Source organism: Falco peregrinus, chromosome 9 (assembly GCF_023634155.1).
Source record: "Falco peregrinus isolate bFalPer1 chromosome 9, bFalPer1.pri, whole genome shotgun sequence".
NCBI lineage: Eukaryota > Metazoa > Chordata > Aves > Falconiformes > Falconidae > Falco > Falco peregrinus.
Window position 1 is genome coordinate 975,947 of NC_073729.1, and position 56,608 is coordinate 1,032,554.

At 43.0% G+C, this 56,608-nt stretch overlaps 2 protein-coding genes and 2 pseudogenes across 4 annotated transcripts; 2 read left to right on the top strand and 2 right to left on the bottom strand.

The window, feature by feature from the left end:
* Positions 1 to 2,358: 2,358 nt before the first annotated feature.
* Positions 2,359 to 5,800, bottom strand: LOC114011172 (vigilin-like). Its single transcript, XM_055814161.1, has 6 exons — positions 5,789 to 5,800; positions 3,959 to 4,087; positions 3,584 to 3,697; positions 3,170 to 3,256; positions 2,871 to 3,002; positions 2,359 to 2,568 (listed from the first exon to the last, which is right to left on the bottom strand). The coding sequence occupies exons 1-6, from the start codon at positions 5,798 to 5,800 to the stop codon at positions 2,359 to 2,361; spliced, it is 684 nt and encodes a 227-aa protein (XP_055670136.1).
* A 510-nt stretch (positions 5,801 to 6,310) lies between these two features.
* LOC129785207 (NADH-ubiquinone oxidoreductase chain 1-like) lies at positions 6,311 to 11,525 on the top strand (annotated as a pseudogene). Its single transcript, XR_008748884.1, has one exon. The product of XR_008748884.1 is annotated as an NADH-ubiquinone oxidoreductase chain 1-like (transcript).
* LOC129785206 (NADH-ubiquinone oxidoreductase chain 2-like) lies at positions 8,477 to 11,525 on the top strand (annotated as a pseudogene). Its single transcript, XR_008748883.1, has one exon. The product of XR_008748883.1 is annotated as an NADH-ubiquinone oxidoreductase chain 2-like (transcript).
* A 23,465-nt stretch (positions 11,526 to 34,990) lies between these two features.
* On the bottom strand, positions 34,991 to 55,814 carry LOC129785205 (endogenous retrovirus group 3 member 1 Env polyprotein-like). Its single transcript, XM_055814767.1, has 2 exons — positions 55,041 to 55,814; positions 34,991 to 38,386 (listed from the first exon to the last, which is right to left on the bottom strand). Exon 2 carries the CDS (start codon positions 37,677 to 37,679, stop codon positions 36,567 to 36,569), a length of 1,113 nt encoding a protein of 370 aa, XP_055670742.1. The 5' UTR covers positions 37,680 to 38,386; positions 55,041 to 55,814; the 3' UTR covers positions 34,991 to 36,566.
* Positions 55,815 to 56,608: the final 794 nt, after the last annotated feature.

The window sequence follows — 56,608 nt, forward strand, 5'->3', positions numbered from 1 at the left end:
CACACCCCATGCACTTACTCCACCCGGGAAGGTGCCAGGAAAGAATTCTATCGATAGTTTTCCAATTGCCTTGATAGCCAGATGAAAGGCAGCACAAAAGTTGTGCTACCTGCTTTCTGGACTGAGATGGGGAACCGCTGACTTTTGGACTCGGCTGGAGACAAACTGTTCCAAGGCACTACCCATGCACAACTCCACCGGTGAAGGTGCCAGAGAAAGGTTTTGTGTTGGTAGTTCTTACACTGCCCTGGAAGCCAGATGAAAGGAACCACAGAAGTTGTTCTACCTGCTTTCTGGGCTTAAATGGGGAACAGCTGTATTTTGGACTTGGCTGGAGACAAACTGTTCCAAGGCACACCCCATGCACAACTCCACCGGAGAAGGTGCCAGAAAGGAGTTCTGTTGGTTGTTCTCACACTGCCCCAACAGCCAGATGAAAGGCAGCACAAAAATTGTGCTACATGATTTCTGGGCTGAGATGGGACCAGCTGACTTTTGGACTCGGACGGAGACAAACTGTTCCAAGGCACTACCTATGCACGACTCCACCGGGGAAGGTGCCAGAAAGGAGTTCTGTTAGTTGTTCTCATACTGCCCTGGTAGCCAGATGAAAGACACCACAAAAGTTGTGCTACCTGCTTTCTGGGCTGAGATGGGGAACCGCTGACTTTTGGACTCAGCTGGTGACAAAATGTTCCAAACACACCCCATGCACAACTCCACCGGCGAAGGTGCCAGGAAGGAGTTCTGATGGTAGTTCTCTAAGTACCCCCGGTAGCCAAATGAAAGACACCACAAAAGTAGTGTTATGAAGTAAGAAATTTATGTAGTAAGAAAGTTAACCAAAAAAAGGTTAGTTTTATGTTAGGATTAGTGTACGGTTTTGGGTTAGGTTTAAGGTGAGGGTTAGGGTTAGGTTTAGGGTTGCGTACATGCCATGCACAGCTGAGGTTTAGAGTTCTGGTTAGGATTAGGCCACTTAGGGTTAGGCTTAGGGTTATGGTTAAAGATAGGGTTAGGTGTTAGTTTTGGGGTTGGGTTACTGTTATGATTAGGGTTAGGGATAGGGTTATGGTTAAGGTTAGGCCTCTTCGGGTGAAGGCCTTTAGGCTTAGGCCTCTTAGGGTTAGTTCTCTTAGGATTAGGGTGAGGGTTTTGTTAAAGTTAGACCTTTAGCGTTAGGTCTCTTAGGGTTAGGGTTAGGATTAGGGTTAGGGTTAAGGTTATGGTTAGGTTTAGGGTTAGAGTTAGGGTTAATGTAAGGCCTCTTAGGGTTAGGCCTCTTAGAGTAAGGGTTAGGATTAGGTTTAGAGTTAGGGGTTAGGTTTACGGTTAGGGTTAGGGTCTCTTAGGGTTAGTGTTCCCGAATAACTAATCCACTACTATAACCAAAGATGAGGTAAGTCGTAACAAGGTAAGTGTACCGGAAGGTGTACTTAGTATACCAGGGCGTAGCTATAAGACTAAAGCACTCAGCTTACACCTGAAAGATTTCCGTCACCAACCAGATCGCCCTGAGCCTCCTCTAGCCCAACCACAACACCCAAAAAATTAATTAAAAATTCACCCCTCCATCACTAAACTAAAACATTTTTTACCTTAGTATAGGTGATAGAAAAGGCCCACTGGGGCAATAGAGCTTTGTATCGCAAGGGATAGGTGAAATAAAAGTGAAACCTCAAGCAATAAACAGCAAAGATACGCCCTATGAGGCACAGAAGAAGAGTTCTGCTCCCTGCCTTCTGTAGTGAGCAAAATTAACCTTTCAGAGTTGCAGTTGTTATGAACCCAAAAAAGTCACTTTGGGAAAGTACAGCACTCCTCCCATACAGAAGGTACCAGGAAAAAATTCTCTTGCTGTTGTCCACCCTGCCCTGGCAGCCATGTGAGGAACAGCACGAAAGTTCTTCTCCCTGCTTTCTGTGGTGAGAACATTGACCCAAACCTTTTGCACTCATGCAGAACTAAAAGAAAAAATAAGTCTTGGGAAAGTGCAGCACAGCTCCCCTAGAGAAGGTGCCAGAAAGGAATTCTCTTGCTGCTTCTCACCCTGCCCTGGCAGCCATGTGAGGCACAGCACAAAAGTTCTGCTCCCTGCTCTTTGGGGTGAGAAAATTGACACAGCACATTTGCAATAATACATAGATTTGGACACCCAGTCATTTCATTCATAATAGGGGGACTCTAGATGGAATAGACCTTCCCATTCTCTTTCTTCAACGATTTCCTGACTTGCTGGTCTCCTTCCCTCCTTCAGGTGCCCACCTTTTCTTTTCTAGTTAGTCAGACTAGATGCCTTTCTCAACACAAACAGAGTATTGCCATTTATTTATTTATTTATTAAGACCTTGAGCTGTTTCACAGGTGCAGCAGCTGTTTCTTGGCTTTCTCCCCACCCTGGGCTGGGCCCCTGATGGTCACGGTGTCACTGCCAGAGCCCTTGGTGGGGAAGTGGATGTGGACTCCACCACAGTCCTCCAGGATGGAGCGGACAAAGTGGTCTTTGGCACCAATGAGGGAACTGTGCAGTTTGGAAGGAATAGAGACCTCCACCTCTGTGCTGTTGGCCTAAGGGAGGACAGTACCAGCCTCTTGAGTCAGGATGCAGAAACGTGTTTGCACCCACTCTGCTTACCCTCTAACTCCCACCTTGCTAGGAGCTTTATAGATCTGGAAGAAATGCCTGAGCAGAGGGCTTGGAGACTGGCTACTCCTGACAGGAGCAGTCACAAACTTTGGTTTACGAGTCAAGAACAGACCGAAACGTTTGTCTCCACCCTCCCCTCACCCATTACAACCACGTCTGTATCTGTGTCTTCTAGCAACATAGTCAAGTCCCTGAGCTACAAAAGGCCAGTTGCTTCACTAACCAGCTCCTTCTGGATGGCAAGAATCCTGTGGCGAGCAGCCTCACAGTTTGCCCTCTTGCCTGTGATAACAATCGTCTCCGAGTTGCTGTTCTTTGCTGGGAGATCAATTTTGGTGTTGCTTTCTTTACGGATCTGCCACAAAGGAAAAAAAAAAAAATCATCTCAGAAGTGCCCCATGTCAGAAGAAAAGCCCTTGCCAGCTATATTGGACATCACCAATGAGCAGGAGAGAGCATCCAGTGGGATTTTGCTGCAGGCAGTGATCATCACAAGCACTTGAGTTAGGAACAATATCTCACCTTCTTGATGTTGGCACCTCCTTTCCCTATGATGTTCTTGTGGAACTGTTTGCAGATGGGGACAGAAATAGAAAAGCTGTTTTCAACCTAAGGGAGAAAGGAAGGGAGAACTGAAGATGACACTGTCGTGGCAAGTGAGGCCCGACTTCAGGAACTCTGATAAACGAGCTTTTGAAAATAGGCTTAGACCCAAGGAAGTTGTCTATACGAGGGACTTGTAAGAATAAATAAAGGCAAGTACGTTCCCCTATAGCCTTCACATAACAGGTACTACCCCCTGCCTCCATTCAGCCAAAACAGCGTCGACAGCTCCCTCCTCTTGAGGTGTTTTCGCTCTACCCAAGCCAGTAGAGCTCTGCTTTGCCCCAGGGTTATCCAGGCACGTAGGAGGGAAGTGCAGGCAGACCTCCTTACCAGGTCTGCCACCATCTTTTGCATGTACTCGGTGCACTTCTCCACCTCATTTTTGGGACCTCGGAGTTGGACGATGTCACTCTTGTGTGCAGGGTCTGGGAAGTTGATGATAACCTGCAGGAGTGGTCATTTATAGTTAGCTCAAGCAAAAGCAAGAACCCTTGTGTCAGACACATGCAAAGGTTGGGGGGACCCTACACATGCCCTTTTCCCATTCAGAAAAGGGTAACCGTGTTAGCGGCCTCTGGCTAAAAGAACTATCTTCTCAGACACTTGCGCTACAGAGCCACTAAAGTTACGACTTCTGTGACGACAGGCCTACTACCCATGTAGGAAATAACCCCTCTGGATTCCTCATCTCCTAAAAAGCCTTACCTCTGGGAATTTCTCCCGGATTTCCCAGATCGGCTCACCCTTCTGCCCAATGATGGTCCGGTGGAATTTCTGCTCAACGATTAGGTCCGCAGTGTGTTCATTTTCCTGATGGGAACAGAGGGCACACCCCTAGTACGGAGATGGATTAGATGCAACTGCTAACGCCCCAAAAACAAAACTCACCCCTAAAAAAAACCACAAAATAAGTCATGACTATTCTCGCCCCGCACCTCCCTGGGACCTACAGCTTGAAAAATTATTGTTGTACAATTCAACCACGAGAACCTCTAACACCTTTACCACTCAAACCTAGCCTTCTCCTTAACATCTTATATATCCCATAAACACCACCTACCCAACACCTCAACACTAAAATCATTTTAACCCAAACCCCCCAGACACACACGCCCCTAAGACTTTAGGCGCCCAAACAGCCAACGAAACAAACGAAACAAATGAAACAAACGAAACAAACAAAACAAATGAAACAAACGAAACAAACGAAACAACAAACGAAACAACGTCCCCGTAGCTTACAATCCAAAGCGTGGCACTGAAGATGCCAAGATGGCGTACAATATGAAAGCTGAGGACAAAAGACTTAGTCCTAACCTTACAGTTGGCTCCTGCTAGACATATACATGCAAGTATCTGCGGCCCAGTGTAAATGCCCTAGGCCTCCTGCTAAGACCGAAGGAGCAGGCATCAGGCACACACTACCAACTGTAGCCCAAGACGCCTTGCTCAGCCACACCCCCACGGGCACTCAGCAGTAATTAACATTAAGCAATAAGCGCAAGCTTGACTTAGCCACGGCAACCTTCAGGGTTGGTAAATCTTGTGCCAGCCACCGCGGTCACACAAGAAACCCAAGCCAACAGTCACACGGCGTAAAGAGTGGACTAGAGCCTGTCATAATAACTAGGAAACCGAAACACAACTAAGCTGTCATAAGCCCAAGATACCCCTAAGGCCAACCTAAAGATGATCCTAGTAAACCTGACGGACCAGGCCCCACAAAAGCTAGGGCTCAAACTGGGATTAGATACCCCACTATGCCTAGCCCTAAATCCTGATGTACACCATACCAAAATACATCCACCCGAGAATTACGAGCACAAATGCTTGAAACTCTAAGGACAGGACCCACCTAGAGGAGCCTGTTCTGTAAACGACACCCCACGCTACACCCTACCACTCCTTGCCAGAAAGAGCCTACATACCGCCGTCGCCAGCTCACCCTAATTGAGGGACGCACAGTGAGCACAATAACCACCCCGTTAACATGACAGGTCAAGGTATAGCACACGGAGTGGAAGTAATGGGCTACATTTTCTAAGACAGAACACTTCAACGGAAGGAAGCATGAAATTCTTTCCGGAAGGCGGATTTAGCAGTAAAGCAGGATAACATAAGCCTACTTTAAGTCAGCCCTGAGGCACGTACATACCGCCCATCACCCTCCTCACAAGCTACCAACCCCAAATAACTAATCCACCACTATAGCCAAAGATGAGGTAAGTCATAACAAGGTAAGTGTACCGGAAGGTGTACTTAGTATACCGGGGCGTAGCTATAAGACTAAAGCACTCAGCTTACACCTGAAAGATTTCCGTCACCAACCAGATCGCCCTGAGCCTCCTCTAGCCCAACCACAACACCCAGAAAATTAATTAGAAATTCACCCCTCCATCACTAAACTAAAACATTTTCTTACCTTAGTATAGGCGATAGAAAAGGCCACTGGCGCAATAGAGCTCTGTACCGCAAGGGATAGGTGAAATAAAAGTGAAACCTCAAGCAATAAACAGCAAAGATACGCCCTTTTACCTTCTGCATCATGGTTTAGCAAGAACAACCAAGCAAAGCAAACTTAAGCTTGCCCCCCCGAAACCCATGAGAGCTACTTACAAGCAGCTGCCCCCAAGCGAACCCGTCTCTGTTGCAAAAGAGTGGGATGACTTGCCAGTAGAGGTGAAAAGCCAACCGAGCTGGGTGATAGCTGGTTACCTGTGAAGCGAATCTAAGTTCACCCTTAGCCTCTCCCCTAGGGACTCCCAACAGCCCAAACTGAAGTGAGCTAAGAGCCATTTAAAGGGGGTACAGCTCCTTTAAGAAAGAATACAGCCTTCACTAGTGGGTAACTCAAAAACTTTTTCAAAATTGTAGGCCTTCAAGCAGCCACCAACAAAGAATGCGTCAAAGCTCCATGTAAAAAAATCCAAAAACACAACTCCCTTCAAAACTAGCAGGTCAATCTATCAACAATAGAAGAGCTAATGCTAAAATAAGTAACTAGGTAATCTACTACCTCTCAAGCGCAAACTTAATACCAAATACCATTAACAGAAAAATTAATGTCCCAACTACAACAAGATCAAGCATTCTAGCATGCTGTTAACCCAACCCAGGTGCGCCCACTAGAAAGATTAAAATCTGTAAAAGGAACTCAGCAAACACAAGGCCCGACTGTTTACCAAAAACATAGCCTCCAGCCTGACAAGTATTGGAGGTGATGCCTGCCCAGCGACACTACATTCAACGGCCGCGGTATCCTAACCGTGCAAAGGTAGCGCAATCAATTGTCCCATAAATCGAGACCTGTATGAATGGCTAAACGAGGTCTTAACTGTCTCTTACAGATAATGAGCGAAATTGATCTTCCTGTGCAAAAGCAGGAATAAAACCATAAGATGAGAAGACCCCGTGGAACTTAAAAATCAATGGCCACCACGCACCAAACCTAAACCTATCAGGCACACTACGCCCACAACACTGGCCTATAATTTTTCGGTTGGGGCAACCTTGGAGTAAAACACACCCTCCAAAAATAAGACCACCTATCTTAACCAAGAACCACCCATCAACGTGCAAACAGCAACCAGACCCAATACAGTTGAACAATGGACCAAGCTACCCCAGGGATAACAGCACAATCTCTCCCAAGAGCCCCCATTGACGGAGAGGTTTACGACCTCGATGTTGGATCAGGACATCCCAATGGTGCAGCCGCTATTAAGGGTTCATTTGTTCAACGATTAACAGTCCTACGTGATCTGAGTTCAGACCGGAGTAATCCAGGTTGGTTTCTGTCTATCACAAACCCTTCCCAGTACGAAAGGACCGGAAAGGTGGGGCCAATACTTCCAGGCATGCCCCCTCTCCCCAAGCAATGACCTCAACTAAATTGCTCAAGGGACTACCTACCTCAAACCCCTAAAAAAGGGCCGCTAGTGTAGCAAAGCCTGGCAAATGCAAAAGGCTTAAGCCCTTTAACTAGAGGTTCAAATCCTCTCCCTAGCTCCCCACAACTCAACCATGACCCAACCAACACCTCTAATACACCTTATCATGTTTTCAGCCTATGCTCTTCCAGTCCTAATCACCGTAGCCTTCCTAACATTAGTAGAACGAAAAATCCTAAGCTATATACAAGCCCGAAAGGGCCAAAACATTGTCGGCCCCTTTGGACTTCTACAGCCCGTAGCAGACGGCGTAAAACTATTTACCAAAGAACCCATCCAACCATCAACCTCCTCCCCCCTGCTCTTCACCCTGACCCCAGTACTAGCCATCCTTCTTGCAATCTCCATCTGAACTCCCCTCCCCCTGCCCTTCTCCCTCGCAGACTTGAATTTAGGCCTACTATTCCTTTTAGCCATATTAAGCTTAGCAGTATATTCAATCTTGTGATCAGGCTGAGCTTCAAACTCGAAATATGCCCTGATTGGCGTCCTCCAAGCAGTCGCACAGACCATCTCATATGAAGTGACACTGGCCATCATCCTCCTCTCCGTAATCATACTAAGCGGAAACTACACCCTAAACACCCTTGCTACCACCCAAGAGCCCTTATACCTAATCTTCTCCACCTGACCTCTCACGATAACATGATACATTTCTACCCTTGCCGAAACCAACCGCGCCCCATTCGATCTGACAGAGGGAGAATCCGAACTGGTTTCGGGCTTCAATGTAGAATACGCCGCAGGTCCATTCGCCTTATTCTTCCTAGCTGAGTAAGCAAACATTATACTAATAAACGCACTCACCACCATCCTATTCATCAACCCCAGCTCCTTAGGCCTCCCCTTAGAACTATTCCCAATAATCCTCACCACAGAAACCCTCCTCCTCTCCTCTGGCTTCCTCTGAGTCCGCGCCTCGTACCCACGATTTCGTTATGACCAACTCATACACCTTCTCTGAAAAAACTTCCTACCACTAGCATTAGCCCTATGTCTCTGACACACTAGCATACCAATCTGCTACGCAGGTCTCCCCCCCGCTTAAAAACACACCCACATAAGGAAATGTGCCTGAATGTCTAAGGGTCACTATGATAAAGTGAACACAGAGGTCTACCAACCCTCTCATTTCCTTGCAAAACCTTAGGAAGACAGCAATTGAACCTGCACAGAAGAGATCAAAGCCCTCCATACTCCCCTTATATTACTTCCTAGTAGGGTCAGCTAAACAAAAGCTATCGGGCCCATACCCCGAAAATGATGGTTTAACCCCTTCCTCTACTAAATGAGCCCCGTCACAAAACTAACGTTCTCCTTAAGCCTTCTACTAGGAACAACCATCACAATTTCAAGCAATCACTGAATACTAGCCTGGACTGGACTAGAAATCAGCACCCTTGCCATTATCCCCTTCATTTCAAAATCACACCACCCTCGAGCTATCGAAGCTGCAATCAAATACTTTCTCGTCCAAGCAACCGCCTCCGCATTAATCCTCTTCTCAAGCACAATCAATGCACAATTCACCGGACAATGAGACATTCTGCGACTAAGCCACCCAACAGCCTCCCTACTACTAACTACAGCAATCGCAATAAAACTAGGCCTAGTACCCTTTCACTTCTGATGTCCAGAGGTCATACAAGGCTCACCTATAACCACTGCCCTACTCCTCTCTACATTAATAAAACTCCCCCCCATCACTATTCTTTTCTTAACTGCCCCCTCACTGAACCCACTCCTACTGACAACCGTGGCCATTGCATCCGCAGCCATCGGAGGGTGAATAGGACTTAACCAAACACAAATCCGAAAAGTCCTAGCTTTCTCATCAATCGCCCACCTAGGCTGAATAACCATCATCCTCATATACAACCCCAAGCTAACAATAATAACCTTCTACCTATACTCCATAATAACCGCCTCCATTTTCTTAGCCCTCAGCACAACCAACTCCTCAAAACTATCCACAATAATAACCTCCTGAACAAAAATACCATCACTAAACGCATCCTTGATGCTAGCACTACTATCCCTAGCCAGCCTACCCCCACTCACTGGCTTTTTACCAAAATGACTCATTATCCAGGAACTAACTAAGCAAGAGATATCAACCGCAGCCATAATTATTTCAATACTCTCCCTACTAGGTTTATTTTTCTACCTACGCCTTGCATATTGCTCCACAATCACACTCCCACCAAACACTACAAACTTCGTAAAACAATGATACAATAACAAATCCACAGGCACACCAATTGCTACCTTAATTTCCCTGTTAGTCCTCCTTCTCCCCCTTTCTCCCGCGATCTTGACCATTACCTAAGAAACTTAGGTTACCCTGCCTACCAAACCGAAGGCCTTCAAAGCCTTAAATAAGAGTTAAATCCTCTTAGTTTCTGCCCACACCACTAAGGCCCGCAGGACACTAAACCTGCACCATCTAAATGCAACTCAGATACTCTAATTCAGCTAGGGCCTCCACGATAAGCCTAGACAGATGGGCCTCGATCCCATAAACTTCTAATTAACAGCTAGACGCTCAAACCAACAAGCTTCTGTCTACCGGACTCCGGCACACTCTCAGTGTACATCAATGAGTTTGCAACTCAACATGAACTTCACCACAGAGTCGATAAGAAGAGGAATTAAACCTCTGTAAAAAGGACTACAGCCTAACACCTAAACACTCAGCCATCTTACCCATGACCTTCATCAACCGATTACTATTTTCAACAAACCACAAAGACATTGGTACCCTATACCTACTCTTCAGAGCATGGGCAGGCATAGCCGGTACGGTACCGCCCTCAGCCTCCTTATTCGAGCAGAACTCGGCCAACCAGGAACTCTCCTAGGAGACGAACAAATCATCGTCACCACCCATGCCTTCGTAATAATCTTCTTCATAGTTATACCCATTATAATCGGAGGGTTTGGAAACTGACTAGTGCCCCTTATGATTGGAGCCCCAGACGTAGCATTCCCCCGCATAAACAACATAAGTTTCTGACTACTTCCTCCATCCTTCCTACTGCTCCTAGCGTCCTCCACAGTAGAAGCTGGAGTCGGAACAGGATGAACCGTATACCCGCCCCTAGCAGGCAACCTAGCCCATGCTGGTGCCTCAGTAGACCTAGCCATCTTCTCCCTACACCTCGCAGGTGTGTCTTCCATCTTAGGGGCCATCAACTTTATCACAACAGCCATTAACATAAACTCCCCTGCCTTATCGCAATATCAAACTCCCCTATTCGTATGATCCGTACTCATCACCGCCGTACTCCTATTGCTCTCACTTCCAGTCCTGGCCGCCGGCATCACCATACCACTGACCGACCGAAACCTAAACACTACATTCTTTGACCCCGATGGAGAAGGAGACCCCATTCTCTACCAGCACCTGTTCTGATTCTTTGGCCACCCAGAAGTTTACGTCTTAATCCTTCCCGGCTTTGGAATCATCTCACACGTTGTAACATATTACGCAGGCAAAAAAGAACCATTCGGCTACATAGGAATAGTCTGAGCTATACTATCGATTGGATTCCTCGGCTTTATCGTATGAGCCCACCACATATTCACTGTCGGAATAGACGTAGACACCCGAGCATACTTCACCTCTGCCACTATAATCATCGCCATCCCAACTGGCATTCAGGTATTCAGCTGACTGGCCACACTACACGGAGGCACCATCAAATGAGATCCACCGATACTGTGAGCCTTGAGCTTCATCTTCCTCTTCACAATTGGAGGACTAACAGGTATTATACTAGCAAACTCCTCATTAGACATTGCCTTACACGACACATACTATGTAGTCTCCCACTTTCATTACGTCCTCTCAACAGGAGCTGTATTTGCCATCCTAGCCGGATTTACCCACTGATTCCCACTATTTACCGGATACACCCTCCACCCCACATGATCTAAAACCCACTTCAGAATTATATTCATCGGCATAAACCTAACATTCTTCCCCCAACATTTCCTAGGTCTAGCCGGCATACCACGACGTTACTCAGACTACCCTGACGCCTACACCCTATGAAACACCCTATCCTCTATTGGCTCCCTAATTTCAATAACAGCCGCAATCTTACTAATATTCATCATCTGAGAGGCATTTGCAGCAAAACGAAAAGTCCTCCAAACAGAATTAACCGCTACCAACATCGAGTGAATCTACGGCTGCCCACCCCCCTATCACACCTTTGAAGAACCAACCTTCGTCCAAACCCAAGAAAGGAAGGAATCGAACCCTCACACGCTGGTTTCAAGCCAACTGCATCAAACCGCTTATGCTTCTTTCTTATGGAGTGTTAGTAAACCCATTACACAGCTTTGTCAAAGCTAAATCACAGGTGAAACCCCTGAACACCCCTACCATGGCCAACCAATCCCAACTCGGATTCCAAGATGCCTCCTCACCGATCATAGAAGAACTCATAGAATTCCACGCCCACGCCCTAATAGTTGCACTCGCAATCTGCAGCCTAGTTCTCTGTTTGCTGACAATTACACTAGCAGAAAAACTATCCTCCAACACCGTAGATGCACAAGAAGTAGAACTCATCTGAACAATCCTACCCGCCATCGTCCTCATCCTACTCGCCCTACCATCTCTACAAATTCTATACATAATAGACGAAATTGACGAGCCCGATTTAACTCTGAAAGCCATCGGACACCAATGTTATTGAGCCTACGAATACACAGACTTCAAAGACCTAATATTCGACTCCTACATAATCCCAACCACAGAACTCCCTCCAGGGCACTTCTGGCTCCTAGAAGTAGACCATCGCATTGTAATCCCAATGGAATCCCCCATCCGTATCATCATCACCGCCAACGACGCACTCCACTCATGGGCTGTCCCATCCCTGGGGGTAAAGACTGACACAATCCCAGGACGACTTAACCAAACATCCTTCATCACAACCCGACCGGGCATCTTCTACGGCCAATGCTCAGAGATCTGTGGAGCCAACCATAGCTACATACCAATCGTGGTAAAATCAACCCCCTAGCCCATTTCGAACGCTGATCCACACTCCTATCATCCTAATCATTGAGAAGCTATGTACCAGCACTAGCCTTTTAAGCTAGAGAAAGAGGACAACCCACCCCTCCTTAATGACATGCCCCAACTAAACCCAAATCCATGATTCCTAACCATGCTTGCCACCTGAACGATCTTCTCGCTAATCATCCAACCTAAACTCCTACCATTCACCCCCACCAACCACCCCCCAAACAAAACCAACGTCCCTGACAAATCCACCCCCTGAACCTGACCATGAACCTAAGCTTCTTTGACCAATTCTCAAATCCCTGTTTAATAGGCATACCCTTAGCCCTCCTCTCTATTCTCTTTCCCACCCTATTATTCCCCTCCCCCAACACCTGATGAATCAACAACCGCCTCACCACCCTTCAATCATGACTAATTCACCTAATCACAAAACAACTAATAATACCCCTAGACAAAAAGGGCCACAAATGAGCGCTAATCCTCACATCCCTAATAATACTACTCCTTACAATCAACCTCCTAGGCCTACTACCATACACATTCACCCCCACTACCCAACATAAACATAGCACTAGCCTCCCCACTCTGACTCGCCACCTTCCTCACAGGATTACAAAACCAACCCACAGTCTCCCTAGGACACCTACTGCCCGAAGGCACCCCCACCCCGCTTATTCCCGCCTTAATTATAATTGAAACTACAAGCCTACTTACCCGCCCACTAGCACTTGGAGTCCGACTTACAGCAAAGCTAACAGCAGGACACCTGCTTATCCAACTCATTTCCACAGCCACCGCCACCCTTCTTCCCATCATACCTGCACTCTCCGCTCTAACCATACTAGTCCTTCTACTACTCACCATTCTAGAAGCAGCAGTAGCTCAACACAATTCCTTCCTGGCACCTTCCCCAGTGGAGTTGTGCATGGGTTATGAATTGGAACATTTTGTCTCCGGATGAGTTCAAAAATCAGCGGTTCCCCATCTCAGCCCAGAAAACAGGTAGAACAACTTTTGTTGTGCCTTTCATCTGGCTGTTGGGGCAGTGTGAGAACTACCAACAGAACTCCTTTCTGGCACCTTCCCCGGTGGAGTTGTGCATGGGGTGTGCCTTAAAATAGTTTGTCTATAGCCGAGTACAAATGTTTAGCTGTTCCCAACCTCAGCCCAAAAAGCAGGTAGAACAACTTTTGTGGTGCCTTCCATCTGGCTGTTGGGGCAGTGTGAGAACTAACAACAGAACTCCTTCCTGGCACCTGCCCCGGTGGAGTTGTCCGTTGGGTGTGCCTTGGAACAGTTGGTTGCCCGTGCAGTACGAAAGTCAGCGGTTCCCCATATCAGCCCAGAAAGCAGGTAGCCCAACCTTTGTGGTGCCTTTCATCTGGTAACCGGGGCAGTGTGAGAACTACCAACAGAATTCCATCCTGTCACCTTCCCCAGTGGAGTTGTGCACGGGGTGTGCCTTGGAACAGTTTGTCTCCGGCCGCGTACAAAAGTCAGCGGTTCACCTTCTCAGCCCAGAAAGCAGGTAGCCCAGCTTTTGGAACTGCTGACTTTTGGACTCGGCTGGAGACAAACTGTTCCAAGGCACACCCCATGCACAAATCCACCAGCGAAGGTGCCAGAAAGGAGTTCTGTTGGTAGTTCTCACACTGCCCCGGTGGGCATCTGAAAGGCACCACAAAAGTTTTTCTACCTGCTTTCTGGACTGAGATGGGCAACCGCTGACTTTTGGACTCGGCTACAGACAAAATGTTCCAAGGCACACCCCATGCACAACTCCACCGGGGAAGGTGCCAGAAAGGAGTTCTGTTGGAAGTTCTCACACTGCCCCAACAGCCAGCTGAAAGACACCACAAAAGTAGGGCTACCTGCTTTCTGGGCTGAGATGGGGAACCGCTGACTTTTGTACTCGGCTACAGACAAAATGTTCCAAACACACCCAATGCACAACTCCACTGGGGAAGGTGCCAGACAGGAGTTCTGTTGGTATTTCTCACACTGCCTCGGTAGCCAGCTGAAAGACACCACAAAAGTTGTTCTACCTGATTTCTGCGTTGAGAATGGGAACCGCTGAGTTTTGGACTTGGCTGGAGACAAACTGTTCCAAGGCACACCCCATGCACAACTTTGTATAATTATATATATAAGCACATCATTTTCTAAAAAAGTAGTATACCATTCATCACTCATTTTACGTAGCTCATTATTCAATCCCCCCTGTTCTAAAAACTATCATTATGCTCTCTGATCATTCTTCGACAGCACCAAACAGAACATTGAAGTAATAAGGAGTATGTAATTGCCAATCTATTCCCAATACTGTACTCACTTGTTGTACTATTTTGGCACAACAGTGTGAGTCTCTATTGGAAGAGATTGTTGCCGGAACACCAAAGCGGGGGATAATTTCATTTAACAATCCCTTCGTTACCTCTCTTGCCTCTTTTGTTCAACAAGGAAAGGTTTTTGGCCAATCTGAAAACATATCAGACATAACTAATAAATATTGGTACCCCCCTTTTCTTGGGAGTTCGGAAAATCAGCTTGCCACTGTTGCCCTGGATAATTCCCTCTACTAATGTTCCCTAGTTTTATTTTATTTGCTGTATTGGGATTATTGCGTAAACACATTTCACATTGCTGAGTCACCTGTTTTATTACAGTATACAAGTTTTGCCCTATCAATTTCTGATTTAGACTTTCATATAAAGTATCAGCTCCCCAATGCGTCTTATTATGTTCTGTTAGGGCTGTGGTCCATATTAAATTGGATGGTACCACTATACAACCATCCCTTAAATAAGTCCACTTATTTATTTTTATTTTATCATTCATGTCCTGAATTACCTTTAAGTTTTCTTTGGAATAGTTTGGCTCCTGTTCTGTACTTACAGTTTGGATTTTACCGTCTGGTATTAAGGATAATTCCTCCTTTCCTACCTCCTCTGTTACTTGTCTGGCTTCATGGTCAGCCAGGCAGTTTCCAGTTTCCAAATCAGTGCCTCAATGGGTCATCTTATGTTCTTCCTTCCTGGATGACCCTCTTATAACAGCGGGGGCCATTCCTCACATCAAGGTCTGGCATGGCACATGTTCCCACCGCTCAACGCCTACTGGGTTGCAGCCAGCAGCAGAGCTCAAGATTCTTCTTGGTGGCAAACACAGAGGCCAACCCAGTCTTGCCCTTGATTGTGGTAGGAGGCACTTGACCAACCTTATTCCTTGTACTTCGTTGTCAATGCAGAGTTTCATCTGCGCATCCCATAACAAGTCACTGTCATGGTAAAACACACAGATTTCCTTTAGTAGAACTACTACAGAGTGTATTTTATTTCACTTTTTCTGCCAGTATCCCCCACAGCCTTGCTGACCAAGGGATATTGTTATATCTGAACTAGACAGGCCTCCTGCTTATCATTTTACTGTAACAGGTAAAGCATTTTTCACCTTTCCTGGAATTTATTTTCAGATACACCTGGTTAAAGATTTCTTTTACTTCAGGGAGGTCCTCTTTTCCTCTTTTCTGTTCAATTAAAGATAAGCTCAATATTTCAATTACTTGATAACTTTTAGTTTCATTTCTCCTTCTTTAAACGTCTAGATGTTCTAATAAATCTCATCCCAACAAAGATTTTGGTGAATTTGGCATTATTTGTTTTCTTAGTTTGTACTTTAAAGGTTTCAGGATGTTTTCCTGGTGGCCAGCAGCTCCCACAACTGTAACAAATTCTGTTCACTGAAGTTCAACACCAAGTAAGTTGGTTTTGTATTCACTAAAATTCCACCTCATTTTTCCTAGTCCCTAGTTCACCAGAACCCCTTGATAGTTCTTTAGCTTAGGGCAATCTCGCTTCCAGTGTCCACTTTCCCTACAATATGCACAGTGATCCGATCCCATAGGAGAGGGATTCACTTTTCACTTCAGCCTGACATTCCTCCTGTCTCTGCCTCGTCTCCTCTACCAGTTCAGCACGACCCAGCTCTTCTTCTCTTACCTTCTGTACACGTTCCCTGTTCCTTCTATCAACTTTTTTATATCACACTTACCTAGTAACTCGAACCTTTACCTAGTCCTATTAGATCATCCTGACAAATCTTTCATAACCAACTTTCAAACATCTAAATTTCCCATCAAAGATTCACCTTTATTCTCCTCAGACCCACTGTCTGCCCTAAAGGGGCCGTTACGGGTCCTGTTGTGCTGCAAATGCTGCAGCAATTGGGGTGACATTGTCAGGTCCTTCTGCTCAATCCTCAGCAACAGCAACCCCCTCCTCCTCACCAGCAGAAGGGTTCGGGGCAGGAGATGCTCTTCCTGCTCTGCAGGTTACACAGGCCTGCCTCTGCAACAGCACTTCTGTTTCAACTCTTTCTTACCCTGAATGCAAATCTGCTACTTGTTGCTCTGTGTTCTTACATATCAGCCTTCGCAGGCAAACAGCAAACACCCTGCCATGCGTCCCAGCATGATTCAGTCGCACCTTCGAGGGGGTACGGGGGTTTGTACAAACTCACCCCAATACTTCAACACTTTCACAGGGTCTTTGATTCTTCACCCTCCCACCCCACCCCTCCGCCTCAGGTTTTACATACAAGTTTTTATCTTACATCGTGTTTCATTCTGGTTGCTCCACAGAAGGAACCGCAACCTGAGATTTTTAACACAAAAATTTCAACAAGAACATCTTTCTAGTTTAGGTCTCAGGTTTTTTTCTATCCTTTTCAGGAGCCATAATCAAAGATCAGGTGATGTAATCCCGCACACTTTCTAGTGCTAGTACCATAGGATCCCGAGGGGGTACTAATCCACAGTCCTTTTGCCACTCAGGTTTGTCCCGGAGGACGAAGAACATGTCTGCATATGATACTTTGTCCCATTTTCCCTCTCTTCTCAGACACAACATTAATTGCAGGAGAGTGTTATAATCTAACATTCCTCCCTCCTGAGGCCATTTCGCATCACTCCCCAATTTATACAAAGGCCACCACTGATTACAATATTTAATCAATTTAATTCCATTTTTGGTACCACCCTGTCCTACGATATCGCTCCAATGTTTTAATATACAACCCAAGGGGGATTTTTCACAGGGCTTACTCCTTCCATTTCCTATTTCGCAATTTTAATTACTTTGTTTTTCTCCGGCCACCTTGACGTGCGGAATTAGACTCTATAACTCGAAAGTTATAAAGTAGGTATGTTTATTGAGCACAGATGCACAGGGATCGCTCCTCCACAAGCGTGCAGACCCGAAGTGAAGAACCATCTCACATTTATACAATAAAAGAAATGAATAATCAATTAACGCCTATACATGTTCGTTACCTAAACCCGCTTACTCTCGCTTCGTATGTTAATTAGCTTATCAGTCCGTTGCCTGGAATGTGGTGGTCTTGCAGGTTTGTAGGTGATTCATGTTCTTGTGACCATCCGATCTTCTCCAGCAAGGAGACTTAGCACTCCCTTCCTCTAGATAACATTGAAATGTCTCTCATCCTTTTCTCCTTTTTATAAATAGCCCCTTTGTTAGAGGAAGAAGGGTAGGTGTCTCCTCAAAGCTGTGTGACTATGTGACCATACACCACACCCATGACCAGTCACCATACCCACATTCCTTGAGCAGACATATACAATCACGATCGATGTCCATTGTCCCCATTTCACACTATTTCTCCATATCAAGACAATAAAGGAGTTAGAAGAGGAGCCAGTGTGTCCCATTCAGTATTCTCTGTGTATCTGCATGCACCGCTTCCCCTGTTTGGTTTCTGATCTAGACGGGAAGGACAGGGAGGGTGTAAGGACATTGCAACTCTCGAGAGAGAAGATAGGCTTTTGTGCTGGCTTCAGCCAGTTCTGAGCTCTTTGGGGCTTAAATCTCCCCAGAATGGGTGTGATGTTGAGTCCCTCTACTCCAGGGCAAATGGAGAGGAGGAGGGGCGCCTGGAGGGAGGACCACTGGCGCAGGGTACACCCTGAGCATCAGAAGTTGTTGACCAGTGATGACTAGAGCTGTGACCAGGGGGGACCTCTCAGATTTCTCTGCATGGGGTACCCCAGTTGCTGGGACATACATTAAGCAGAGATTGTGCCGTGTGGTGGGAGGGTGACTTGGTTTGCAAAGGGGGAGCTCAGGCCAGGCCCCTGCAAGGCAGGTAGAACTGCAGATCCTCCCTGTGCTTCGTGTTCACCTTGCCTATGACAACCTGCTGCAGAAAAGCTGAGCACAGCCCTTTGCTGACGCCCAGCAGCTTGTGCTCCCTGCTGTGCCCCTCTGATTTTTTTTGGTTGATTGTCATTTCATGGAGAGCTCTATTGTCCCCCCAGCCAGGGATACTGCAGCAATAGCAAACCAGGGCTTCTAGTTACTCCCGGACGCCTGCCTTCCTGCCCCCTCTGCATCTCCCCAGCTCTCACAGAGGAGGGGTTGCCAGTGGTGCCTTCTCCAGGCAGGGCACATCTGCAGCTTCCCATTGAATACCCTCCTTTCCTTTGAAAGCCCTGCCTCTTTCTGGCGCGTGGGGTTTGCTCATTTCCGTGAGCGCTTTTACAGGTGGTGGCGATATGGAGAAATAGTGTGAAATGGGGACAATGGACATCGATTGTGATTGTATGTGTCTGCTCAAGGAATGTGGGTATGGTGACTAGTCATGGGTGCGGTGTCTGGTCACATAGGCACACAGCTCTGAGGAGACAACTACAGTTTTGAGGAGACGCCTGCCCCTCTTCCTCTAACAAAGGGGAGACGGGGAGACGCCTGCCCTTCTTTCTCTAACAAAGGGGCTATTTAAAAGAGAATGAGAAAAGATGAGAGACATTCAAATGCTGTCTAGAGGGAGGGAGTGCTAAGTCTCCTTGCTGGATAAGATTGGATGGTCACAAGGACATGAATCACCTGAAGAAGATTGGATGGTCACAAGAACATGAATCACCTACAAACCTGCAAGACCACCACATTCCAGGCAAAGGACTGATAAGCTAATTAACATACGAAGAGGGGTTTAGGTAACGAATATGTATAGGCGTTAATTGAATATTCATTTGTTTCATTGTATAAATGTGAGATGGTTCGTCACTTCGGGTACGCACGCTTGTGGAGGAGCGATCCCCCGTGCATCTGCGCGCAATAAACATACCTACTTTATAACTTTCGAGTTATAGAGTCTAATTCCGCACGTCAGTTTGGCGAGCCAGGCAGGAGGATTTCTGCTCAGCTGAGGGACCAGCTGCGGAGCAGACGCTCCTAGGCGCGCCCCGGGAGATTTCCTTGGAGGAGCCTCCTCTTCTCAGCTGTTCACCCGGGAGCAGAAGAGAAACCCCTGGATCCGCGGATAAAACGGTATGTTTAGTAACGGGGCGGCTGGTGAGACGCACGGAGACGTCCGGCGCGCAGCGTAGTCCCCAGGAGGAAAGGTACCTTGGGAGGGGGTTTGCTGACCAAGGGGTGGCCGCTAGCGATCTTGAGGGCAGATCGAGCAAACCCGAGGTTACTGCCATTCCTAAAAGCCCGGAGGCCTCGTGATGGAAAGCGGGGGGCGGGACGGAATAAGGCGGAATCTCACAGGAACAAGAGGGACCTCACAGCAAAAGTAAAAGGGAAACTTTTGAGTAGGAAAAAAAGGAAGCTAAAAACTTCCTTTAGGTTGTCTTAAGAATTGGGGAATTCCTGGAATGTAACAACTGAAATAGCGCTCTGTATCTTGTTTGTTCTATGTGTTGTCTTGTTATATGTTCAAAACTCGGAGTTATGAAATGTATGTTGAAAAATATTAATATTCTGGTAATTCGTGGCAAATAGCTGAAAACTTAACACTCTGCTTAAGACCAGGAAAAATTGTTTTTTGTTTGTTGTTTGTTTTTTGGCAATTGTTCATTGAAATGCATACTTTGTGAACCGTTAGTGTTCCTAAAAGTTGTACATAAGTGCACGGTACCGTATAACATACTGCTTGTGTGACTGCGGGCTGCCCGGAGAGTGTGAATGGTGTGATTGAGATGCGCATTTTGATTTTCCATGTATAGCTTAATTATTTTGACTAAGTGTGAGTGCAAGAGTGCTTGAGACAGGCGTTTGAGTGCAAAACGAGTAAGAAGCTCTATCTGCGTTTCCAACCTTGGGTGGCTAAGGCGGCCAGAGAAAAACAAAGTAATTAAAATTGCAAAATGGGAAATGGAAGGAGTAAGCCCTGTGAAAAATCCCCCTTGGGTTGTATATTAAAACATTGGAGCGATATCGTAGGACAGGGTGGTACCAAAAATAGAATTAAATTGATTAAATATTGTAATCAGTGGTGGCCTTTGTATAAATTGGGGAGTGATGCGAAATGGCCTCAGGAGGGAGGAATGTTAGATTATAACACTCTCCTGCAATTAATGTTGTGTCTGAGAAGAGAAGGAAAATGGGACGAAGTATCGTATGCAGACATGTTCTTCGTCCTCCGGGACAAACCTGAGTGGCAAAAGGACTGTGGATTAGTACCCCCTCGGGATCCTATGGTACTAGCACTAGAAAGAGTGCGGGATTAACATCACCTGATCTTTGATTATGGCTCCTGAAAAGGATAGAAAAACACCTGAGACCTAAACTAGAAAGATGTTCTTGTTGAAATTTTTGTGTTAAAAATCTCAGGTTGCGGTTCCTTCTGTGGAGCAACCAGAATGAAACACGATGTAAGATATAAAAACTTGTACTGATGTATGTAAAACCTGAGGCGTGTGTGTGTGTGTGTGGAGAATCAAAGATCTTGTGAAAGCGTTGGGGTGAGTTTGTACAAACCCCCGTACCCCCTCGAAGGTGCGACTGCATCATGCTGGGATGAATGGCAGGGTGTTTGCTGTTTGCCTGCAAAGGCTGATATGTAAGAACACAGACTTAAAGCAACAAGTAGCAGATTTGCATTCAGGGTAAGAAAGAGTTGAAACAGAAGTGCTGCTGCAGAGGCAGGCTTGTGTAACCTGCAGAGCAGGAAGAGCATCTCCTGCCCCGAACCCTTCTGATGGTGAGGAGGAGGGGGTTGCTATTGCTGACAATTGAGCAGAAGGACCTGACAATGTCACCCCAATTGCTGCAGCATTTGCAGTACAACAGGACCGGTAACGGCCCCTTTTAGGGCAGGGAATGGGTATGAGGTGGAATTTTAGTGAATACAAAACCAACTTATTTGTTAAACTTCAGTAAAAAAAAAAAAAAAAAAAAATTGTTACAGTTGTGGGAGCTGCTGGCCACCAGGAAAACATCCTGAAATCTTTAAAGTACAAACTAAAAAAACAAATAAGAATGCCAAATTCACTAAAATCTTTGTTGGGATGAGATTTATTAGAACATCTAGACATTTAAAGAAGGGGAAATGAAATTAAAAGTTAAATATGATCAAGTAATTGAAATATTGACCTTATCTTTAATTCAGCAGAAAAGAGGAAAACAGGACCTCCCTTAAGTAAGAGAAATTTTTAACCAGCTGTATCTGAAAATAAATTCCAGGAAAGGTGAAAAATGCTTTACCTGTTACAGTAAAATGATAAGGGGGAGGCTTGCTCAGTTCAGATATAACAATATCCCTTGGTCAGCAAGGCTGTGGGGATATTGGCAGAAAAAGTGAAATAAAATACACTCTGTAGTAGATCTACTAATTTAAATCTGTCTTTTGCCATGACAGTGACTTGTTATGGGATGTGCAGATGAAACTGCATTGACAACGAAGTACAAGGAATGAGGTTGGTCAGGTGCCTCCTACCATAGTCAAGGGCAAGACTGGATTGGCCTCTGTGTTTGCCACCAAGAAGAATCTTGAGCTCTGCTGCTGGCTGCAACCCAGTAGGCGTTGAGCGGTGGGAACATGTGCCATGCCAGACCTTGATGTGAGGCATGGCCCACTCTGAGGCACTGATTTGGAAACTGGAAACTGCCTGCCCGACCATGAGGCCAGACAAGTAACAGAGGAGGTAGGAAAGGAGGAATTATCCTTAATACCAGATGATAAAATCCAAACTGTAAGTACAGATCAGGAGCCAAACTATTCTAAAGAAAACTTAAAGGTAATTCAGGACATGAATGATAAAATAAAAATAAGTGGATTTATTTAAGGGATGGTTGTATAGTGGTACCATCCAATTTAATATGGACCACAGCCTTATTAATAAGACGCATTGGGGAGCTGATACTTTATATGAAAGTCTAAATCAGAAATTGATAGGGCGAAACTTGTATACTGTAATAAAACAGGTGACTCAGCAATGTGAAATGTGTTTACGCAATAATCCCAATACAGCAAATAAAATAAAACTAGGGAACATTAGTAGAGGAAATGTTCCAGGGCAACATTGGCAGATCAATTTCTCGGAACTTCCTAGAAAAGGGGGGTATCGATATTTATTGGTACTAACAGATACCTTTTCAGGTTGGCCAGAAGCCTTCCCGTGCAGAACTGCTAAAGCCTGGGAAGTGACCAAAATACTACTCCAAGAGATAATACCTAGGTTTGGAGTCCCAGCGGTAACGTCCTCGGATAGAGGACCACATTTTGTGTCCAGAATAGTGCAACAGATCAGCCACCATCTAGGAATAGATTGGCAATTACATACCTCATACCGACCACAATCGAGTGGCCAGGTGGAAAAGATGAATCATCTAATCAAACAACAGATTGTCAAGTTAGGTCAAGAAACAAATCTAACTTGGCCCCAGTCTTTGCCATTAGCTCTTACACGAATTCGAACTAGACCAAGAGCAAAAGAGGGGCTTAGCCCATTTGAAATTTTATATGGACGACCCTATGGGGTACAAAAGGGGACGTCTTCACAGACTGGTGAAGAAACAATGACTTCCTATATGGTGGCACTAAATAAACAATTAATAAGAATTGAGAAGCATGTGATGGGAACATGCAGTAGGGGTCTGGTTGGACCTGTTCACGATATACGACCAGGGGACTATGTATACGTTAAGTGTTTTGCAGATAAAACCCTGGAACCACAGTGGACTGGACCTTTTCAAGTCCTACTCACCACCTACACTGCAATCAAGGTTGAGGGACAGAATTCTTGGATTCACCATACCCGGATTAAGAAAGCCCCTGCAACTTCGTGGAAAGTAACCCCAGATAAAAAAGAACTGAAACTCAAATTTACTCGGACAAATGGGAACAATGTGGGTGGCAAGTAAGTGAACCTGAGCGGTTGCGGATCCACCATATGGGAAGGGCACCACAACAAACAATATAGAACAAAAGAGTCTGGGACTGAGCCAGTGGCCAGTCTTGCCCAACTTGTTATCAGTAAGCCCCAACTCAAACAAAGATATTTTTGATCAAAACAGATTGTATATGTATATATGAGGAACGTTTAGATTCTTAAAATGATCAATAGTGGGTTTAAACCATTTGTGGGTTTTTGTACCCTCTCTCTTGCCTACAACCAAGAGCCTGATAACTGGCCTTGGAATCATGCCCAGAAAAAACACACTGGAATAATGGGAAAGGTGGACTCAAAGACAAAACTAGCTATGGTGTTTTTTTCTGAAAATGAGGTGTACCAAAGGAATCAATGGGATCGGGAGGATGTACACAAAGTCGACCGATTATGGGGAAAATTAGGAGATAGGATAAAGGTAGGGTGTCAAACATATAATGAAAAGGATAACACCAAGATTTCGGGAGACACCCTGATTAATGTCAGAAAGGTAGATAAGGAATTTACCCTTCTAAATACAACCGTGTGCTTTAATTCACGGGGATGTTGGTACAATTTTACCTTAACCGAGCCCACCTTTATAATATGCCTAGGAAAGGAATCCCCAAGAACAGCTCTGACTTATAAGATCAAAATAACAATCATGCTAACCGCTGTTCCTACCACCACCACAGTTACAACAACCCCATTAACGCTTGATCTTAAATTAACTAAACCAGATCCAAAAATTTATACAATTGGACCATATGTAATCAGAAATACAGGTCAGCAACAAATGTTGTTTAACCCAGAATGGTCTCTTAAAAGAATAGAGTTACAAATACAAGTCAATGTTTCTGATGGTAAGCCATCCTGTTCCCCCTTCTTACAAACCTCTTATGAGGGATGGACAACTTGGTTAAGAAAAAGGGGAAATATTTACCAAAACAGAATAGTGAGAGATGTAACTGGAATGTTGGGAACAGGACTCGGAGTATTAAATTCCATAGACTCAGAGGTGATAATGAATAAACTAGCCGCCACCACGGCCGATCTATCAAAACTACAACAACCACTAAAATCTTCATTATTAGCATTAGGGGTGCACCAATGGTTGATATCGAAGGTACTCCCCAGGTGGGAACAAATAAACATGGAGGATCATCAACTCATCACTAAGGCGTTAGGTGGTTTACAGGACGACGTCGCCCTGGCTCTAAGTTGTATCCAAGCCCAAATGTGGATGCAATCAATAGCTGCATCCATAATAAGAGAAGGAGAGGAAGGCATATTTCCTACGGAAATTCGAAAGACGGTTTGGGACAATGCTACGGAGGTAGAAAGAAAACTCCAGTCATGGTGGAATATGGTGAACTTTACCTACGACCCCAACACACACACCATCACAGCTTTTGTGTTAACCATACATAATGCAGTAATAATTACCATACACCCCATTGTAGCCCTTGGAATTAACCATGATGGGGTGCTCCTATACCCTTTTGAACATAGAACATGGGCCAGAAAGATAGGCGACAAGTGGCAAACAGTAGATTTAGAATCTTGTATTATGCGAGAACAGCAGGGCGTCCTCTGTGAAAGCAATACTATAATGGCTCAGGATACTTGTTTAGATACAGATCAGAAAATATGTCATTTCGAGGCCCGACCAAATGCAAACTTGAAAACAGTCATTATATATGCAGGGAAGGGATGTGCGTGTTTGAGAACTAAGTGTAACACAATAACCATAGATGGAGAGGTAAAGGAGACTGCACAGTATTCAAATTATTGTATTTGTAATTTTACTACTATCACAGGATGCGATTTTAGTTACTCAGCCCCAGTAGTGTCTCATCAATTCTTAAAATCCAACTTTACCCTATCACAGATAATAATTCCTACCCCCATAGGACTAAATATAAGCAGTATAAAAGAACTATTAAAACATGCAGATTTACAACGTATACTGGAAGAAACCAAAGAAAAGGGACATGAAACTCTTCTTATGATCCATCATGATGTAGAGGGGATCAAGAAAGTTTTAAAAAAGGTAGAACAGGATGGAAACCATAATTGGTGGGATACTCTCTTTGGCTGGTCACCTTCTGCAACAGGAATTCTTAACACTATGGTACACCCCATTGTGATCTTATTGATCAGTTTAGGAATTTCCTTAATACTAACCATTATGTTATATTTGTGGGTTTGGAGAATGTTTAAAAGAGTAACACTTATGTATGATGCTTTATATCATTCGGGAAGGCTGCTTAAGTAAAAGAATTTACTTAATTTAATAGAAAAGGAGGTGGTGATATGGAGAAATAGTGTGAAATGGGGACAATGGACATCGATTGTGATTGTATGTGTCTGCTCAAGGAATGTGGGTATGGTGACTAGTCATGGGTGCGGTGTCTGGTCACATAGGCACACAGCTCTGAGGAGACAACTACAGTTTTGAGGAGACGCCTGCCCCTCTTCCTCTAACAAAGGGGAGACGGGGAGACGCCTGCCCTTCTTTCTCTAACAAAGGGGCTATTTAAAAGAGAATGAGAAAAGATGAGAGACATTCAAATGCTGTCTAGAGGGAGGGAGTGCTAAGTCTCCTTGCTGGATAAGATTGGATGGTCACAAGGACATGAATCACCTGAAGAAGATTGGATGGTCACAAGAACATGAATCACCTACAAACCTGCAAGACCACCACATTCCAGGCAAAGGACTGATAAGCTAATTAACATACGAAGAGTGGTTTAGGTAACGAATATGTATAGGCGTTAATTGAATATTCATTTGTTTCATTGTATAAATGTGAGATGGTTCGTCACTTCGGGCATGCACGCTTGTGGAGGAGCGATCCCCCGTGCATCTGCGCGCAATAAACATACCTACTTTATAACTTTCGAGTTATAGAGTCTAATTCCGCACGTCAGTGGTGACACGGGAAGGAAAGGGACATACAGTGCTGGAGATGAAGAGCTGCTCGGCTTCTGTTTACACAGGGTTTGTACAGCTGAGGTGGGTACAAATCACGGGTGGCTTTGCTGGAGAACTTTGCCAGGGATCTAACTGACTGCCTGTTTGGGAGTCCCAGAGCAGCACGTTCGGTAACAGGAGATCGCTGCGCTGCCTGCCCTTGCCGTTGCTCTTGTGCATGCGGCAGTTAAATACCTCCTCTGCACAAAACTGAGTCCGGGTAGAGTCCATGGAGACAGTGTTGGTAAGAATCCCAGATGCTGCAGAAAAGCAGTCTGAGGTCTTAGCTGAGCTGTACTGCTTCAGAAGGGAGATTAGCCATAGATAAGTACGTGCTTTCTTTCTCAAAGTGGGGAAGGATGGTCTGGGATAGTCCTTTGCTCAGTGGTCCTGTGGGCATGTGTACTGGAGAGGAGCCATCACAGGCCACCTCTTCTTGAGCAAGCCACCACTGTGGGAGGCACTGAGATGCTCAGCAGAGGCAGTTTAGGAGCGACAGGGGTGGCTGGTGATCTGTCCCGCTGCTTGGAGGTAATCCCCTCCATACAACCCTGAGATGCAACGTACCCAGCTAGAAGGAATCCCAGAAGAGATGGACAAAAAGATGAACACGTGCAGGTATTGCTCCCCAGCAACATGTGAAAAAATTCATCAGCCGTACATATCCTGGCATGTATCTGTTCATATGGAAGGTGGATATTTATGGTTTTTAGTGTAAGTCAAAAGTTGTTGGACAGTCTGTTTTGCCTTGGAACGAAACCATACAATTAAATTTCGCAAAGCAACCCGTGTTTCACATCCGTGGACAAGGTGAAATGCCATCTGCATGAGAGCGTTTCTCATCAGCGCAGATCTTTGCTGTCTCTAAAGCAGTGCAGGCTGGGGCTGTGGGTGCTACTGGAGATATGCAGCCCGCCTGCACTGCAGGAAGGTCATTCTGGTCTGACTGTCAGATGGAGCTGTATGTTGTGCAGTATTGTACGTGTTGTGCCAAGCTTTCTGCAGGTAAAGAAAGCAGCAGTCATGTTATTTGACAACAGCAATCACAGGTGATGCTGTGAAGAGATTCAGGGAAAATCTGTGGCACGTGATTTTGACTGCAACCAAGCTGTAGTTCTGACTTGTCTTGGTCACTTTAATTAGTAATGTGTCATTAATTTAAAAATAACCAGTGCAGTTAAAGAGCCTGGGTGTTGGTCAGAAATGCCTGGTTTCTCATGTGTAAATGCACCAAGTCAGAGGCACTGATGCAAGTGCCTGGATGAATCGGTAAAACAGGGCTGGGCTAGCCAGGGCTGGCACAGGCAGCGTGTGCAGCCTGTAGTGGTTTAGGCAATAGCTCTAATTCAGAGTTATGATGGAGGCGCTGAACGTGCTTGGGTTTGAAAGCACACAGTCTTCATTAGCTTCAATGGAAACTGCAGGATTCTGATGTCCAAATCAATGAAACTGTGAGATACAATCCACTGTTCAGGAAAGTCAGATCATGTTTGTAAGGAAGTCTCTGTTGGGAGGTAAAACCGCTGCTGAAGCAATAGCAGTGATGGAGCGTGTGTAAAAGAGCCTAGGGAGACCCGCAGCCTTCTGGAGCCAGGCAGAATATTTAGGTTTGCATAACGCCGTCCAGCTTTACCCCCAGCACTGCTGTGAAGTGTCGCACCTCATCTGAAACCAGCAGGCAGGGAAATAGGGAAGTGATTCTCCCTTCCCCGCCCTGAGGAGGAATGTGGCCTCTAGAGATGCTGAGGGACTTGGTACTTTATGCAGTAAGATTTGCACATGTATTTTGCCAGAGATACTGAGGCTAGAAAAACGTGGCAAGCAATCATTCTATGTTCAAGATACCCATCATTATAAATTATACATATAAGCACTTTTCAGCTGCAGCGCTAGGACTCCTGGAATAAAAAGGGTTTCAACACCAGCTGTTTCCCTTTGAACTGGTGGAAATTAAGTGTCAGGATTACCTGCTCTTCTGCTGTCAGACAAATGGCGTGTGAAGTGAGTTGGGAGGAGGTATGAAGATGCACAAAAACCTAGGTGAGCTGAAGACGACCAGATGTCAAGTTTACAATCTGCATTATCTGTGCTCCTGGGAGCTTGGGAGCCCAAGCCTGTGTGCCACCTCCTCCCGGGTATGCTTCCTAGTGAGAGGATCCTTAGCCCGAGTGGGGCGGCTGTGGTTTGTCTGTGAACCTGTGGGCAAGGGTCAGGAGGGAGAGGAGAGCCTGATGGGGAAGAGCCCGTTTGTCATGTCAGAAGCAGATGGTCCCTGTGTGAGGCCACGTGACACCAGCCCCCTGGTTCCCGTGAGAGTTGCCCCCCTGAACACAAAGTGCCAGGGCCGGGAAGGCTGGGCTGGGGCTCGGGCTGGGGCTGTGTGGGCATTTGTGTCAGTCCGTGAGTGACCTCTCCCTGCCCCTCGCCTTCCCAGCCCGGCCTGAAACGGGTTTTGCTCGTCTGTTGCGCGCTGTAAAAACCGCTGGGTGCTGGGGGAGCGGGGAAGCAATGGCAGCTGCTCTCATGTAACCCACCCGCTGTCACCCTGGGATGTGCCATGTTATGTCAGCGTCACTCCAGTCTGTGAGCAGCAGCTGAAATACCGACAGAGAAGGGAGAAGAAACCCAGGGTGTAACTCTTCTGGAGAGCAGCCAATAGCACTTGCGCTCTGTTTGTCTTGTTCCATGTCAGTAATACATTTATATAAATTTTCGTAGTGATTTTTTTTTTCTTTTCTACAAGATCACTTCTACAGGATCCGTATCGCAATGTCTGGAAGTAAAATTCAGTTTTCCAGCAACATCAGTGGGTCTTCTGCTCAGGTATCTATTGTCAGGGCAGCAGTTTGACTGAAATACTCTGTCTAGATCCCTGTCTAGAGACACATTTGTGTCGGGCAAGGAATAAAGCTGGGGTCTTCAAGATTTCAAGCCTGTGACTTTGTTGTTTGTGATTTTCTGTGCACAACACATAGGGAAACTGAAATTGCTGGAGGAATACTGTGTGGCGCACAGTGTGTCAGAGATACAGAGGTGTATATCTACGTATGAGAGAGGTTGTGCATGTTTAAGAAATAGGAATGGCCTATTTGTGACCATATATAGCGATTTTCAGCAAATTTCCCGTATACATTAAAAAGTATAATGCCCTGGAAGAAAGGAATTCACACAGATGCATCTTAAATCTGTATTATGATAATTTTCTCTCTAGGAGTGCACTAATTTGAGGGGATGTTTTATTTTGTGTTAAGATTTTTGTCACAAGTAGGATGATTCAAGATGCACTCTAGGTGTAAATAAGTAGTATTAAGTCATGCTGGTTATAAAAATGTGTGGTTTTTCACTGCATGTGAGAACTCAGGATCTACCTTTCATATGTCATCATCAGCTGAAAAAGAAGACATGAAGGATGCCATTGAATATTGTGGGGTGTGGGTATGTAAACCCAAGTATTTTGGATTACAGCCTGATTCAGTAAGTTGTACTATACACTAAGGTAAAGAAAACTTACCAGTCAGTGAATAATGCTGAAGGGAGAGTCCTGTAGGTGAAGGCTGTATCCCAGTCTGAAGTAAAGTTGGATACAGTCGTCTTATGGTGGGGTAAAATCCTTGTCACTATGTTGGATGCTTGCTGTTACACTGATTTGTTTTCAGTTCGTTTGCTTAAATTTTGAGCGGTGTTTTTCCTCTTGTGCACTGCTGAGAAACAGTGCGGCCAAATGCGGGTTTTTTTGCCTGTGCAAAACGCACATTCAAGTGAAGAGGGAGATTTGTCTGTAATAGGCTGATCTGTTTGATGAAACATGCCGGTCTTCCTCTTTGTAAGACAACGATCAAAGAGAACACCTTGAAATGTGGTGACCTTTCTGATGCTGCCCCAGCCTCTGCAAAATACGCTCTTGTTTGGCCACGTGAAGTGTTTGAAAAGGGTTTTCTCAGAGGGTATCCTAGAGGGGAATAAGGCAGGCGTCCTGCTTGTGGCGGGCGTGCGGGGCAGGGCTGCACAGCGGGGTCTGGCGTCCTCTGGAACACCCGAAGGGACAGCGTAGCAAATTATTTCCACCCCACAGCCGGGCATCATGAGAGAGGGACGTGCCTAATTCTAGCAGGCAAAGCGCAGGACTTAAGCCTGTTGCAAGGTGGTAGTAGTTGGCCAGTGAGCTTGGGAAGGGGGAGGGTGAGACAGGTGGTGTCTGGCTGAGGTGCTCCTTCCCTCTTGTGAGCAGAGGGGTCTTTGCCGCGGGAGAACAGGGCCTGGCTGACAAGAGGGGAGCACGAGGAGCGTGAGGGTCTCAGCCCGCTGGGACACCAGGGCTGCAGGCCCTGTTCAGAAGGCACCACGAGCCGAGGAGGCGTGTGGGGAGGGAGCGTGTGGGCAGGACTGTGACACGGGGCAGAAGCAGTCGGAGCTGTTGAGAAACAGCGTGGGGACAGGGGCTTGAGGGGGCTGGGTAGGGTTAAGGCATGGTGCGGCTTTCCTGCAAGCTTGGGTTCCTGATTTCTGGGATGAGGGCAGGAGCAGACAGGTTTCCCTAATAAATCCTTTCCTTTGCACCTTGAAATGGAATTTATTATTTCTGAAGCTTGGGTGAAGAAATAATCCTCCCTTAGCCAGTTCTCTGTGTGGTGAACGGTAAAAAGCTTGTCACGTTCATTCCCCTTGGGTTAGCTTAGACGGCCGGGGACTGTAAAATGCCAGACAGTAGAGCGCGATGGAGGGAGGAGGGTGGGTGAGAAAAGTGTTGGCAGTTTTAATGAAAAATGGTATTAAAGCAATAAAACGTGAAAAATAAACATGCTCTGTGACAAATGCCGGCAGTTACAGAAAGCAAGCAGGCTAAAAGGTAAAAGCAGCGCTAATGCCTAGGCAAATCTAACCCAAGAAACTGTTGTTTCCGAGTCCTTCTCTTGTTAAGAAGATGGTGATGCAGTGAACCTTTAATTTAGTATCCTTGATTTTTATTATAAAAATGGCTTTCAAAATGCCTTATTTCTATTATAGGATGAGTTTGCAACATAAATTGCATAGATTAACTGTAATGTTTTTTCTTGATAATCTTTCTGTCTGTACCTGTTTACTTAAGGATAAATATTTTTTAGAAACTACCAACTTGATAGAAAAAATCAGCACATGAAAATCACACTGATAAGGCAGAAATTTTACATCAGAAAATGAGGAATTGCACAGTGCTGACAAGCAGTTCTACGTTTAAAACCTTGGGAAGAAAAATATGCAAGAATGTGGGCTGAAAATGAGAAAAGGGAATTGAAAGCAAGTTTTAAAAACGTTACAGCAGAACTAAAGCAGCTGTTTGGTGAAATTAATGAAACTGGGAAAACTACTTCCCATGTGGAAGAAATGTCAGAAGATGGCTTCAGCAATGAATTGAAGAGTTTTCATGTTGTTTCATCTCATGCAACAGAATCAAGTAACAACTTAGAAAGTAAAGGTGAATTTGGAGGTATTAAACTTATGCTAGGTGGAAAAGTACCCAAAATGGAAACTATAATCCGAGTCTTGGTGTCCTTGCTGATCAAGATAACTGAAATGCAAACACGGAAGATACCTGGAGTACGGATGAAGAAGATTGCACAAATAATATCAATGATACAAAGGTGCCTCTAGCAAATGGAGAGAGAGAACAAAAAAGCCTCCTATGGAAATGGAAGAGAATGAAAATGGAAGTAGTAGAAATGCAGTGGGAGGTTGTGAATACTTCCTGAGATACAGCTTAAAAACCAAGTCTTTTGGATGACATTTCTAGTATTATTCTTAAAAGAAGACCAGTTTCTACACATGATGAAAATGCACTTTTTGTAACAGAGAGGGAACTTGGAAAAGACTCTGGATTTAGTGATGATTTTCCCAGGGACTGCTTTATTGACAACAAAATAGGAGAAACAGAAATGGAAAGTCTTTTTGCAAATGCTCAGCAATCATGTGCCATGCTGAAAAGGAATCTTGATGAAGAATTAAAACAATATATGGGAAGATTTAAGGGTAAGGTAGGAATGCTGCAAATAGTATTCCTGGCTTTGGAGAAAGAGAAGGTACAGCTGCCAAAAGAGGTGGTTCACCTGCTGCTCTTTATTCTTTAATCTCACTCCGGATCAATGGTCCTGTTCACTTTAGCTATTTGTCATGAAGGGAAGATGCTTCCTACACATTAGGTTTTGTTCTAATGGAAATAGGTGACTTGTGAATAAAGAGGGCAGTGGAGAGTTGTCTTTTTCCCCATTTTTGGAAAACGGAATGCATTATTGTTCCAGTTTAACAGCAGGTGGCACTCGGTTCCAGTGCAAGTAGTTATCACTTCATTGCCATAAACAGAAATCCATATAAATATGTCGGTTCTGATTCTGAATCAAAGAATGAAAATAGCTTCTGAACAGGGTCTTGACTATTAATTCATGTGCTGTGATATCTGCATGGTGTGTCTTCATTGTCTTTCGTGAAAATTCCTCTTTCCTGTGAAACCATTTGTGTTTGTGGGTTTGGGATCTTTTTTTTCTTTCCTCCCCTTGTTCAGGGAGCAGTAGCCCAGCACAGTTCCACTTGATTTTTTTCTGGTGGTGTTACAACTAACACTGCAGTCCTCCTAACTCTGTCCATCTGTAATGCTTTCACTTTTTTGTTGTTCGTGTTTTAAGATACACTATTGTTTTCTTTCTAAGGGCTGTATTTTTGTTAGGTCTTTCATGATGAGTGAATTTGAAGAACTCTCAATGACAAATAATACAATTTGTAGTGTAATTTTGTGAAAATGCTTCTCTGTGGATTAAAAAAAAGATATAATTTTATATTATTTGAGGGGTAAACCCTGAATTAATCCATCTTGGATGTGGTGTTTCTGTCTTCTAGAAATACTAAGAAATACATGAAGCTTAACTTTGTTTTTATAGGTTGAGAAGAAAAAAGCAAACAAAGATGTTCAAGAGCACAGGCGTTGGCAAAACAGGAATGTCTGGATAAATTAAATACACCACCAGGCAACATCACTAATTGGCAAATGAAGCAAAAGATTACTCTAAGGAAGAATGACTGTTTGAAAATGGAGAATAAAAACACGATAGAAGAAAAAGACAAAAAGAGTTTTTCATCTGGGGAGAGCTCAAAATTGATTAAAATGCCAACGAAAGGGTAAGCTAAGGAAATATTCTCTAATTCTTATTTGTAGTGCTATGTAAGTGTCTTAGGTTTTCTAATACTGTAGTAGTTGAAGTAGTTTCCCCAGTGGTGAAAGCCATAGTGAGTAGTCCACTGCTTCTCAAAAAGTGAAGAAAGTTTCTTTTTAGAAAACACGAAGCTCACGATGGAGGTTCAATTTTATTGCCTGCTCTAAAAAAAGAAAAGGGGAAAAAAAAAGAAAACAAAACCCACCCAAATTCCTGTGATTTACATGTCAATACTGAGGCAAAATGCATCTTCAAAACCAGAAAGATGCATAAGGAATGTTGAAAATAAAACTTACTGATAAAAATTGCCCTGAGAGCTGGAAGCAAGTTTGGATTTTTGTTGTATTTTGGGTTTTTTGGCAAATCTGATGCATATGAAGATTCTTGTTCTTTTGTGTGACCACACTACATGATGCGCTTTGTGTTGACAAACACTTCTTTTTTGTTTAGAGTGCCTTGAGCATGCTGGCCAAGTTAACGATAAGGTCACGTGCACAAATTCTGATTAATTGCATGGGTGTGTGCACAGGCATAGAAGTATTACATGTGTTTAAAAAGGACGAGGAGAGACTTACAGAAAAGCAAAATTACTCTTTCACTGCAGGTATCTCAGGATTTTTTGCCCTGCTCCCCGCTCCAACTTTTCTCTCGCAGCTGTGTACCCTCCTGACTTCTTGCCCACCCTGAACTTACTTGTGTGGGTTGTGGCAAAGTCAGAAAGAGCAAGTTGTTGACCCTGTTCAGCCTTAGCTAAAAATCTGGTGTGTTATCAACACTGTTTTGGGCAGAAATCTAACACACAGCGCTGTATGGGCTGCTGTGAAGAAAATAAACTGCATCCCAGCCAGACACAGGACACCAGAGAATCCAAAATTACAGTTCTTTGACCTGTAGGAGAAGGATTCTCAGTACTGAAGAGAGATAAACCCCTGGTATTAAACAGGGAATGCACGTAACCGTATAGCTACATGTCTGTAGCTGTAAGATTTCTGTCACTTTGTGTGAAGCTGAGAGAATAGTTATTTCAACTATTTGCTTAATATCTTGTGGAAAAAATAGCCTTCCAATAGACATAATGGTAGACAATAACTGTTTCAGTCTTCAACTACACCTAACAAAGTTGTTGTACTAGATTTTAGTTTAATTCATTTCTGCAATGAAGTTTTCAAAGCAACTGTAGTGTTATTCATAATCAATGTAAGCATTTCAGTACTGAAATATATTTCTGTTTTCTAGACCTGCAGCAACAACCGGGAGTGAAAAGAACGAGGTACTGTAAAACTGGTTTCTTGATAAGCGGTTTCTATCAGCTTTTAATCACTTAGATGGGAACTGTGTTTATGTCGTTGTGATAAATAACTTAGTCCCAAAATAGGATTACAATCAAAGTTTGCAATTTATTAAGCAAATAGAGGCAAGCAAACAGCCCTGGGTGCGCTGGGAGTCTCTGCTCCACCAAGACACGCGCTGTACAAAGTTTATTTTTGGTTTATATTTTCTAAACTAATACATATTCATAGCTATTTCTAAGAAAGGGTCGGTTTATGTAAATGGATCCTTGGAATAGGCGTGTACTTCGTGGCACATGCTCTTTCTATCCCCGAGGGTCTTCTTAACCCCTGTCTGGTGGTCAGTGGATGAAGTCAGCAGTCTTCCTCGCCTCACCCTTAGGATGACCCTAGATTTTACGCATGCGCCCTGTAAACTTCTCTTACTTAACACTCTGCTGTTAGCAGCTCAGCCTGCGTATCAGGGTGTGTAACCAGATGTCCTTTTTAAGATACAGAAATGAGGTATGTAGCCAGATGTTCTTTGCAAGATACAGGAACTATAGACATTGATCACTCTGTTTTTCTTAAGCGTGTGGTTATACAAGGGTATGTAAGACAGAAGGTTACATTTCATCCTGCGGACCTAGCATTGTTCTATATCGACACGAAGCAAATGAACACATTTCACCATCCCCTATCTTCTTTTTTATGGTATTGATTCATGTTTTCGTTTCCAGTCGAGTCAACACTTGTCGAATTGGTATCAATTTTGGATCTTTTTTTGTTTTTGTTATCATCAGGGAATGGGTTTTGTCTTTCCCTGGTTCTGGGTGAACAGGTACCGCAGATATTTGTATCCCTTGTATAACCGAGTGTATTAATCTGGTAAAACAAGGTGTTAAACATGGAATGATTAGCAATCCTCCACATAACCCCAATACAATTATCCCAATTTTAGTAAGCCAACCACCGCCTATAAATTTTCCCCCTAATCCTTCTAGATTGATCACATTCCAAGTTTGAACTGGGACATGTGCAATTTTCTTTATTTCTTTTATCAGCTGATTTACGGCTTTTCCTTCATCATCAATCTCTAAGCAACAATTACTAAGGTTAAATTTTCCGCAGACAACTCCTTCTTGTGCTAACAAATAATCCAGAGCTAAGTGATTTTGATACAAAGCGGTTCTCATCTTGGTATTTTGTTTTGCAATTAATCCAAGTACATCTCCGTTTTTATTTACAACTATATCTACTACAGCTTGTAGCCTAATTACTCTATTAAGCATATATATTGGGGTCCTATAACCCCAGGATCCATCTTCTGTCCACCTAGTTGGATCATAATAGGCAATGATTCTTTCAGGAGGCCATTCATTATATTTCCAATTTCCATTTGTAAGCTTCATTTATGGCGCCTTTTCCTTAGCTCATCAGCTTCAGCATATACTGGGACTCCTAATCGCTCTCCCCGATCTATGGGTAACAGGAAAAAACTGGGTCTTATAGTTCCTAATACACAGGGTCCTGTCCAATTCTTTGGTAAATATGCATAGGCTAGTTTGCCACAAATCCAGTAACGTCCTTCAGGAGTTGGCCAACCGTTTGGTGTGTTTGTTCCATTGGTCCAGTTCTTAAATTGATGATTCATTTCCCATGGGTATCCCCATTTATCCCAGCTATTCTGAGTTTCATTCCATAGGTAACCTCCTTCACACTCCAGGTTACCTACTTGTCTTCCTTTGGTTTTTTAGATTTTGCCAACAACTTCTTCCAATTATACTCGTTTGGAGTACCCATTGTTGTTTTCTATTACCCTTTTTCATTGTTTCGCATACTTGGGGATTGCTTATGTTGCTCTCCATAGCCTCCCATGGCCATCGTTCACCTTGATTTGTTCCACCACAAACATAACAATTAGTTGTATTCAATGACTTAGCAATGTTTTCAGCAAGATTTATAAATAGATTTTTAGCAACTGTGGGAAATTCATATTTTACTCCTGTTTCTATTTCATGATAAAATGAGTTGAATAACAGTCTATGTTGCACTGACTCTTTTATCCTTTCTTTGATTTTAATATTAATAACTACACCCGGGTCTTCTCCAGGTCCATATATCTTAAGTCCAATTTTGGTTACTTTCTTCTGTTTCCAAATCTCTAAATTTACAAGAGTTAAATTTACTAGATTGCAGGTACGGGTTGTACAATTACTGTCTGTTTGTACCCTTGTCATTGAAGCTTGTAAATTTCCACATTGATTATCATACCCCCAGCCTGCAGTATCCCAACATACACAGGACCATCCCCTTCTTCGGCATAGGTGTGCCGATTGATACCTCGCTGTTTGACTAGGTACATAATCAGGGTTTATTTGACATTGATGTCCACCGGGGCAGATGTATTTTGGTTGATTACTATAGTACCATCTCCACTCCAAACTCCCACAATTAGTGTCTGGATCATCATCTATAATATCACATGCATCAAAGATTACTGATACTGATGTGTTCAAATTGGTTATAACCCGACTTGTTCCAATTAATCTACCTACTTCCGAATTTCTCTTAATTTCCACCCAATATTGAGAAGGGAGTTCTTTTGGATCATAGCAGACGGTCCTGTTACCTTTTCTGCACAGAGCATACTGGGTTTGGTTATGAATGCAGTTTCCTATTTTCTGGTCTTTACAGTCATAGACCATATGATACACCAAGGTTTGGGAACTTACCCGTCCCCTTCTAGTAGTTACTATACATTGATTGCAGTTGTTGGTCGTAGCCTGGGTTAAGGAACTCACCCCAAGTAGGACTAGAAGAGGTCTGGTAAGGGCCATAGTGATCGATGGTCACAGCCCGAAGGGGTTGCAGCCCTTGGCAGACCTTCCAAGCCGCAGCACCAGTTCCCTATCCGGTGTTGCCCTCTTCTTTAATCTTAAGGGATCATCTCTTTTAAACAGCCAGATAAGATAATTTGTATGCTGTGTCCCAAAAATTTTGGCATATGTTGTGGATAGCTTATTATTGTCTCTTATTTCCTAAAAACACTTCTTGATTAAATCAACAACAATAAAACCTTACCCAGGGAAGGTTATGGAAGGGGGTGGTGGCTTTGTATCGAATACACCGAAACTCTAAGCTGTTATTTAGATAGTGTTCCTGTCCTCCTCCTGGGGAAGTAATATACTTAAAACATTTGGAACACTTAGCCCTTAAAAATAAACAACACTGTTTACACGATGGACAGGCACTAGTACCGGCTCCTCTCCAGGGGCTTGAGAGGGTACGACTTTTTGTCAGTCCTCCTATACATTAATACATTACTGGCTCTTAACTGTTCCCGGTGACTGCTTAATTCTACAGGAGTAATTACAATGAAATTCCCACAGCAGCTTAGCTTATGCTCTTTGATGAAGGCTTCGTCAAGTTCTTCTGATGGTTAGTTTAGTTCTTCCTGGTTCAGATGTTATTTTCCACTCCTCTACCAGACCTTTTACTCGCGAAACATGTGGCCATCCTTTCTCAGCAGTTCTTACAGCTGTTTCTGTAGTTAATAAAACAAGAAAAGGTCCTTCCCAGTGAATAGTGAATGCCGTACCACTTATCTAAAGGATGACACACCGATGTTTAGTTAAAATCGGGAAATGTCCAAGGACCCTTACTGCCACATGACGGATGCACAGAGTGCTAAGTCCTTGGGTTGATTACCTTTAGAAGGGACATTCTGTCTTAGATTCCTGTTGTACATGCGATGTGGCGAAGATGGAGACTTTAAACATGACCGCTAAGGAATAGAGTCTGCGCAGAGACAACTCCTCAAGGACATTGCGCAGGCACGAGATATGTAAATGGATTCTCAGAATTGTAATGAATATATAAACAATTTCTTGGGAAACTAATGAGTAGGTCTGAGTAGCTTGTATAAAGGGGGGACTGAAAAGCCCCCCCGGTGTGCATGACTTTGGTGGAGCGATCCCCCACGCACCCAGCGCTGCCGAATAAAGATAACCTCCGCCCGCCTGCATACTGCTGACTGATTCTTCAAATCACCAGAGGGGAGATAGGTTTTCTTCTTCCCATGTTTTTATCAACACCTCATCTCCCGCTTTCAACTGATGCATTGCAAAACCTAGAGGTGGTGTTTGAGCCATCATCCCAATTTCCCTCAGCTCTTTTAATCTCTTTCCGATGGTAATGATATATTTTTGGATACTATGATCCTCAACTACGCTGTTCCCTAGAGGCATCCCTTGAGAATAAGGCATGCCATATAACATTTCACATGGCGATAATCCAGTCTGACTGTGTGGTTTAGTTCTTATGTTTACAAGTGCCAATGGTAAACATTTCGTCCAGGGCATTTGTGTCTCGATCGTTAACTTAGCTAATTGTTGTTTTATTGTTTGATTCATTCTTTCTACTTTCCCCGAGCTTTGTGGGTGCCACGGAATGTGGTATTCCCACTGAATACCTAATGATTGACATAATAACTTTATTATCTTGGGAGTAAAGTGTGTGCCCTGGTCAGAATCAACGTACTGGATTATCCCGTATCTAGGTATCAAATGCTCTAATAAAATTTTTACCACTGTTTGTGCCGTAGCTCGTGCTACAGGATAAGCTTCTACCCATTGTGTTAAACGATCTACTATTACCAACAAATATTTTATCCTTTTTATACTTTTTACCTCTGAGACTTTTTACCCGTGAGACGTTTTTTACCCGTGAGACTTTTTTTACCTGTGAGACTTTTTACCCATGAGACTTTTTTTAACTGTGAGACTTTTTTACCCGTGACACTTCTTACACGTGAGACTTTTTTTACCCATGAGAATTTTTACCCTTGAGGCTTTTTACACATGAGAATTTTTACCCGTGAGACTTTTTTTATGTGTGAGACTTTTTTTACCCATGAGACTTTTTACCCGTGAGATTTGGTTTACCCGTCAGACATTTTACCCGTGACACTACTTACCTCTGAGACCTTTTTTACCTGTGAGACTTTTTTTACCTGAGACTTCTTACGCGTGAGAATTTTTCTACCAATGAGACTTTTTCTACCTGTGAGACTTTTTACCCATGAGACTTCTTTTACCCGTCAGACTTTTTTTACCCTGGAGACTTTTTTTACCCATGAGACTTTTTTTACCCGTCACACTTTTTACCCGTGAGACATTTTTAACCCATGAGAATTTTTACCTTTGAGGCTTTTTACACATGAGAATTTTTACCCGTGAGACTTTTTTTACCCGTGAGACTTTTTACCCGTGAGATTTCTTTTACCCGTCTTTTTTTTTACCCGTGACACTACTTACCTCTGAGACTTTTTTTACCTGTGAGACTTTTTTTACCTGAGACTTTTTACGCCTGAGAATTTTTCTACCCCTGAGACTTTTTTTACCTGTGAGACTTTTTTTACCGTGATAATTTTTACCCGTGAGACTTTGTACCTGTGAGATTTCTTTTACAAGTCACATTTTTTACCCGTGAGACATTTTTAACCCATGAGAATTTTTACCCTTGAGGCTTTTTACACATGAGAATTTTTACCCGTGAGACTATTTTTACCTGTGAGACTTTTTACCCATGAGACTTCTTTCACCCGTCAGATATTTTACCCGTGACACTACTTACCTCTGAGTCTTTTTTTACCTGACACTTCTTACGCATGAGAATTTTTCTACCCATGAGACTTTTTTTACCCGTGGGACTTTTTACCCATGAGACATTATTCCCCATGAGAATTTTTTCCCCTTGAGACTTTTTTTACCTGTGAGACTTTTTTTACTGGTGATACTACTGTCCCGTGGAACTTTTTTGACCCCTGAGACTTTTCTTACCGTGAGACTTTTTTTACCCGGGAGACTTTTTTTACCTGTGTGACTTTTTACCCATGAGAATTTTTCCACCTCTGAGAGTTTTTTTACCCCTAAGACTTTTCTAACCATGAGACTTTTTTTACACGTGAGAATTTTTAAACGTGAGATTTATTTTACCCGTGAGACATTTTTTACCTGTGAGACTTTTTTACCCGTTAGAGTTTTTACCCATGAGTTTTCTTTACCCGTCAGACTTTTTTTACTCATCAGGCTTTTTTTCCCGTGAGACATTTTTTACCTATGGGACTTTCTACCTCTGAGACTTTTTACCCGTGAGATGTTTTTTACCCTTGAGACTTTTTTTACCTGTGAGACTTTTTACCCATGAGACTTTTTTACCCGTGACACTTCTTACACGTGAGACCTTTTTTACCCATGAGACTTTTTTTACCTGTGAGACTTTTTACCCATGACTTTTTTTACCCGTGAGACTTTTTTGACCTGTGAGACTTTTTACCCATGAGAATTTTTCTACCCCTGAGACTTTTTAAACGCGAGACGTTTTTTGCCCATCAGACTTTTTTTACCCGTCAGACATTTCTTACCCATGAGACGTTTTTGACCCATGAGACTTTTTTTACCCGTGAGACTTTTTTTACCGTGATAATTTTTACCCGTGAGACTTTGTACCTGTGAGATTTCTTTTACCAGTCACACTTTTTACCCATGAGACATTTTTAACCCATGAGAATTTTTACCTTTGAGGCTTTTTAAACATGAGACTTTTTAACCATGAGACTTTTTTTACCTGTGAGACTTTTTACCTCTGAGACATTTCTAACCATGAAACTTTTTTCCCATGAGACTTTTTTTACCCGTGAGACTTTTTTAGCCGTGAGACTTTTTTCCTGTGAGACGTTTTTTACCCGTGAGACTTTTTTTACCCATGAGACTTATTACCCATAGGACCTTTTTTATTCATCAGATTTTTTTACTCACCTTTGTCTTGTCAGACTTTCTTTACCCATGAGAATTTTTACCCTTGAGGCTTTTTTTACCCGTGAGGCTTTTTTACCCATTAGAGTTTTTTCCCATGAGACTTCTTTACCTGTCAGACTTTTTTGACGCGTGAGACTTTTTACCCATGAGACTTATTACCCATAAGACCTTTTTTATCCATCAGATTTTTTTACTCATCAGGCTTTTTTTTCTGTGAGACTTTTTTTACCCGTCACACTTTTTTTACCAGTCAGACTTTTTTTACCCGTCAGATATTTTACCCGTCAGACATTTTACCCGTCAGACTTTTTACCCGTGAGACTTTTTTTACCTGTGAGACTTTTTTCACCCGTGAGACTTTCTACCCGTGAGATTTCTTTTCCCCGTCGTTTTTTTTACCCGTGACACTACTTACCTCTGAGACTTTTTTTACCTGTGAGACTTTTTTTACCGGACACTTCTTACGCGTGAGAATTTTTCTACCCCTGAGACTTTTTTTACCCGTGAGACTTTTTACCCATGAGACATTTTTCCCCATGAGACTTTTTACTCTTGAGACTTTTTTACCCATGAGGCTTTTTTTACTTGTGATACTATTGTCCCGTGAACTTTTTTGTACCCTGATACTTTTCTTACCGTGAGACTTTTTTTTACCCGAGAGGCTTTTTTTACCTCTGTGACTTTTTTACCCATGAGACTTCTTTACCCGTCAGACTTTTTTTACCCGTGAGACTTTTTACCCATGAGAATTTTTCCTGAGACTTTTTTTACCCGTCAGATTTTTTTTACACGTGCGACATTTTTACCGTGACAATTTTTACCCTTGAGACTTTTTACCCATGAGACTTTTTTTACCCATGAAACCTTTTTCACTCGTGTGATATTTTAGCCATGAGACTTATTACCCATAAGACCTTTTTTATCCATCAGATTTCTTTACTCATCAGGCTTTTTTTCCCATCGGACATTTTTTACCTATGGGACTTTTCACCTCTGAGACTTTTTACCCGTGAGATGTGTTTTACCCGTGAGACTTTTTTTACCTGTGAGACTTTTTACCCATGAGCCTTTTTTTACCTGTGAGACTTTTTTCACCCGTGAGACTTCATTTACCCACGAGACTTTTTAATATCTAGATGTTTTATACCCGTGAGACTTTTTTTACCCGTGAGGCTTTTTTACCGATTAGAGTTTTTACCCATGAGACTTCTTTACCTGTCAGACTTTTTTTACGCGTGAGACTTTTTACCCATGAGACTTATTACCCATAAGACCATTTTTTATCTATCAGATTTTTTTACTCATCAGGCTTTTTTTTCCGTGAGACTTTTTACCCGTCAGACTTTTTTTACCCGTCAGACATTTTACCCATCAGACGTTTTACCCGTGAGACTTTTATTACCTGTGAGACTTTTTTCACCCGTGAAACTTTTTTTACCTGTGAGACTTTTTTCACCCGTGAGACTTCCTCCCCATGAGATTTCTATTCCCTGTCTTTTTTTTTACCCATGACACTACTTACCTCTGAGACTTTTTTTACCTGTGAGACTTTTTTTACCTGAGACTTTTTACGCCTGAGAATTTTTCTACCCCTGAGACTTTTCTTACCCATGAGACTTTTTTTACCCATGAGACATTTTTCCCCATGAGACTTTTTACTCTTGAGACTTTTTTACCCATGAGACTTTTTTTACTTGTGATACTACTGTCCCGTGAACTTTTTTGTACCCTGATACTTTTCTTACTGTGAGACTTTTTTTACCCGAGAGGCTTTTTTTACCTCTGTGACTTTTTTACCCGTTAAGAGTTTTTACCCATGAGACTTCTTTACCCGTCAGACTTTTTTTTACCCGTGAGACTTTTTACCCATGAGAATTTTTCCTGAGACTTTTTTTACCCGTCAGATTTTTTTTACACGTGTGACATTTTTACCGTGACAATTTTTACCCTTGAGACTTTTTTACACCCATGAAACCTTTTTCACTCGTGTGATATTTTACCCATGAGACTTATTACCCGTAAGACCTTTTTTATCCATCAGATTTTTTTACTCATCAGGCTTTTTTTCCCGTGGGACATTTTTTACCTATGGGACTTTTCACCTCTGAGACTTTTTACCCGTGAGATGTTTTTTACCCGTGAGACTTTTTTTACCTGTGAGACTTTTTACCCGTGACTTTTTTTACCCGTGAGACTTTTTTTACGCATGAGACTTTTTTTACCTCTGAGACTTTTCTACCCGTGAGACTTTTTTACCTGTTAGATTTTTTACCCATCAGACTTTTTTTACCTGTGAGACTTTTTACCCGTGAGACGTTTTTGACCCATGAGACTTTTTTTACCTGTGAGACTTTTTACCCTTGCTAATCTTTCTACCCTTGAGATTTGTTTTACCCATGAGAATTTTCTACCCATGAGACTTTTTTTACCCATGAGACTTTTTAAACGTGAGACTTTTTTTACCCGTGTGACCTTTTTACCCATGAGACTTTTTTTACCTGTGAGACTTTTCTACCCGTGAGACTTTTTTACCTGTTAGACTTTTTACCCATGAGACTTTTTACCCATCAGGCTTTTTTTACCTGTGGTACTTTTTACCCATGAGATGCTTTTGACCCATGAGACTTTTTTTACCTGTGAGACTTTTTGCCCTTGCGAATCTTTCTACCCGTGAGAGTTGTTTTACCCGTGAGAATTTTCTACCCATGAGACCTTTTTTACCCATGAGACTTTTCAAACGTGAGACTTTTTTTACCTGTGTGACCTTTTTACCCATGAGACTTTTCTACCCGTGAGACTTTTTTTCCCCATGAGACTTTTTCCCCATCAGACTTTTTTTACCCCTCAGACTTTTTTTACACGAGACATTTTTACCCTTACAATTTTTACCCTTGACACTTTTTACCCCTAAGACTTTTTTTACCCGTGAGACTTATTATCCATAATACTTTTTTTATCCGTTTGATTTTTTTACTCGTCAGGCGTTTTTTCCCATGAGACTTTTTTTACCCGTGAGACTTTTTTAGCCGTGAGACTTTTTACATGTGAGACGTTTTTTACCCGTGAGACTTTTTTTACCCATGAGACTTATTACCCATAGGACCTTTTTTATCCGTCAGATTTTTTTACTCACCAGGCTTTTTGTCTTGTCAGACTTTCTTTACCCATGAGAATTTTTACCCTTGAGGCTTTTTACCCATGAGAATTTTATACCTGTGGGACTTTTTTTACGTGTGAGACTTTTTTACCTGTGAGACTTTTTTTACCCATGAGATTTTTCACCCTTGAGACTTTTTTTACCTGTGAGACTTTTTACCCATGCGACTTCTTTTACCCGTGAGATTTTTTTTTCCCCTTGAGATATTTTACCCATGAGAGTTTTTACCCTTGAGATTTTTTTTACCCATGAAACCTTTTTCACTCCTGTGACATTTTAGCCATGAGACTTATTACCCATAAGACCTTTTTTATCCATCAGATTTTTTTACTCGCCAGGCTTTTTTTCCCATGAGACTTTTTACCCGTCAGACTTTTTACCCGTGAGACTTTTATTACCTGTGAGACTTTTTTTACCCGTGAGACATTTTACCCATGATACTTTTTTTACCCGTCAGACTTTTTTTACATGTGAGACTTTTTACCCATGAGAATTTTTCGTCCTGTGAGAGTTTTTTTACGCGTGAGACTTTTCACACCATGAGACTTTTTTTTACCCACGGGACTTTTTAAACTTGAGATGTTTTTTACCAGTGAGACTTTTTTTACCCGTGAGATTTTTTTTTACCAGTGAGACTTTTTACCCGTTATATTTTTTACCCATAAGATTTTTTTTAGCCGTCAGACTTTTTTTACCCATGATACTTTTTACCCATGAGACTTTTTTTACCTGTGCGATTTTTTTTATCGATCAGACCTTTTTTACAGGAGACATTTTTACCCTTGAGACTTTTTACCCGTGAGACTTTTTTTACCCATCAAACCTTTTTTACCCATGAGACTTTTTTTACCCATGAGACATTTTACCCGTAAGACCTTCTTTACCTGTGAGATTTTTTACTCGTGATCCTTTTTTTTTTCCATGAGAATTTTTACTTGTGAGAATTTTTACCGTGAGACTTATTTTACCCATGATACTTTTTTTACCTGTGAGATATTTTACCCATAAGAGTTTTTACCCTTGTGACTTTTTTTACTCGTCAGATTTTTTTTCCTCATCAGGCTTTATTTCCTGAGACTTTTTTTACCCGTGAGACATTTTTTGCTGTGAGAATTTTTACCCGTGAGACTTTTTTTACCTGTGAGACTTTTTACACCTAGAATGTTTTTTGCCCATTATAATTTTTTTACCCAGGAGTCTTTTTTTTACAGCTGAACCTTTTTTTACCGTGACTATTTTTACCCTTGAGGCTTTTTACCCCTTAGAATTTTTACTCGTGAGACTTTTTTTACCCATCAGACTTTTTTACCCATGAGTCTTTTCTTAACCGTTAGATGTTTTTACCAGTGACACTTTTTCTACCCGTGAGACATTTTTTACAGCTAAATTTTTTTTACTGTTAGAGTTTTTACCCGTGAGATTTGTTTTACCCGTTGGAATTTTCTTAGCCGTGAGACTTTTCCCGTGAGACTTATTTTACCCGTGAGACTTTTTAACCGTGAGACATTTTTTACAGTGGAGACTATTTAAACGTGAGACCTTTTTTTACCCCTGAGACTTTTTTTACCTGTGAAACATTTTACATGTGAGACTTTTTTTACCTGTGAGACTTTTTTTACCTGTGAGATCTTTTACCTCTTTTTTTACCCGTCAGACTTTTTTACCCATGAGTCTTTTCTTAACCGTTAGATGTTTTTACTGGTGACACTTTTTCTACCCGTGAGACATTTTTTACAGCTAAAATTTTTTTACCGTGAGAATTTTTACCCATGAGACTTGTTTTACCCGTGAGACTTTTTACCCGTGAGACTTTTTTTAGCCGTAAGACTTTTAACTCGTGAGACTTTTTTTACAGTGGAGACTATTTAAACATGAGACCTTTTTTTACCCCTGAGACTTTTTTTACCTGTGAAACATTTTACATGTGACCCTTTTTTTATCTGTGAGACTTTTTTTACCCGTGAGAATTTTTACTCCTATTTTTACCAATGAGACTTTTCTACTCATGAGACTTTTTTTACGTATGAGACTTTTTTACCTGTGAGACATTTTTTTACAGCTGAGACTTCTGTTACATGTGAGAATTTTTACACATGAGAGTTTTTACACGAGACATTTTTTCATGACTACCAGGGCAGTGTGAGAACTACCAACAGAAATTCTTCATGGCACCTTCTCCAGTGGAGCTGTGCCTGGGGTGTGCCATGTACCATTTTGGCTCCAGCCGAGTGAAAACATCAGTGGTTCCACATCTTACCCCAGAAAGCAGTTAGCACAACTTCTGTGGTGTACTTCAAATGGCTACCAGGGCAATATGAGAACTACCAACAGAAATCCTTCATGGCACCTTCTCTGGTCGAGCTGTGCATGGCATGTACCTAATCCTAACCCTAACCCTAATCCTAACCTTAACCCTAACCCTAACCTAACCCTAACCTTAACGCTAAGAGAGCCTTATCCTATAGATTTATCCCTAAGACTCAACCTTTAGACTTAACAATAAGACTTAACCTAAAGACTTAACCCTTAGTTTTAAGCCTAAAACATAACCCTAAGAATTAACCCTAAGACTTAAACATTAGACTTAACCCTAAGAGTCATCCTTAAGACTTAACTCTAAGACTCAACCCTAAGACTTAACAATAAGTCTTAACCCTAAGACTTATCCTTAAGACTTAACCCTAAGACTTAAGTCTAAAACATATCCTTAAGACTTAACCGTATGATTTAATCCTAAGACTCTACCTTAAGACTTAACCCTAAGACTTAACCCTAAGACTCAACCTTAGTAATTAACCTTAAGACTTTACCTAAAGACTTAACCCTAAAACTTAACCATAAGACTTAACACTTAACTCAACCTTAACACTTAACCCTAAGACTTTACCGTAAGAATTATCCCTAAATTTAACCCTCAGACTTAACCCTAAGACTCAACCTTTAAGAATTAACCTTCAGACTTAACCATAAGACTCAACCTTAAGACTTAAGCTTAAGATTAAACCTAAAAACTTGACCTTAAGACTTAACATTGAGACTTAATCATTAGTCTTAACCTAAAGACCTATCCCAAAGACTTAACCCTAAGATTTAACCCTAAGCCATATCCCTAAGACTCAACCTTTAGACTTAACCTTAAGACTTAACCTTAAAGACTTAACCCTAAGATTATCCCTAAGACTTAACAGTAAGACTCAACCTTAAGACTTAACCCTAAGACTGAACCTTAACACCTAACCTTAGGGCTTAACTTAAAGACTTAACCAGAAGACTTAACCCTAAGACTTAACTCTAAGACTGAACCTTAACACTTAACCTTAGAACTTAACCTAAAGACTTAACCCTAACATTTAACACTAAGCCTCAATCTTAAAACCTACCCTTAAGACTTAAACTAAGAACTTAACCGTAAGACTTAAAACTGAGACTTAACCCTAAGTCTTAACCTAAAGACCTAACCTTAATACTTAACCCTAATACTCAACTCTGAGACTTAACCTTAAGACTTAACTCTAAGACATAACCCTAAGACTTAAACTTAAGACTCAACCTTAAGACTTAACCCTGTCTTATCCCTAAGACTTAACCCTAACACTTAACCCTAAGACTCAACCGCAAGACTTAACCCTAAGACTCAACTCTAAGACTTAACCCTAATACTCAACCTAAAGACTTAACCTTAAACTTAACTCTAAGACTTAACCCTAAGACTTAACCCTAAGTTTCAAACTTACAAATTAACCTTAAGACTTAACCTAAAGACTTAATCCTAACACTTTACCCTAAGACTCAACCTTAAGATTTAACCCTAAAACTTAACCTTAAGACTTAACCTTAACAATTAACCTCAAGATTTAACTCTAAGCCTTAACCCTAAGACTTAACTCTAAGACTCAACCCTACAACTCAACCCTACAACTCAACCCTAAGCCTTAACCTTAAGACTTAAGTCTAAGACTTAACCCTAAGACTCAACCTAAAGACTTAACCTTAATACTTAACCCTGAGACTCAACCTAAAGACTTAACCTTAAGACTTAACTCTAAGACTTTAACCTTAAGGCTTGAACTTAAGACATAACCTAAATAATTAACCCTAACACTTAACCTTGAGACTTTACCATAAGTCATAACCTAAAGACCTAAACCTAAGACTTAACCCTAAAACTCAACCTTAAGACTTAACTCTAATATTTAACCCTAAGACTTAACTCTAAGACTGAAACTTAAGACTTAACCTAAAGACTTAATCCTAAATCTTAACTGTAAAATTAATCCTAAAACTTAACCTTTAAAACTTAACCTTGAGACTTAACCCTAAGTCTTAACCTAAAGACCTATCCCTAAGACTTAACCCTAAAGACTCAACCTTAAGACTTAATCCTAAGACTCTACCTTAAGACTTAACCCTAAGACTCAACCTTAAGACTTAATCTAAAGACTTAACCGTAAAATTAATCCTAAAACTTAACCTTAAGACTTAACTCTAAGTCTTAACCTAAAGACCTATCCCCAAGACTTAACCTTAAGACTTAAGCGAAAAGACTCTACCTTAAGACTTAACCCTAAGACTCAACCTTAAGACTTAACTTTAAAGACTTAACCCTGAGACTTAACCGTAAGATTCAACCTTACAACTTAACTTTGACTTAACCCTAAGACTTAACCTTAAGACTTATCCCTAAATTTAACCCTAAGACTTAAAAGTCAACCTTAAGACTTAACCCTAAGGCTCAACCTTTAAGACTTAACCTTAAGACTTAACACTAAGACTTAACTCTAAGACTTAACCCAAAGCTTAATGCTAAGACTTAGCCCTGAGACTTAACCCGAGACTTAACCCAAGACTTAACCTTAAGACTCTAACCTTAAGACTTAACCCTAAGACTTATCACTAAGTCTTAACCTTAGGACTTAACCTAAAGGCTTAACTCTAAGAGTTAACCCTAAGACTCAACCTTGAGACTCAACCTTAAGACTTAACCTTAAGGCTTAACCTTGAGACTTAGCCCTGCGACTTAACCCTAAGACTTATCCTTGAGACTTAACCCTAAGACTTAACCTAGCAAGAGGGCAGAAGTGGCACTGGAATTCAGGAGGGGACATGGCCAGGCTAGCCAGCCTGAACTGGCCAAAGGGATGTTCCATGGCATGGGACATCACGCTGAGTATATATAAGCTGAGGGAAGAAGAAGGAAGTGGGGACATTCAGCATTACAGCGTTTGCCTTCCCAAGTCCCTGTTACGCGTGATGAAGCCCTGCTGTCCTGGGGATGGCTTAGCACCTGCCTGCCTATGGGAAGCAGTGAACGAATTCCTTGTTTTGCTTTACCTATTAACCTGCCTTTATCTCAACCCAGGAGTTTTCTCACTTTGCTCTTCCATTCCTCTCCCCCATCCCACTGTGGGGGGAGAAAGCAAGCGAGCAGCTGTGTGAGGCTTAGTCACTGGCAGAGGTTAAACCACAACACAATCTTATCTCCCATTTCCAGCACAGGGCTCCACACACATCTCTCTAAGGGTCTCCAAAACCACAACGGTTGAAAACCCATCCAAGAAGAGACCAGAGGATGAATGACTTCTCTTGGCTGGCCATGGAAGGAGCCCCAGTGGAAGTGCCACTGCTACACACGGATGGCAACCTTTCTGAGCATCCTCCCAAAATATCCTTCAGGCTCGTTAGGCATATACAGTCCACAGAAGAACTGCAAAAGTAAAGATTTTTTAACCCGGAAATATTTTTTGCACATTTGCAGCCACTGTATCCAGCAGTCCAGAGTCCAACGGTTGACCTTACTTTTGGGCATGTTGTTTTTTACTCCCCTTTATTTATTTGCATGTAATAGCAAGTTACATAGAATCAGGAAATGGTGTCAGCCCAAAGTTCAAATTAATTTCCCTATTAAAGGTCTTGCACAACCATTTTTACAGCAGGTCTTTAATGAAATCTTTAGTCCAGTTAGAAGGCTGAGATTACAGGTAACTTCAGCAGGTCATGAATACTTTCTAGAAAACAAGTTTTCTTTTTCACATTTCTTTACCAAAGTTGACAACAGTGATTATGCTTGTTTCAGAGAAACTACAAGATGCTTTATCCTCAAAAGGATACAAATCATATGAAAAGTTATTTTTCACCACTTGGCACATAATTTCTCAACCTTCTTTATCACAAGCAAGCCACTTGCATCCTAAGTACTAGAAATGCAATGATCTATCTAATGTATCAGCCAATATTAAACATCTACCAACTTTATCACACATCTCCATCCAAGATTTCATAAGAAATAAACATTTTATTGCTCTTCTCAAGGTTTCCAGACAGATTAAGTCTCTCTGTGGACAACAAACTTCAAAGAAACACTGTGCAACAGCTTTAAAAGGCTGTATTTAGAGGGAGTACTCCCATCCAGACAAGTATCCAACTTCCAAAAATCTGATCTCTGTAGGATACCTCAAACCGCATGTAAGAACTGAGACATTAATATATGTTACATTTTTAAATCCTAACACTTTATACCTCAATCCACAAATTCCAAGTCACATGTTCAGCAGACCAGCATGAGAAAGGATAACAGATTTTAGATTAGATTTATCCTATTTCTATTAGTCAGGGAGCTCCAGTCCTATGGCTCTTGTGCAGAACTCTGTGGGCCAAATTAATCCCATGCTGTCATATCAATGTTTCTAAAGATTTTTGTAGTGCCCTGACTTTAATGGTTGTTTTGTACCAGCACTTTCAGCAGGATCAGACCTTCAAGGCATTAGATGCCTGAAGTCTTAAATGGTTAAAAAGTTAGCTGTTTGGGCGCAGAAGTCAGTATAGCCACTGCCCCATCAAGATCATTATCAGCAATTAAAACTGAAGCAGATATTCTCAAGATTCTTCATCTATAAACTTCCTATTTCTTTCTCATCTAAAATGAAGAGATAGGAGCAGAGTACCAAACTGTAGTGTGTTGGTTTGTGGGTTTTTTAATTATTTAACAACCTATACTGCTTGCACACCTCTCCCACTGGTCCAGTTATTGCCGTGTGATTTGATTGCTGTGCACACCAAGAGCCGTGTATTTGTAACATGCAGTTCCCTGGGGCGTGCAGCCATACCCACCAGCTATCACAGAAGTCAAACAATGGAGCCAGTTTCAGCCTTGCTCTTGGCCCACCTTCTCCACTAAGGTTTTTGCCTCTCAGCTTCCTTTCAGTGCTACTAGATCTGAGCAAATGCTGCAGTTTTCCTTAAAACTACACTTTTGGGAATCGCAGGACTTTGTTAGCAAAAGCCAAACCAAACCACCTCACCCCACTAGTTCCTGGCTTATAAAAAAAGAAGCTGGACAACAGGAATTAAGGTTTTGGAAGGCAGAAAGGCAATGAGAAGTACACCAGATGGTAAATTCATGATTTTTAAGCTAGTCACATAACTCTGAGCACCTGTCTAGTTTGGGGGAGGTTGGGGAGATTTATGTATGTATTTGTGCAACTGACAGCCTTTTACCTGGCAGTATCAGAGAGGCATAGAAAAAGCCTCCTGTTAATTAACCTGCAAACAATTTACGAGACCTGCTCTTTAGATCATGCTGTTGCTCAGCCTTCAAGTCAGATGTAGGCTCTGTGTGGGGGTGAGCCTCTAGGCTGCCACATAGCACACCCTCCTCCTCCTCCTCCCTGCACAGAGCGGGCAGCTCCCAGCGAGCCAGCCAGCCCTGCAGTGACAGGGCTCCAGCAGCACTCGCAGCCACGGGCTGGCAAGACAGGTTCCTGCCTAGCGCAGACTTGAACCAAAACCGCTCGTTGCAGTGCTCAGCTTTCTCCCCTCACACACACACTACTGACTGCCGCTCTGGTGGGGCAGGGGGATGAAGCAAACATCCCTTACTGCAGTTAAAGGGCTCTGTGGAGCATCTCAGCCTTCTTGCCCTTCACTGCATTGCACAGGGGAGGGCCAAGCACAGCAAAACTATCGTAACATACAGCGCCAGCCAGTGTCTGACAGCAACAAGCAACCAGGCCATAGCAGCACACTATATTGGGGTATTGGCACATTCCAGGCATGCATCACAACACATGCTTGCCAGCGAGCACTGTGAGGTGGGAACAAGGCACCTGGGATCCCCAAGGGGCTTGCAGGCACCTGCAAGGTCTGGCTCTGCAACAGCACAGTGCTTGCTACACCTTGCTTCTTCCACAGCTCTCTCCTGCCAAGGAACAGTTTCTAATGGTTCATTTCCTGCCTGTCTTCATTCTTGCAGGAGCAGGAGTCTGTGGCCACACAATTAGCTCTGCTCTGTGCTGGGGAACATGTAATATCAAGTCACAGCTTCGGGACTTACTAGCGCAGGTCTGCCTTTACCAATGCTTATGCTTTTGGAAGAATGCCTTAGCATTCACCTGGCTTTGAGCAACAAAAGTGTTTCTGATCCATGCTGTTAACAAAGAGGGGTGCTAAAAATCTCTTCTAATACATGTGTCTCAAAGGAACAATGCACCACAATCCAAGCAAAGAATGAATTTCAGGCAAGACTGAATTAGGCAATGCTTGTGTGGCTTGGCACTCCCCAGCAGTAATGAAATGCAAGCATAGGCTGACATTCAATTGATCCTGAGCCAGGATGAGAGCATTAGAGAAGCAGGGTTACACATAATCTCCCTGAAGCTTCATGATTTGGTCTAGAAAGCTTTGCTTTTGAGCTTTTGGATAAATTCATTCCCAAAACACAGAATGCAGATGCAGACCTACAGATCTACATCCTTCTCAATTATTTGCCACGCTCCCAAAATCACCCAAGTCATTGCACTTAATTCTCCTGTCAAGACTTACCATATTCTCCTAAGCTTGCCCAGACGCAGACCTCAAAACAAGCAATTTTTCACATTTCAGAAATGGTTTCAGCTGCAAGCTTTGGGTTTAGGCACTGATCACAAAAGAGCTTTGGACCTCAGTCTCCCAGTCTGATATTGCCCATTATAACTGAACAGAAGCGCATTTCCAAGGCCTGCACCCATATGAAGAACACTCCAAATCTTACCACTCTCAGACTTAAAGGAAACGGATTCACCAGCATACAAGTCAGTGATGCTGTCTGTGCATGTGCTGGCTCCCTGCTTCTCATAGCTGCATTTGACTTTGGTGGGTCTATCTGTGCCATTTTTATGTGGCTTGCAGTCACATGTCCAAGAGGATGAGTGCAGCATGAATTAAAGGCTGTCTAACTGCACAAAAGCATGCAGCACATACAACTGTGTACGAGCACATGTATGTACATGTGGGCAACCCCTGCACTTCAGGCAAGTGTCAGGCAGAGTGTGCTCCCCCCGGCGTTACTCCCTCCTAGGGACCCTTAGCTGAAACAGGCTGTTGAGTGGGTGTCTGGGGAGGGAGCTGTTGGCCACAGAGACCACCAGTACCTCCAGGCTGAGCGCAGACAGGCAAGCTCCCTTCACTGTCCTTTGGCACATGGCCTGAAATGCGAGATCATGCACTTCAGCAAGCGTGACAGGCCATAGAAACATCCCACAGCCCAAAGGCATCCTGCTGTCATCTTGGGAATCCTGCTAAAGTGAAGCTTTCATTTCTGGAGCATCCTGTCGTGGTTTAACCCCGGCTGGCAACCAAGCACCACGCAGCTGCTTGCTCACTGCCCCTCACCCAGAGGGATGGGGAGGAGAATCAGAAGGTAAAACTCAAGGGTTGAGATAAGAACAATTGAATAGGTAAAGCAAAAGCCACGCACGCAAGCAAAGCAAAGCAGGAATTCATTCACAAATTCCCACGGGCAGGCAGGTGTTCGGCCACCCCCAGGGCAGCAGGGCTCCATCATGTGTAACGGTTACTTGGGAAGACAAACGTCATAATGCCAAATGTCCCCCCCTTCCTTCTTCTTCCCCCAGTTTATATACTCAGCAAGACATCATATGGTATGGAATACTTCTTTGGCTAGTTTGGGTCACCTGTCCTGGCTATGTCTCCTCCCAGTTTCCCGTGACCCTTCAACCCTTCAGCACTGGCAGGGCCCAAGAAACTGAAAAGTCCTTGATTTATTATAAACATCACCCAGCAACAACTAAAAACATCAGTGTGCTATCAACATTGCTCTCACACCAAACCCAAAACACAGCAATGCACCAGCTACTAAGAAGAAAATTAATTCCATCACAGTCAAAACCAGGACACATCCTCAACCCGCTCTTGCTTTCAGCATGCCCTTCTCCTCTTCCCCCTCTTACCTTTCTAGCAACACTGCATTCTGCTTGCTCCCTGAGAGAAACAGAGCAAACATAACCTGATTAACCAAGGGGATTTGGGCAGGAAGGGGCGGGGAGGAGATTAATATGCAGAGAAACACAGAGCCTTTCCCTCTCACATTAGCTCTTGCCTATTCAATAATTAAAGTGTTCTGTTGTGACCTCTGACTTTGGGATTTGCTATAAAAGCTTCTTGTAAACTCTGTCTCAACACACAGGTATCAAAAGAAAGAGAACATTTGGTCTGACAAGCTGAAATTTCTTTCCAACTCCAGGGTCAGTCAGAAGTTTAACATCACTTGCGTACAAGCCTATGGCTCCATTGTAAAACATAAGGGTCCCTCCTGCTGATGTTCATCTACTGGCAGTTGGAATCCAGCATTTATTTGGCTAGACTGTCTTTGAAGCATGGTTTAGAAGTTAACGCAGGCTTTCTCCATTTCATGTACGGAAAAATTGCCAAGGCTGACAGAATTTTGTACAGGCTCGTATGAATATGGAACAGGTTCTGGCTGCCCTCCAAGTTCATTTTGTATTCTGTTTTCTTTCCGTCTGTTCTTGCTTGCTTACCATAAGACATATAGATGTTTCAGGTCAGAAATGCAAAGCTATCCACATGCAGAAAAGATGCCTTCCCTGACCTTCCATGGAGCTATTTTTGGCTGCTCCTATTTACAGAGGTCATGCACTGAACTAACTGGCTCTCAGTAACCTTTGCCTAAGAGATGTGAAATGTTACAGAGACTTTTTTAATTATTATTACTATTTTAATTCTCTCCATAACTGAACACCCTATTGACTCCAAATCTCCAGATGTTGTTGTTGCAAAGGAGCGTATTTTTAAAGGGGATGCAAGACTGAGATTATTACCCAAGGAATTTATGTTTAGCCATAATGTTGAACACACATAGTAAGGACATAGCCTTAATCCAGAACTTTACAAAATGTATTGAGTACCCTCAGCCTTCAACTGCCTTCACTTCTCAAGACCAAATGTGGAGATTGAAACTTCTAGAGCTAGGTAGTATTTCTAAGTGAAACAAGATTCCTTGTCCTTATTGTGCCACTCTGGGGGAACAAACAGTTGATGAGATTAAAAATGAAGGAACACTAGTTTAGCAGCCAAACACACACACAGAATGATTACTCCATAAAGAAAGCAACAGACCTAGCTCCTATCTGAACACGTAAATACAACACATCACATCCTGGCATTCAGACACCTGGGCTCTGTCCATTCTGTGTCTCACAAATTTTAATACTGACATTCTTCCACCAAACTGGCACTGCCCTGTCTGCAAGCATTCCAGTCCAGAGTCCAAGAGTGATAGGTGAGCCCCACTGCCCCAGCAGCCAGTCCAAAGGCTTGTCGCGTGGCAAGGAGTTAACACAAACCACGGGGACTGCGCATCCCTGTTTGCCACTCCAAAAACCATCCACCCACACACAAGTGAGCAAAAGATAAAGCATGCTGGTATATTTTCCCTTCTGACATCACAGCATTAAATAGCAAAGTCTTCCACAAATGCACAATGAATCCTACATAGACT

Excerpts from the sequence above, each read along its gene's own strand:
- LOC114011172 (XM_055814161.1), bottom strand. Across the intron at positions 3,257-3,583 it reads AAAAGATGGTGGCAGACCTG|GTTGAAAACAGCTTTTCTAT; the intron begins GTAAGGAGGTCT and ends TTTCTCCCTTAG. Across the intron at positions 3,003-3,169 it reads GAGGTGCCAACATCAAGAAG|ATCCGTAAAGAAAGCAACAC; the intron begins GTGAGATATTGT and ends CCTTTGTGGCAG.
- LOC129785205 (XM_055814767.1), bottom strand. The coding sequence starts at position 37,679 with ATGGCCCTTACCAGACCTCTTCTAGTCCTACTTGGGGTGAGTTCCTTA.